The sequence below is a fragment of the Pinus tabuliformis genome, chromosome X (assembly GCF_031772625.1).
Source record: "Pinus tabuliformis cultivar Carrire ecotype Pingquan chromosome X, CPIR1, whole genome shotgun sequence".
Classification (NCBI taxonomy): domain Eukaryota; kingdom Viridiplantae; phylum Streptophyta; class Pinopsida; order Pinales; family Pinaceae; genus Pinus; species Pinus tabuliformis.
In genome coordinates this window covers 114,193,812-114,265,900 of record NC_142308.1, presented here as the reverse complement: position 1 = coordinate 114,265,900, position 72,089 = coordinate 114,193,812, and positions in this window count along the sequence as shown.

Below are 72,089 nucleotides of genomic sequence, written 5' to 3'. Positions count from 1 at the left end.
CTATACTACAATGGAGCAGATGTTTCTTAAATGACCAAGGGGTGGATTTATAATATCATTTTCATTGTTGATAAAGATGTTGTTCTACAACCACGGCGCTCTTCCATTAGAATCTGACACCATGAGCAGCTAAGTAGCTTGTGCAAATGGGGGAGTGGAGGAGGCTAGGGAGGTGGTCCGAGGGATGAAGGACGGAAAAGAAAAAATGGTAGTAGTAGAAGGTGTCGGTGGATCCCGAATTGCACATAACAAAGGAAGGGAGAATAGTGGAACAAGAGAATTATGAGGATGACACATTGAGGAGTGGCAGAAGATATCGACAAGGTGATGCAGGAGGAGGTCGGTCAACATCAGTACCTACTGAAAGAAGTGGCCTAGAGGAAGGGGCTAGAAGATGTCATCACTAGAGACGAAGTAGGCTTAGAAACCATAGTTACAAAGGGATGGAGTTTTCTATGCCATATACAGAAGTTGGCGAAAGAGAATAGTTGATCCCACACACAATGCAATATTCAAAAGTAGAGAAACTAGATCAAAACATCACTTGGGTTGAACCTGTTGTGACCACCAACAACCCCCCTCCTTCTTTAGTATTAGCAATAACACTAAAGAAGTGGGGACCCTTAGTAAAAAATCCAAAAAATTTTATAAAATTTTTTGTATTATACTCCTCAAAAAATACATCGCACGGGGGAGAGTGAAACATTTCTTTATGAGCACAATAAAAAAATGCGAAGAAGCGACGCGAAATTCATCGCATCGCATACATTAAGAAGCGCCCATAAATGAAAATCCTAAGAAATCTCCGATGGCTGATATGCGACATCGCATATCGCAACGTCGCATAAACAGCACACAAATAAATTAACAAATTGCAACGATCTTGCGATGCTGCGATCTGCGATAAATGCAATCTGCGATCTTGCGATGCTGTGATTTGCACGAGTCTGTGCTAAACTGATCAGGAAACTCTGCGATGACACATCTTGATAATGTGATAAACGCGATGCGAGTCACAGAAATCACCCATCGCAAATTTTCCTCGGCTCAGCATTCAAGAAAAGTTGTCCCTAAACCAAAAAATTGGGCGCGCGCCTTAAAGAAAATTAATGAATGTACGCCAAGATATTCATGAAGGACAAGTTTTGTGTTTTTCAAAAATTCAGTTCACTATGAGGTGTCATGATTTTATACATTCGTAGAGCTTAGAGCTTTCCTGTCAAAATTTACTATCATTACTCTTTTCCTTTGCGTGAACTGCAGGAATAAAAAATAGCAAACAACATGAAGCAATGTGCAGGAAACATCTAAGGAAAAAGGGAAAGCGTCAATGCTCGGAGAACAGAGAAGAGATGCCCTCATAAGCGGATACCGCATGCAACAGAAATGCAGATTTCAGAGTATTACTAAACAGATGCTAATATCAATAGGCGATTCGACACTAAAGGTCAAAAGCTCACAAAAGCAGCATGTTTACAAAATTTTGAAGCTTATGCCCGGTAAAGGAAAAAGCGCTAAAAGCGGAAAACGCACCAGAAAGGTCCGGATCAAAGAACGGAGGCAGTTTTTGATGCGCGATTAGTGCCTAGCGCTAATCGTGCATCACTAAGAAAATTGTTTAGAAAGCAAAGTCCCTAACTTGCTTAGTCATCCATGAGTCCGGAAACCGAGATAGCAAAAGCAGAGGAAATTTAAGAGGAATTTGGGTTGTTACCAAGTATATACGCAGTAAATTCACACAGCCAGAAGATGATTCCCAAAAATATCTTCTAGTTTACTAAAAAGTGGTGCCAACGCTTGCCGTTTCTATTTTCATAGCCCAAGCAAAAGCAGAAGACGACCAGCCGACTCTTCCCAGGCAAATGTTGCATGCTCGCAAACACTAAGGAGCAAATACAGAAATAGTTAGGAATTAGATTCAATTTTTAGAAATAAGTTTGCTTAGATAAAGGGCAGTCATTTAAACCGTATCTGAAATTTGTGTAATTAATTTATTTAGCTAGCAGTATTTAAACCCTTCTCAGGCATTTAGAGAAGGGTCCAGAAATTTGTCAAAGACTTGTCCTCAGAACATGCACTTTTGCACCCTCAGAGGAGGTTTTGATGAATGAATGGATCAAGGTTTATTAATGTTTGCATTTGATATCTGCTACTGATGTTGCACTTCTATACTGTTGGTAGATATTAGAACAAGTGGAGATAAATCATTTTTGCTTGAAGCTTATGAGTAGGACCAGTCATAAATGGTACTTTTATCTCTTGGCCATTTCTGCTTATATTCTTAAAAGTGATATACAGTTTTTAGTTGATTATATGTTATTGCATGAATGTTTGAGTTACCATTTGGCACTTTTGTACGGTGGAGCCATTTATTTATGTTTGATATATGAATAACTTATTATGCGATATGATGTTCACAACTGTTTTGCCTAACTTTTTATGCAAATTGGTTCATCTTAATTGATTTCCATTCTTATGATAGCTAAATGATCTTTATTACCAGTTATTATTTGAAATCTCTTTAGATCGCATAATAGAAGAAATACACCCCGGGTTACCATAGATTAGATGTGTTGTTTTCATTAGATTACAATAGCATAGAATTATATTAAAGTAGCTTAGATTAGAACTCTTAGATCAGCATCATCCAACTCTGCACACACACACACCCTTAGATTGGGAAACTGGTCCCATTATCCCCAGTCGGACCTGCTACACCAAATGGATAAGGAGCTGCCAACCAAGGTCCGGACCGGGTGGGTATCCCCCTTGTTGTCGACCCGATTTTCGGGGCTTCAACATATTTGGCGCTAGAAGGAGGGCCTGAACTATGAATGGAACTTAAATCAAAATCTAAATACCATTCTGAGAGTAAATCGCCCTCATCATCTCCCCCGACTTCTCCAGTATATTTAAATCCAGAGTCGGAAGTCGCTCGAGTATCAATCGCTGCTACACACCCTGATATTTCAGACCAGTCTACCATTAGACCTCCTGGAGTTGAATCTCTGATTCACAAACTTCAGGGATTTTCCATTTCTCCTCAGAGGTCTGATAAATCTCAAAGCAGTGTGACTTCACAGTACAATCCTACTCATCCCCTAACCAGGTTAAAGAGTGAAAATTTTGGCATCCAGCCAACTGAGTTGCCTCTTCCCACCAGGAAAAGAGCGAGGAAATCACCACAAGAGTCTGATAGCGAGACTCTTTCGTTTACATCGCCCATTTCAACTACCTCACTGCGAAGTCAACCACCCATACCTCCATTCCAAACCATCATCCATCCGTCTACTGGGACTCCCACAACCCCTCTTCAATCATCTACGATCATAGTATCCTCATCGTCCCAGCCACAGAGATCATCTTCTGCACTTTTCTCTACTAGCAGCTTAACGATGGCCCAGTCTCCATGGAACAACCCTGGGGTAGTTTTAATGCCTGCGCCCTTGAGTCAAATACCGGCCCATCTTGAGAAATGGCTGCCCAAATTCAATCCAGAAGCAGGCATGCTAGCAGAAGAACACATAAACAATTTCATGCTTTCTATCAATCTCAACGGAGTTACTAACGAAGATGCTGTTGTTCGGCTTTTTCCCTATACACTGCAAGGGACAGCCGGGTCATGGTATTTTTCATTACCTTCCGGGTCTATCACAAGTTGGGATATCTTCCAAAATCAATTCCTTATCAAGTTTGGTGATGACAGATCAACGACAACGTTAATCAATGACCTATCCAATCTTAAGGCCCAAGCTAAAGAACCTATCAAAGATTTCGATTTACGGTTCAATAAAATTCTTAACAAAATTCCCACTGCTTCCCAACCCAGCGAAGAAGTACGATGTGAATGGTATATTACTGGTTTACCGTCAAACATAGCAATCTTCGTGGATAGAGCAAATAAAACAACCTTAGTTGAAAACATGACAGAGGCAATAGCAGTAGAGAAACACATAATAGCCCTGGAAAAGAGATCCGCGATAGAGGAACGAAAGTCTAAAAAAGTCACCTTCAAGGAAGACTCCAAGAAAAAACAAACAAAAGACCCTTTCGATTTGGAAGGATTGCAGAAAGTATTAAAGACCATGTCTAATGAGATGGTTGAAATAAAAAGACAAGTAGCAGAAACTTCTTTAAAAAAGCCCTAGAGAGCTTTTAAAAGAGGTCTTTCAACGGATGCAAAACCACCCAATGCCATCTCCAATGCTGAAACTGAGGAAGAGGAAGAAGAAGAAAGTGCCACTGAACGGCAGACCGATGACAAAGAAGTTGTGGAATTACAAGGAATGTGGGATTTCATCCTCCCAAAAGAAGAAGATCAAGAAGTATTTCCGGTTACCACACGAAGCAAAAATCAGCTTGATCCTCCCCAAACTACCCCTAAGCAGAAGGGCGCAAGCCCTACAACAAAAGATAAAGTCGCAACAAAGAAAACAACTACTAAAGCGACTCAATCTAGCCCAGTCCGAGCAGATCAAACAACCCCATCAAAAACACTGATAGTGTCGGATGAAATGGAGTACAATATTATTGATGACATGAAAAAGACTAGGGCTAATATTACCCTTTATGAATTGAGAAAATTGAAGCATCAACAAAATATAATGATGAAAGAATTACATGCCGTGCCTATTGTACCTTTGCCTGCCGCTGTACTCTCTCAAGCTTCCCGCAACATGGGAAGACCTCCAACTAACGCGATCAATAAGATTGATCCAAATGATATCGCCTTGATTGGAGGAAGATCAAGGTCTCACACTCCCCCGTTTCTTCTCACTTACGATATTTTCAACAAAAATGTGCACAATTTTTTGGTAGATTTCGGTGCTTCATCGAATATTTTACCCAGATCAATATGTGCTAAGTTAAATGTTCAACCACAAAAATCCGCAGTACGCATAGTTCAGCTTGATCGATCTCAAGTCGAAGTGGTTGGTGAAATTAATCAAGTAACCATAAGATTGTCATCCAACCCGAAGGTATGTCAAATTATTGACATTCTTGTGGCTGATATCCCAGAATTCTATGGCTTAATTCTTAGCAGGGATTGGTCCGAGAAACTCCATGGATACTTTGGAACCGACTGGTCGCACATGTGGTTACCCTACAATGGTAAACCGAATCAAATAAAGGTTGAATGAGAGCTACACCAGAAGTACATAGTAACGGAATTAGAGGGAGAAAATGAAGCAGTATCGTATAACAACAATATCATAGGCAATTACTCAGTAGATTCTTTTCTCGGTAATTTCAATGCTCACACATCACCTTACTTAGAAAATTCAGTTTTGTCCCAAGTCGAAATTTTTTCCCAAACTGATAGTTCAAAGTGTGTTAATTTTGTAGATGAACCTGTAAATACATCTTTGTTTTGGAAATTATATTTCGATGGCTCTAAATCTAACGAAGGAGCAGGAGCAGGATGCGTTCTGATTAGTCCAGAAGGAAACAAGACCATGCTTACGTGCAGGCTCGAATTCAATTGCACAAACAATACAACAAAATATGAGGCCTTGGTGCAAGGCCTATACAAAGCAATCGGGTTAAATGTCAAGTATCTTCAAGTCTTCGGAGACTCTGAGATTATCGTCAAACAGGTACGTAACACTATACATTGCCTATCAAGTCATTTAAAACACTATCAATATTTAGTACAAGATCTGACTGAGCATTTCATAGCATTTAATATTTCTTCAATCCCGAGACTCCAAAACGCGAGCGCAGACCTTTTGGCTAACGTAGCCTCTAGGCTTATTCCCTCCGAAGACTTTAGTCCAGATAGATTCTCAATAGAATTAATATTTAGACCGTCCATCCCTTACAACATTACAAATTGGAGAGTATTCAATGACGATCCTGATATTGTAAATTTCCTCACTTCTGAAGGATCCTACTCCAATCAGATAATTGACGAAGACCATCACGATCGATGTTAGAAAATTATATATTACGGAGCAATGGAACACATAAAATATTGCAGAAATATAAACACAGAAAATGCACAAAACAAGAGAGACACAGATATACGTGGTTCACCCAGTTTGGGCTACGTCCACCCCAAACAGCCAGTCCTTCCTTTCTATTATCCAACAAAATGAAGAGACACAACCTACAACAAATCCACTGTAATATCCTCTATTTTCTCTCACAGTCTCACCTCTCTGTTTCTCGCTCACATAATACACATCTATTTCACAGCCTAAAATACAATACCCTCATACAAAGAGAGGGGTTTCCTTCTAGGGCAAAAGACCCTAAACTAAACATAAGTTCTACCGTTAGATTGTCCGCCTAATGAATGGCCCAGATTGACTAGAAATTACTATACTTTTACAAGGCAATTTTACATTTGTTTTTAGCTTCGGGGGCGCTGCCCCCGAGCCCCCGCCGAGGGACTGCTAGCCCCGGACCCCCCAGCCGGGGGGGATCGGCCCCCCCGAATCCCCGCGGGGGGGACAAGTCCCCCCCGCACCCCCCCGCGTGGAGGGATGTACAAACTTCCTGGGGTATACATCCGGCTGAAGCAAAGACCTCTGAACAATCATGCTCCACACACAACAATCTCCCACTTGGAGAATGATTGTAGAAACTCCACCGCTGCTTCATTTGTTGGACAATGACTCCTCTTTGGACCTGGTTGTTTCTCATCTTCATCGTCATCCTTGAAGACCAATTGAAACTGAGCATATTCTCAGTTTCTCCCTGGTTACAACTTTTGTTAGCATATATGCAGGATTCTGGCTAGTGTGTATCTTTTCCAGCTTCAACTCTCCATCTTCCAACACTGATAGTATGAAATGGTACTTGAGCTATATGTGTTTAGTCCTAGAATGAAATGCTGAGTTCTTTGCAAGATGAATGGCACTTTGGCTATCACTGTATAATGTGCCCATATCATGCTCCTTACCCAATTCACCCATAAACCTTTGTAACCAAATCATTTCTTTACTAGCCTCTGTAGTAACAACATACTCTGCTTCTGTTGTTGAAAGTGCAACAACACTTTGGATTTTTGAAATCCAACTGACAGCTGTTCCACCAACAGTAAATACATATCTTGTAGTGCTCCTCCTGTTATCCTTGTCACCTGCCATATCTGCATCAACATATCCCTATCGAGAAATGTTTGCACCACCAAAGCATAATGCTTGATTTGTGGTACCTTTCAAATATCTGAGAATCCATTTCACTGCCATCCAATGTTCCTTTCCTGGATTGTTCATGTACCTGCTTACAACTCCCACTGCATGTGCAATATCAGGTCTTGTGCAGACCATTGCATACATTAAGCTTCCAACTGCTGATGCATATGGAACTTTAGACATATAATCCATGTCTTCTTGGGTCTTTGGGCACATTTCCTTACTAAGTTTTAAATGGCTAGCAAAAGGTGTACTAACTGGTTTTGCATTGTGCATATTAAATCTTTTCAACACCTTTTGTATGTACTCATTCTGAGACAATGTTAATTTGCGATTTTTCCTGTCTCTAGTGATTCTCATACCAAGGATTTGTTTTGTAGCTCCCAAATCCTTCATTGCAAATGAATTTGCCAATTTTCTTTTGAGTACATTTATTTCCTGCATGTTAGATCCTGCAACAAGCATGTCATCCACATACAATAACAATATAATATCGCTGCCATCATTTTGTTTTTTCAGATAAACACAATGATCAGAGTGACATCTAGTATAACCTTGTCCAGACATAAACTTGTCAAATTTTAGATACCACTGCCTTGGAGCCTGTTTTAAGCCATACAAGCTCTTCTTCAACCTGCACACTAGTTTCTCCTTCCCTTTCACCTCATATCCTTGTGGCTGCTGCATATATATCTCTTCCTCCAAATCCCCATGGAGAAAGGTTGTCTTTACATCTAACTGCTCAAGATGCAAATCTTCAGATACTACAAGACTTAAAATGGTTCTAATTGAAGTAATTTTAACAACAGGAGAAAATATTTCATCAAAATCAGTACCTTTCTTCTGTGCAAACCCCTTCACCACAAGTCTAGCTTTATACCTCTGTTTTCCTCCATCTTCTTCCTTCAGCCTGTAAACCCATTTATTCTTCAATGTAGTTTTTCCTACAGGAAACCTGACTAAATCCCAAGTCTGGTTATGCATTAAGGAGTCCATCTCTTCTTCCATGGCTACCTCCCACTTCTTCCTGCTTTCAACCTGCATTACTTCTTCATAACATTCGGGTTCACCGGAATCAGTCAACAATAAATAATATAATGAAGGAGAGTATCGTTCAGGGGGTCTACTTATCCTGGTAGATCTTCTAACACCACTTTCAGGTGTTTTGGGTGCCTGTTGTTGTTGTGGTGGTTGCTGTTGTTGTGGTTGTTGATTATTATTATTTTCAGGCACCTTTCCTTTTTCAGTGATTTCATCAAGAGCTGCGTATTCCTTGTTTTCCTTTTCCTGTTTCTTTTCCTGCAACTGATTCTTATACAAGACCTTTTCATTGAATATTACATCTCTGCTCCTAATGATTTTGTGATTTTTGTAATCATATAAGCAATAACCAAAATCATTAACACCATATCCAATAAAGGTACATTTCTTTGACTTTGCCTCAAGCTTTGTTATATTTTCTTTATCAATATGGACAAAGGCCTCACAACCAAAAGGCTTTAAAAAGGAGTAGTTTACCTTTTTACCTGTCCATGCTTCCTCTGGAACACCACCATCCAAGGAACTTGAAGGCCCTCTGTTTATTAAATAAACAACATTATCTACAACATCTGCCCAAAACTGTAAAGGCAATCCTGCATGCAATCTCATGCACCTTGCACGCTCCATGATTGTTCTGTTCATCCTTTCTGACACACCATTTTCTTGTGGTGTTCTTGGAACTGTCTTCTCTCTGCGAATTCCATGCTCTGAACAGTACCTATCAAACTCTTTGCTACAATATTCACCTCCATTGTCTGATCTAAGACACTTCAATTTCTTTCCTGTCTCAATCTCAACCAAAGCTTTCCATTTCTTGAAAGTATCAAATACATCAGATTTATTCTTAATACAATAAATCCAAGTTTTTCTAGTTGCATCATCAATAAAAGTAACATAATAACGAGAGCCACCGAGAGATGATACCTGAGCAGGTCCCCATACATCTGTATGCACAAGCTCTAATTTTTCATTCTTCTTTTCTTTCCCAACTCTGAGAAATCTGACTCTCTTTTGTTTTCCATAAATGCAATTCTCACAGAAGTCCAAATCAACATTCTTCAAACCCGGCAACAAATTCCTTGAGTGAAGAATCTTCATCCCCTTTTCACTCATGTGTCCGAGCCTATGATGCCATAATGCTGCATCTGCTCCTTTGGAAGTTAAAGCATTAACAGAGTTAGAAATACCATTGCATAAATACAATGTACCAACCTTTTCGCCTTTTGCTATTACGAGGGCTCCTTTGGTGACCTTCCAAGCTTTATCTGTGAAAGTTGTCACACAACCTTCACCGCTTAACTGCCCTGTTGAAATCAGATTTTTCTTTAGATCTGGAACATGCCTTACCTCCTTTAATAGCCATTGGTTTCCATTCTGCTGTTTTACAAGAACCTTACCCATTCCAACGATTTTACAGGGTTTATCATCACCCAAACGAACTTGTCCAAAATCTCCTTGAACATAGTCATGAAAGTATTTCTTATCAGGTGTGGCATGGAATGAAACCCCTGAATCTACCACCCAGGAATCAGTAATATTTTCGAAAGAAAGAATCAAAGCATCTTGTAACACCTCACCTGTCACATTTGCTTCATGATTGTTTTCTTTCTGTGCATCTCCTTCTTTTCCCTTCCGAGATCTACAGTATTTCTTTAGGTGTTCTTTCTTTCCACATTTCCAGCACACTATCCCCGATCTGGACTTGGATATGCGTTTCCTTGATTTACTACGATATCCTGAGCTCTTTCCTCTTTCCATTTTTCTTCCTCTAGACTCTGCACTCAAAGAATTTCCTGATGTCTCACCGAAGCTTTTCCGTCGCATTTCCTCGCTAAGGATAGCACCGACAACATCATCAAACTTTAAAGTACTAGATCCAGAAACGGAGTTACTAATGGCCATTACCAAACCATTCCAACTTTATGGTAATGAGCACAAGAATAATAAAGCTCTAACTTCATCATCAAAGTTTACCCCTACAGAACTTAACTGACTTGTAACTGTATTAAAATCATTTAAATGGTTTGCAACAGATCCACCTTCCGACATATTCATATTAAATAACCGTTTCATAAGAAATACCTTGTTTGAGGCCGAGGGTTTTTCATATAGTTTCGACAACGTCTGCATCAAACCCTCTGTCGTGGTTTCCTTCGAAATGTTGAAGGCGACTGACGTAGCAAGGCACAACCGTATTGTTCCGAGTGCCTTTCTATCGAGAAGGTTCCATTCTTCGTCTTTCATACCCGTCGGCATCTTTGTTTTTCCGCCCAATGGTAGGTATAGATCTTTCTGATACAGATAATCTTCCATTTGCATCTTCCACAGCGAGAAGTTTTGGCCGTTAAATTTCTCGACCCTAAACTTACCATCTTCCGCCATTGCTCCCACTCGAACTAGGAACCCTTCTTTCCTGCGAGTTTATTAGCCAAATAGACCTTCGGCTCTGATACCAGTTGTTAGAAAATTATATATTACGGAGCAATGGAACACATAAAATATTGCAGAAATATAAACACAGAAAACGCACAAAACAAGAGAGACACAGATATACTTGGTTCACCCAGTTTGGGCTACGTCCACCCCGAACAGCCAGTCCTTCCTTTCTATTATCCAGCAAAATGAAGAGACACAACCTACAACAAATCCACTGTAATATCCTCTATTTTCTCTCACAGTCTCACCTCTCTGTTTCTCGCTTACAGAATACAAATCTATTTCACAACCTCAAATACAATACCCTCATACGAAGAGAGGGGTTGCCTTCTAGGGCAAAAAACCCTAAACTAAACATAAGTTCTACCGCCAGATCATCTACCTAATGAATGGCCCAGATTGACTAGAAATTACTATACTTTTACAAGGAAATTTTACATTTGTTTTTAGCTTCAGGGGCACTGCCCCCGAGCCCCCGCCGGGGGACCGTTGGCCCCCGAACCCCCTAGCCGGGGGGGATCGGCCCCCCCGGACCCCCGCGGGGGGGACAAGTCCCCCTGTACCCCCCCCCGCGTGGAGGGGTGTACAAACTTCCTGGGGTATACATCCGGCTGAAACAAAGACCTCTGAACAATCATGCTCCACACACAACAATCGACAGATACAACGAAATAGCATTGATAATGCTATACCTAAATCGGTGGTTAAGTTAGAAGACTTATACGATTTGAAAAACCGGTTTAAAAGGTCTACCAATTCAAAGCTCTACAGTCCAACTTTAAACTACGAATTAGTAAACCTAGGAACCCATGATAAACCACAAAATGTTAATCTAGGCATCGGCCTAGTCCCTGAAGAAAAACTAGCATATATTCATCTTTTGAGACAATATAAAAATGTTTTTTCCTGGAATTACGATGAGCTGAAGACGTACGACACTTCTATCATTCAAAATACTATTCCTATGATTGACAACAAAAAACCTGTCCAACAGAAACTGAGAAAGATCCACCCCAATTTAGAAAATCAGATAAAAACTGAGCTAAATAAGTTATTAAAAGCCAGAATAATTTTCCCCGTTAGACGTTCCAAATGGGTCTCCAATATGGTACCCGTTAGAAAGAAAAATGGAGATATTAGAATCTGTATTGATTTTCAGAATCTTAACAAAGCCTGTCAAAAAGACAATTTTCCTCTTCCACCTATGGAACAGATATTACAGGCAGTAGCAGGCTCAGAACTGATGTCTTTCTTGGATGGATTTTCAGGATATAATCAAGTGCTGGTGCATCCCAATGATCAGTTGAAAACCACATTCAGAACTAAATGGGGCACATATGCATATCGGAAGATGCCATTTGGTTTGATTAATGCCGGCGCTACATTTCAAAGAGCCATGGACATCGCATTTAAGGGTTTAGTCAATAAATCTGTAGTGATTTATTTGGATGATATAACAGTGTACTCCAAGAAGCGAAGCGACCATCTCAAAGATTTAAAACAAATTTTTCAACGATGTTTAAGGTATGGGATTTCACTTAACCCAAAGAAATCTTTTTTCGCATTAAGTGAAGGAAAACTTCTAGGATTCATAGTGTCAAAATCCGGTATTCACATTGATCCTAACAGAATCAAAGAAATCTCTGAAATATCTCTACCTCATAATAAAGAAGCCATGCAATCTTTCCTTGGTCAAATCAATTTTGTAAAGAGATTTGTCCCAGATTTTTCACGAATTGTGTCTCCTTTGCAAACCATGATTAAAAAGAATTCAAATTTCAAATGGGGTCAAGATGAACATGAAGCATTCAACCTGATCAAACAAGCTATTATTAATGCTCCATCTTTAGCAACCCCGAATTTTTCAGAATCTTTTGTTTTATACAAATTTGCCTCAGAGAAATCATATGCTGCAATCTTAACTCAAGCAAATCAAGAAAAAGCGGAAGCTCCAATTGCGTTTTTTAGCTCAAATTTACAAGGTGCTGAACTCAATTATTCAGACGTAGAAAAATAGGCCTATGCTGTTTTCAAAGCGGTCAAATATTTCAGACCTTTCTTACTCAAAACCCATACTAAGATCATAGTACCATTTCCAGCGGTAAGAAATCTTCTAGTACAAAAGGATATGGGCGAGAAAATAGCAAATTGGATCACTGCTTTACAGGAATACGACCTTGAGATTAAACCAGCAAACATTGTAAGAGGTCAAGGCTTCTGCAAAATGTTGGCTGGAGCATCGCAAATCTCTGAAATTCCATCCGAAGAGATACAAATGTATGAGGTAAGCCTAAACGATGTAGAATCATTGTATGTTGATATCAATTATTATCTTAAGAATGGGTATGCTCCATCACACTTGGATCACACTAAGAAAAGAGCTCTGAGATTTGAAAGCTAAACAATATCAACTCATAAATGATATTCTTTTTAGAAAGAATTATGATTCTATTCTTCTTAGATGTCTTGAAAAGATTGAAGCTGAAATTTTTTTGCAGGAACTCCACGATGGACCAGCAGGCGGACACTATGCTGGAGATGCTACTGCACAAAATTTTACGTGCAGGATATTACTGGCCTACGTTGTTCAAAGATTCACACAGTTACGTGAGGAAATGTCAAGTCTGCCAAACTACTGCTGGAAGACAAAAGAAGCCGTCCCTGCCACTACAACCGGTAAACATCGAGCAACCATTCAGCCAGTGGGGCTTGGAAATAATAGTGAGATCATTCCTCACTCTTCTAAGCAGCATAGATACATCCTCATGGCAACAGATTATTTTACTAAATGGGTAGAGGCAGTTCCTCTCAAGACAACTACTTCTGAAAATATTATCGAATTCATAGATCAATTTATAATCAGTAGGTTTGGATTGCCAACGGCTTTAATGTTTGATAATGCATCATACTTTTCTGGAAATGCAATGACTGAGTTCACACTTAAAAGAGGGTTCAAACTAAAATATTCGGCCAATTACTATCCGCAAGGTAATGGGTTAGCTGAGTCAACAAATAAAAACCTAATCAGGATTATTAAAAGAATAGTTGACTAGAACCAAAAGAATTGGCATAAAGCTTTGGTAAATGCTTTATGGGCAGATAGAATAACAAGAAAAGCTTCAATCGGCACTTCCCCCTTTAATTTAGTTTATGGGAAAGAAGTGGTTCTTCCAACTCACTTAGTCATTCCCTCTTTGTCTTTAATACAATACATTGATGAAGTACCTACTTCCTCCATACAACTAAGACAAATGGAAATAATAAAATTAGAAGAGCAACGAGAACAATCTAAGAAAACCCATGCTCATCATCAAGCGCTAATAAAATCCTCTTTTGATTCAAACATAATGACCAGAAAATTTTTTCATATGGGAGATTTAGTTTTAAAATGGGATAAGGCTCATGAAGAAAAGGGCAAACATACAAAATTTCAAAAAATGTGGCTTGGTCCTTTTCAGATTGTTGAAGTCATAGGTCCATCAACGTTTGTCTTACAGGATCTAGCAGGTAGAAGGGATTCTTTGCCTATTAATGGTCAAATCCTTAAAATATATTTTCCATAGAAGATTATTCTTCTATTTTGTAGAATAGTTTTGTTTTTTTCTTTTATTTTTCATAATAAAACCAGTTGTTAATGGTTACTATCGGTATTCACGAAAAGACACCAATTCTCTTTTAGATTTTGAGATTTTCGCTTGTATAAGTAGAAAATTTTGAAAATCTGATCTTTATTATTGACAGATATAGTTAAAAGCTTTAGCCTAGATATGATATTTTGTTTTAACTTCAAAAAATTTGATGAAAGCAACCTTTAGCGAAGGAATTGTTTTATATCAGCACAATGAAAGGTATCAATAACAAAATAAAGATTCTCTGTAAAGCTGCTGTTTTCAAACTCTATTATTTTCGTCCAGAGCTTTCTTAAGGAAAACAATGATATCCTCCCTGTTAAAGAAAATCGCAACATTCAGAGGGACAATCCAAGAAACACTATATCTCAAAGAAGAAGAGGTCTCATCACGAGCCGGCTTATCATGATCACAGATATTATAGCTTTTCTGACTTTGCCAAACACTGTCCATCAAAACAGGGCAATGACTCAAGATTGTTGAAATCAAAAGACAAGGGGTCTCATCACGAGCCAGCTTGTTCAGCAAAAGTGTAAATCAAGTGAATGACTGTGTCATAATTTGGCTACCAAACCAAGACATTGTTCTTTAAGAATAAAAAAGGAAAAAGTGTCAATATGGATTTTTCTTTGAAGGTTGTAGATAACCTTAAACAGGATAAAGGATCATTGCTGGGTAATAGGTAACCCTGTCTAGGCTATGGACGCCTGCTGGCAGCAGTGGCTCTACCTACGACAAACGAACATATTTTAAAGCTAGCACATAGAGAAAACTTTATTTTATCTTTACAAGACCAAGTAATGGCTGATGTAGATACAAGGACAAGCCTGAGGAAGCAAACAATTAGAATAGAAAGAGGTTGAAAATAAATATCATTGATAGAATAAGGCATAATGTACTCTATCTGTCCATAACAAAGTTTAGATTTATGAAAATTTTTCTTTTTTAGAAGTTTAAAGAATTCAATAGAAAAGTAGAGATAACTGGTTCTTCCAAGTGAATCGCCATTGTTGTGACCACCAACAACCCCCCTCCTTCTTTAGTATTAGCAATAACACTAAAGAAGTGGGGACCCTTAGTAAAAAATAAAAAAAAATTTATAAATTTTTTTGTATTATACTCCTCAAAAAATACATCACACGGAGAAGAGTGAAACATTTCTTTATGAGCATAATAAAAAACTGCGAAGAAGCGATGCGAAATTCATCGCATCGCATACATTAAGAAGTGCCCATAAATGAAAATCTTAAGAAATCTCCGATGGCCGATATGCGACATCGCATATCGCAACGTCGCATAAACAACACACAAATAACTTAACAAATTGCAACGATCTTGCGATGTTGCGATCTGCGATAAATGCGATCTGCGATCTTGCGATGCTGCGATCTGCGATCTTGCGATGCTGCGATCCTGCGATTTGCGCGATTCTGCGCTAAACTGATCAGGAAACTCTGCGATGACACATCTTGATAATGCGATAAACGCGATGCTGCGATGCGAGTCGCAGAAATCACCCATCGCAAATTTTCCTCGGCTCAGCATTCAAGAAAAGTTGTCCCTAAACCAAAAATTGGGCGCGCGCCTTAAAGAAAATTAATGAATGTACGCCAAGATATTCATGAAGGACAAGTTTTGTGTTTTTCAAAAAGTCAGTTCACTATGAGGTGTCATGATTTTATACATTCATAGAGCTTAGAGCTTTCGTGTCAAAATTTACTATCATTACTCTTTTCCTTTGCGTGAACTGCAGGAATAAAAAACAGGAAACAACATGAAGCAATGTGCAGGAAACATCTAAGGAAAAAGGGAAAGCGTCAATGCTCGGAGAACAGAGAAGAGATGCCCTCATAAGCGGATACCGCATGCAACAGAAACGCAGATTTCAGAGTATTACTGAACAGATGCTGATATCAATAGGCGATTCGACACTCAAGGTCAAAAGCTCACAAAAGCAGCATGTTTACAAAATTCTAAAGCTTATGCCCGGTAAAGGAAAAAGCGCTAAAAGCGGAAAACGCACCAGAAAGGTCCGGATCAAAGAAAGGAGGCAATTTTTGATGCGAGATTAGCGCCCTAGCGCTAATTGCGCATCGCTAAGAAAATTGTTCAGAAAGCAAAGTCCCTAACTTGCTTAGTCATCCATGAGTCTGGAAACCGAGATAGCAAAAGCAGAGGAAATTTAAGAGGAATTTGGGTTGTTACCAAGTATATATGCAGTAAATTCGCACAGCCAGAAGATGATTCCCAAAAATATCTTCTAGTTTACTAAAAAGTGGTGCTAGCGCTTTCCGTTTCTATTTTCATAGCCCAAGCAAAAGAAGAAGACAACTAGCCAACTCTTCCCAGGAAAATGTTGCATGCTCGCAACCACTAAGGAGCAAATACAGAAATAGTTAGGAATTAGATTCAATTTTTAGAAATAAGTTTGCTTAGATAAAGGGCAGTCATTTAAACCGTATCCGAAATTTGTGTAATTAAGTTATTTAGTTAGCAGTATTTAAACCCTTCTCAGGCATTTAGAGAAGGGTCCAAAAATTTGTCAAAGACTTTTCCTCAGAACATGTACTTTTGCACCCTCAGAGGAGGTTTTGATGAATGAATGGATCAAGGTTTATTAATGTTTGCATTTGATATCTGCTACTGATGTTGCACTTCTGTACTCTTGGTAGATATTAGAACAAGTGGAGATAAATCATTGTTGCTTGAAGCTTATGAGTAGGACTAGTCATAAATGGTACTTTTATCTCTTGGCCATTTCTGCTTATATTCTTAAAAGTGATATACAGTTTTTAGTTGTTTATATGTTATTGCATGAATGTTTGAGTTACCATTAGGCACTTTTGTACGTTGGAGCCATTTATTTATGTTTGATATATGAATAACTTATTATGCGATATGTTGTTCACAACTGTTTTGCCTAACTTTCTATGCAAAGTGGTTCATCTTAATTGATTTCCATTCTTATGATAGCTGAATGATCTTTATTACCAGTTATTATTTGAAATCTCTTTAGATCGCATAATAGAAGAAATACACCCCGGGTTAGCATAGATTAGATGTTTTGTTTTCATTAGATTACAATAGCATAGAATTAGATTAAAGTAGCTCGGAATAGAACTCTTAGATCAACATCATCCAACTCTGCACACACACACACCTTAGATTGGGAAACTGGTCACATTATCCCCAGTCGGACCTGCTACACCAAACGGATAAGGAGCTGCCAACCAAGGTTCGGATCGGGTGGGTATCCCCCTTGTTGTCGACCCAATTTTCGGGGCTTCAACAGAACCCACTACCCAACATGCATCTATAGATCAAGAGGTAAGCATTCAACATGTTATCACAAAATCACTACTGAAGGCTGCAACCAAGCAAGATTTCATGTAACTCTTTCAACCAGACTTTAGACCAAAGATTAGCCTCTTTGGTCAGAGAGGGCTCTCTCACAAACTCTTGATAAAAATCCTTCACTACAACAGATGGCTAACTCTTTACTCATTCATGAAAACAAAAGCTGGTTGGATACATATCAAACTGGTCCTCATTGGGCTATGGAGTCTCATACACTAAGTAAACAAGAAAAACATAGTCATTTCATGGAAGTCAAGGCTCTTTGCATTAAATGTTCAAACATACTCCATAAAAACCACAGCTTGCCAAACACACAGGAAGTCAGAGCATAAGATATGAATTCTGAGTGATTGTGCTATAACAAGGCTGTAAAAGAACATATAATATAAAACACCACCATTATATTTGAACACAATAATCCATCGAGAATCTTGAGAAGAAATCAACACTGTTTTACTATTACTGTAACAAGTCTTACAATGGCCCAAAGAACTCTGTTTTTGTATAAAATGTCCAACCTCTTTTACATCAGAGTCATTTCTATATATAGCAAACCAAAATACTACTACCTGAGACTCCTCAACAAGCATGAAGGGAGCTCGGAGTTCTATCATTAATTATCTTATCTATATCTTAAACAAACTAATTAATTACAAAGGTATTGTGCTGCGAAAACAGAGGGTTCCATTCCCATTGAAACTTCAAGTCTATCTCCTCGTGTGCATTGATGCGTTCTTGAAATTTGACACCTGTAGCACTTCAATAATAGCCAAGCCAAGCTGGAAGAACATTCACTGAATGAGCAGCTTCGGATGCCTGATATGTGGATGATTCATCAACTGATAAGAATCTTTGCCCTATGTCCACGGTCTCTGCCTCCCATTAGTGTTCATGCATTTAAGATTATGTTTCAAGCCATTTAATCCTCTAATAGTCACGTATGATGGAAGAAACCTTATGATCTGGCCATCTCATAAACTGAACAGGTGTACCACTCAACATCTCGGCAACCCTACCAGAACCCTAAAAATTCGGATATAAAGTGAAAACTTTAACAAAAGACAAAATTTCACCTTTTCCTTAAATACTCACACCTGTCACCTTTTTAAACATCTGAATGGCTTATATAATCTCCATGCTAGCCTCGAGTCATCCCTTTAAGATTCGCTGACCTCAGCATCAATCTCAAATTTTTCACATAAACAGTCATCTACAGCAGTTTCGTAGCGCGCTACGAAACTGCTGTAGGTAATCAAAACTAAGCATATGAACCTTAAAGCAACAATGACTTAACTCTGTGATTTCTTCAGCTATTTTACACAGGTGTAAGGACTTCAAAAAGTTTCAAAAAGTTTCAAAACGATGACAGCCAAAATTTACCAAAATTTGGAAGGCCAATATCCCCTTGGATCAATTAGCTAGTTTGCCTAGCTTCCTCTTCAAATTACTAACTTCTTCCTTTAAAACTTTGTTTTCTGCTCTTAAGCTTGTATTCATTTGTTTCATGACTTTTTCCTGCTTCAGAGCTGGCACCGTCCACACATATGCATCAGACACTGAGTCAGTTTGGCTGATCAAACTTGTTCTGCCTTTCATTACAGCCTTTTTATAATTTGCATATCTTACTGCCCTTTCCTTAGAAACATTTTTAATCTGAGGTATTTCTTCCTTTGTTGCTCCAGCTTGTTTCTTGATAGCAATAACATTTCCACTCTGACTGATGATTACCCTATTATTCTTGTTCTTGCTTTTGGCTGCTTGAACTATTCCGGTGAAAACCTCAAGTACCTCTGTCCTAGGCACTTCTAAAGGTGCCTTCCCTTTCTGCGCTTTCTCCACTTCTTTGATTTGCCTTCTTGTGACTGGTCTGCGTGGCTTAAAAGCATATTCTTTACTAGGCTCTTCAAATTTCAACCTTTTAGAAGCCCTTGATTTTTTAGAACTTTCAGGTGAGGACTGAGTGAGGTCAATATGCATTGGCTGCACCGAATGATCTTGCTCAAATTCCAGTGGTTCAATTTGTATTGGCTGATCTTGCTCTAGTTCAATGGCCTCAAGTAAGTCATTTAAACTACCTTTTGAAACAGGACTTTCTTCCACAGTAACTGACTTACCTTTCTCCTTGTTTAGTTGACCTCTGGTTCTCACCCTTGAAATCTTTTCAACTTCACTTGATTTAACTTCATCCTTCTTTTTCTGAATCTTCTGCTTTGATGACTGAGGTGTTTCCTTAGATGATAACTTAGGAGTTTCCTTTTCTGATACTTTAGATGTCTCCTTAGATAATGGCTTAGGAGTTTTCTTCACTGATGATTCAGGTGTCTCTTTAGCTGCCACAGACTTCTCTGATTTCCTTGATTTAGTTTTAGGCTTCTTATGGTCTGTCACTTCTCTTCTAAGTTCAGCCAAAGTGGGTTCTTCACTCCTTTCTTCCCTTTCTCTCACAGGCAATGGAGTGAGGCCTGTTTTGCTTGGGAAACCGGCCATAAACACAAATGAATCCCAATCTCTGCCAATTTTTTGTAAACTATCCAACACCAACAACTTTACTAGACCATGATGAAACAGGGATGTTTCACAACCATCTTTCTTTAACTGAATTTTATCACACATTTTGCTAATGCTCCTGAACAAATAGAAAGGTATGTCTATTGAAACCTTACCTGTGAAATGTAACAAAAGTTTGAAGTGGTAGGAGTAAACTTTATTGTACCTACCCTCGCATGTCAGGTATTTCTGGATGCATGTGAGGAGCGTAGCATAATGTTCCTTTATGTAACTCCTTGGCACCGCTTTGGTGAGGTCTTCATCTACATAAGACTCCTTCAAAAACTCTTTACAGGGACTCATGTCGAACTTGAAGTTTTTGAACCATTCTTGGCCACCTCTCGGAATTTCAGTGACAGTGGAAATAACTTCAGGAGACACAGGAAACTCCAACATTGACACCTTCGAATTCAGTCCAGTGAAATTTAATGCGAAAGCCTTCGTCACCTCTGCATGTCCTCCCTTCAATTTTTTGCAAAACCTCCAGCAACTAGCATTTCGAAAGGCTCTTGCTACACCTTCATCCCTGAGAGTAACATCTAACCCCTCCGGCTCTGTCCTCACACACTTACCGGATCGGTGTTCCCTCTTTTCCATCTTGCTCTGAATATTTTCACACAGGGAACTAATGGTAGCTGTAGCGCGAAAAAAAACTCGACTTTGGAGTGCAGGCTCGCTTGCAATGATCCCTTTAAATAAGAACTTGGGCTTCTCATACAGCAATCATGTTTACACATTATGAAAAACCCATTATGATATAACCATCCCTTGTAAAATCCCTTAAACTGACACTCAAATGCATGACTCTGGACCTTATGGCGGAATGATGGTTTATCAAGACCTGGAGAGGACGTAAACTGACAAACATGACCGGACCTATGACTCACCCGTCCCGGATTTGACATTGCAAGAGAAAACGCTACAAACACCCCGAAACCCCGATTTCGTAGCGCGGACAGTTCAAATTTAACAAAACGCGCTACAAAATGGCTGCTGACAGTACGCTGCGAAAAGACAGAATCATCATTGCGCAGCTAAATGGACCAAACAAACATGCGCTGCGAAACTGCGCAAAGTACTAATGACATGACAGGCTTTAACTAACAATGATGGAGGCTATCTAATGATCTTTTCTTTACACGAATTCACATCAATACCTTTTGAAATTCAAATTTCAAATTGACATACACCAATAAACCTATTCACAAGACTTAAAACCTTTATATGAAACTTATGGACAACCTTATATACATGAACTATAGTTCTGAGTGATAACACAACACACTCATTCAACTAGTATAATAGTTCATTGTAGTCAAGGGGGAGGAAATAGTAGTAGTAGCGGAGTTGGCCCAATTGCAGGAGGGACTACACAAAACATTTAGAATAAGAGAGGTGTGTAATGAAGCATGCAAATCTCAAGTGGCATTGTAAGTGCAAGAGGGAGTACTTCATATGGGAGTACCGTTCATACCACAATGGTGGGTGTAGATTTGAGGATGCCTATGTTTCACGATGTTGGGACCGAAGACCTAGAACAACATTTGTTCATGTGTGAAGTTGTTTGCACAGCTAAGCAGGTCTAGGATGAGGCTACCAAGATTGCATAGATAGAATCCATGCTCAGGGATTGCACACACACATGGTACATGAAGTATAAGGGTGCGAAATCAACTTGACAGAACAAGACTCTGGTGGAAATTAAACATGTCCTAATCATGGAATTCCAAAAGCCCAAATTAGAGTCCCATTGCATCATGAAAGTCAAAGATATTAAGAAAAGTGTGGGTGAGTCAGTATGAGACTTCGACCAATGCTTAAGGTGTTGAAGGATAGGCTAACGTTTGAAATTCTAGATTTGTAACACAAAGAGTGGTTTACTGTCGTTTTTCTACCACATATCAAAATACCATTGACACAACCAATGATTGGTGCGTAGTTCGAAGATTTGGAGCTAACACTGAAGTTGGAAGCCTCAACAGCACCAGGAAGTGAGAGCACGACATGGCATAGGTACAATTTCATCTAGCTGCACTATAATCGTAACTCAAAGAATTCTCCAAAGGAAAGGAGAAGCAGGAGGAAGTATGGTGTACCATTTGCAGAACGGAAGGTCACAGCAGGAACAAATGTAAATTATTATCTAACTATATGGAAATTGACATAGTGAATCCCTTATGCAAGGCAGGGGTATGTTGTGTGAAATTTGTAGGGTATGGGGTCATATACCCTGCAGTTGCTTGATGATGCAAAAATATGAGGCCACGGTGTCGACTTTGTTCTATGAATTTTGTAAGTCAGTTGGGCATAACATTCACCATTGTTGCGCACTGGAGTTAATGCGCGAATGAACTTTTGACTCCTTCAAATTACAGGGGCTAGAAGGAGTAGAAGTTGTGACTAATGGGATTAACCAACTAGGGTATGCTTAGGGTGGACAGTATAATCAACAAGCTCAAGGATGTGGCATGGAAGCTAGAGGACCTAAAGGGCCTAGTAGACGAAGAGGAGGCTTTGCTCGAGGGAATAACACCATAATTTGTTATAATTTCTTAAAACATGGACATTTCACTCATGATTGCACCAATCCATGTCACACGTGTATTTATTGTAAGTCCCTCGACCACCACATAGTGAATTTCCCTTAGTTGATTTCCAAATGGCAAGAAAAGAATGGACCTAATGTTCAAATGATCACCATCGATCCATGTAGGACTCAATAACAAGTTGGCACGATAACACTGGGAGGTAAGAAAATGGGAGCCGACAATGTGAAGTCTTGGGAACAACAACATAAATGGGTTAGAAGCGCTCTAAATCACCCCCAAAATTTGACCCACTAAGGAAAAAGCCATGTATAAAGAGGCTTAGCAAGAATATCTATAGGAGAATGAAAAAGCCAAAAGATAGGTGCGAATCTACCATTCCAAAGATATTTGATACTATGGTGGGAAAGGGGCAAAGAACCATGGTAGACCCAGTCCAGATTTTGCTATATAGATGTTTAGAGTTAGTGAAAGATACATGAGCACTAGATAAATTCCAAAAGTTGGTGGAGCAGTGCACCGAGACTATAGATGAGATTCTTGTGAAAGATTAGGGATTGTGAACCAAATTTCTCGTCTCAAAAGGACCAGTAATGATTCATCGATCCAATTTCACAAGTGTTCGAAGTGTCATCATCAGCGTTCATGGGTGTTTCTTAGTGATTGTTTAGTTTCGTCATCGCTTTAGTTCAGCTTCGACAGATCAAAAGTTTTGATAATGATTAGGTTCAGGTAATGTTATGGTTTCATGGCATTTAGTTGATGTGATGTTGTACCTGGCTATCGACTTATGTCATCGGTAGTTACACTAGGGTTTGGTCGACGAAATGCGTTTTTTTGTTTGACTTTGCAGGATTTATGGTTGATATAGTTGATTGTGTAAAAGGGTTTGAGTTAAAGTACCTGGTTGATGACATAGTCTTATCGTCGTCATCACCAGTGTCAGTTTCAAAGATGCGATGGTCGTCGTCGTGCAGTGTTAACGAATGTCGCATGGAGACCACAAGGTTGTACAAGGGTCGATCACCCACTAGAGGCTTCAGTTTCGCCGATGTCACTATGTAGAGCCAACATGGGTCTTGAATAGTTAAATGAAACTCCTAAACCTACACCTAGACCTAAACCCTAACTCCTAAGTTATCCTATTTATTTTGTTACCCTAAGAATTCTATGCAATTTTCCTAAGTACTAAAGCCATTCATCATCCTACATTGAAGACCTATTGTATTACATGCCTAACTCCTAAACCATGTATTAAAATCCTAATACATTACATTATGTATTCAAATACATTCAAAATCCTACACTACACATTGATAACCCTATTTCCTAGCATTGAAATAAATTAACCCTTCGATATAAAACCTCTCAGCCAAATCAAATGTTAAAAAACATTACAAACGCAAATACAGAACAATAGAAATTACAAAAAAGTCTTAACCGCAGACCTAGACCACCACCTAACCATAGCAGAAGCTAAAAGGCATGTGACAGAGTTGATGACGGATGGTAAGCAGTTGACCAGTGGGCTTGGAGACTAGCCGCCATCGTAAACCGTAGCAGAGACCATTTCCATGTGACCAGAAATATATAACCGGTGGAGGTTAACACTAACCACACCCTAACTACGTCGGAACCGAGGCAACTGTCACATGGAGGTTTGGAAAGTTGCTCCGTTAGCCGGAACCGTTGGAGCTAGACCGTTAGCTGGTAGGTTGTGGTTAGACCGTAGCCTATTCACATGGGCGGTCAACCTCCTCCACCCAGTTAGCTAACCGCTAATGGTATTTGAGTTATTCTAAGGTATTTTGGGTTTTGTTATTTGTTTAATTGATTTTATTTAATTAAATGACCATGACCAGGTCAAAGGGTGGAAAACTCAACCAATTCAACCCCAAAAGTTAGCCATTTGCAAACAAATTCATCATACATCCAACAACATAGGTTATTATGCATTTACAAGCCTATAAAGGTAGAATTCTTCATTGAAGAAAAGAGGGAGAGTTTTCAGTTTTCATGTGCAGGTTCTGGAGGTTAGAGGCAGATTTTGTTTTCTGAGTTTTGAGAGCATCAGGATTCGGATTTGGAAACTGTAAGCAGTGTTGGAAAGCTAGTTCAGAGAGCTATCTGATGACAGAGGTTATAATTTCCTATGTGCAAGTTAAATCTAACTAAATCATTGTATAATCCACTTCTCCTTTCTCATTCCTAATAAAACGGTCGCCCATCTTGAAAGCAGACCCGAAGACGTAGTCCATCAGGGATGAACTCTATAATCAATATCATTGTCTGGTATATCTTTGTTTTCACTGTTTACACTTCTATTTTACATCTTTCTTATGGTTTATTAGTTTTCGTAAAGTGTTCTGCTCCAATAGTTTTCCTCATTTTCCGAGCTTTTGGTTTTCATTCAATTTACTAATGGCTAACCAACTCTACATCAGTATTTAATATATGATCATATAAAGTCATATAATTTGGTATCAGAGTAGGTTTTTGATTGTAGATTTTCCATTGAATTTTAACCAAGTCTAAGTCGCAATGAGGAGAAGGAATCCTTGAGCAGATCAATCCAGAGATTGGAAAGTGACGAGTTGTTCAGAAAGTTACCATGTCAGGATTTGATGCAGGTGGAAACATTGAGACTAAGATGAGTGAGGAACAGTTTAAACAGGCATTCTTAACCATGCAACAAATGTTGGGAGAATTGTACGAAGACAAGAAGGCGAGAGATGCAACTTCTTCTTCGAAAGCATCGAAGAAGGACAAAGGTAAAGGAAAGAGTGATAAACCTCCTTCACCTCCATCATCTCCACCATCCTCTTCTTCTTCTTCTTCTTCTTCCAGTGCAACATCTAAAACGGATAAGAAACATAAGAAATCATGTCTTTTAAATCTTGATGTTAAATTTGATTTGCATGTTTATGATGGTGAAATGAATCCTGCAAAGTTAGATAACTGGATAAAGCAGTTAGAAGTGTATTGTCGTATACAGAACATTTCTAAAGATAAAACTAAAATTTAGTTAGCTACACTTAGAATGAAGGGAACAACTTTAATCTAGTCGGAAAACAAAACTCAGTTAGATGTAAAGCAAATAGGAAAATTTATCTCTTCATGGTCTAAGTTTTTGAAAGCTCTTAGGAAACAGTTCTATCCTTTAGGATACATGCAGCAAGCTGTTATTGATTTGCAGTGTCTGAGCAAGGTAAAAGGAAGAGTGTTCAGGATTTTACTGAGGAATTCAGGAAGAAAGCATTGGCGCTTGGTATTTCATTAGATACACGTGAAACTGTGTTAAAATACATTGGTAGTTTACATTCATATTTGTAGCATACTTTATTAATGTTTAATCCTGATGATTTTGATGAGGTGTGTGTTCAGGCCATACATATTGAATCAGGTGGTAGACCATTCAAGTTGTCATCCAAAGAGATGGAAAACAGAGAATCTAGAGATAGTAAGGGGAACATTTCGAAGAGAAAGAAATCAGTGGCCATTTAGAATGAAAGACCTACCTGTTCTCATTGCCAGAGAATCAGTCATGATGAATCGAAATGCTGGAAACTTCATCTAGAACTTAAGCCCAAAAAGTTCCTTAAGGCAAAGGATGAAAAGAGGGCCATTGCAGCAATCCAGCAAGACCTCGGTTTATATTAAGGTGATGAACGGAAAGTAACTGCCATGGTTACAGCAGGTAAAACTTCTGATACTAGTTCAAGTTCGAAATCTAATGTATCTTCTTCAGACATAAATCCTCCACATGAGGATAAACGAGTTGAACTCTTCCACAAAAGGATAAATTCTATGCATATAAAGATTGACACAATGTTTGACAGTGGATCACAAGCAAATTTAATATCTGAACATATAGTTAATCAATTGGGATTGGAAACCCAGAATCATCCAAGACCATACCCCTTAGGTTGGGTTAATAAATCAACTCAGATACATGTCACAAAGCAGTGTCATTTAAAATTTGCAATTACATCTAAGTTCATTGATGAAGTGGAATTAGATGTGGTCCCAGTAGACATTTGTGGAGTGGTCTTAGGGAGTCCTTATCTTTATGATAGAGATGCAGTCTTCTACAGAAGAGAACATAAATATCACCTAAAGAAAGAAGGGGTCAGATTTATTGTTGGGGTACATAAAGTCACTGTTTCAAATCAAGTTAAGCATTTTATAAGTTCAAGTAAGTATGTACTTATGATTATTAAGGAACAACATCAGGTTGATTGTTCGAGATGTGAGATTTAGTTTATAGATAAATTGGTTAAGGTGGTTAATTATTTTCCAAGAAATCTTATTCATGAACAAGATAAGCAACATGAGATACATCTAATGTCCTACGAACATCTTCTTAAAGATAGAATGAATTTCAATTCATTCATTCAATTGAATTATAGAAACTATCATCATCAATAGTGTATTGCAGGGAATGGTACATGTGAGTCTAATCAGAGACTTGTTTCAGATGGTATGTTTACTTTCAGTTCAGGGATGTAGGTCAGTATTGGGAAAAGTCAGTGTCGCATTTCTTTAGTATTGCATCATCATTTCATGCTTTTAAAAGTAATGAAACCTCTCTTCAAGTGGAGAGGAAGTCTATAAGTTTTCATGACAAAGCATTTTCAAAAGCAGATCTAAAGTTTCCTTACCAAGGTTTGAAAACGAATGCATTAACTGAAAGTGTAAGTCAATGGAAATATTAGTTAATAGACACAGTGATTCCAGTAAATCAACAATTACTTAGATACTTTCAGAATCAAACTAAGTTGTAGCAGTCTTTACACCACAGTTGGATGAGTTATGGGCAGAAAAATCACTTAGTAATCAGTCAATAGGAAAGTAAATCAAGACAAGTAATTGATACAAAATCAAAATCAAAGGAGTCTTTGCATATTTCAGTTATTTCAGAAAGTAGATTGTTAATGCCCACTAGATGTATTGAACAAAGTTATACAAACACTATTTTCAAAGATGTTTTTGAATCACTAACTCACGATTCTTCGTGGAAAGAATCCAATTGCCATGTTGATAACAGGTTGTTTCCCATCTTCGCAAATTGTACATACTGCGAATGGAAGAAACAGGTCACCGAATCAAAAAGTATCATGGTCAGCATCATCAGGATCATCACATGCATATGATTGATCGAATGCATTGGTAAATCATCAGGTCAAGATGGAAAGAGAGGTAGTTCTACCCTCATTGACTATTTAATTAGTAAAACGTTTGTGGTCCAAAAGCTTTCAAGTGGAGAGGAATGATCCAGGAGGATCCATCAATCCAATTGCACAAGTGTTCGAAGTGTTGTCATCAGTGTTCATGGGTGTTGTTCAGTGATCGTTAAGTGTCGTCATCGCTTCAGTTAAGCTTCGACAGATCAACAATGTTGTTAATGATTAGGTTCAGGTAATGTTATGGTTTCATGGAATTCAGTTGATGTGATGTTGTACCTAGCTGTCGACTTATGTCATCGACAGTTCCACTAGGGTTTGGTCAATGACATGTGTTTTTTGGTTCGACTTTGTAGGATTTATGGTTGATATAGCTGATTGTGTAAAACAGTTCAAGTTAAATTACCTAGTCGATGACATAGTCTTATCGTCATCGTCACCAGTGTCAGATTCAAAGATGTGATGGTCATTGTCGTGCAATGTTGACGAATGCCACACGGACACCACAATGTTGTACAAGGGTCGAGCATCCAATGGAGGCTTCAGTTTCGCCGATGTCGCTGTGAAGAGCCGACATGGGTCTTGAACAGTTAAATGAAACTCCTAAACCTACGCCTAGACCTAAACCCTACCTCCTAATCTATCCTATTTATCTTTGTTACCCTAAGAATTCTATGCAATTTTCCTAAGTACTAAAGCCATTCATCATTCGACATTGAAGACCTATTTTATTACATGCCTAACTCCTAAACCATCTATTAAAATCCTAATACATTACGTTATGTATTCAAATACATTCAAAATCCTACACTACACATTGATAACCCTATTTCCTAGCATTGAAATACATTAACCCTTTGATATAAAACCTCTCGGCCAAACCAAATGTTAAAAAACATTACAAATCCAAATACAAAACAATATAAATTACAAAACAATCTTAACCGCAGACCTAGACCGCCACCTAACCGCAGCGGAAGCTAAAAGGAATGTGACAGAGTTGATGACTGAGAGTTAGCAGTTGACCAGCGGGCTTGGAGACTAGCCGCCATCGTAAATTGTAGCAGAGACCATTTCCATGTGACCAGACATACATAACTAGTAGAGGTTAACACTAACCGCAGCCTAACCGCATTGGAACCGAGGCAATTGTCACATGAAGGTTTGGAAAGCCACGGCGTTATCCAGAACCGCCGGAGCTAGACCGTCAGTTGGCAGGTTGTGGTTAGACCACAGCCTATTCACATGGGCGGTCAACCTCCTTTGCCCGGTTAGCCAACCGCTAACAGTATTCGGGTTATTCTAAAGTATTTTGGGTTTTGTTGTTTGTTTAATTGATTTTAATTAATTAAATGACCATGACTAGGCCTAAAGGTGGAAAACTCAACCAATTCAACCCCAGAAGTCAGCCATTTGCAACCAAATTCATCATACATCTAGCAACAGAGGTTATTATGCATTTATAGGCCTATAAAGGCAGAATTCTTCATTGAAGAAAAGAGGGAGAGTTTTCAGTTTTCATGTGCAGGTTCTGGAGGTTAGAGGTAGATTTTGTTTTCTGAGTTTCAGGAGCATCAGGAGTCGGATTTGGAAACCATAAGCGGCATTGGAAAGCTGGTTCAGAGAGCTATCTTATGACAAAGGTTAGAATTTCCTTTGTGCAAGTTCAATCTGACTAAATCACTATGTAATACACTTCTTCTTTCTCATTCCTAATAAAACGGTATCCCATCTTGAAAGCAGACCTAGAGACGTAGTCCATCAGGGACGAACTCCGTAATCAATATCGTTGTCTGGTATATCTGTGTTTTCACTGTTTACACTTCTGTTTTGCATCTTTCTTATGGTTTATCAACTGTCGTAAAGTGTTATGCTCCAGCAGTTTTCCTCGTTTTCCGTGCTTTTGGTTTCCATTCAAATCACTAATGGCCAATCAACTCTACATCAGTATTTAATATATGATCATATCAGATCAAGTAAAGAATTTCGATTTAGTGTGCAGATAGGTAAGTACGAGGTGGATAATATTATATTTTATTTGGGATCATATGTAAATATCCTACCAAAGAGAACTTGGGAAATGATGGGGATGCCAAAGTTGATGTGTTCTCCAATTTGGCTCTAAATAGCTATTCAACATTGGATTTTTCCGATCGAACAACTATCACGAGTACTAGTGGATGTTGATGGGGTATTAAGCACAACTAATTTTGAGGTCATCAAAATCATAGACAACACTAACCCCTATCCATCTCTTCTTGGGATCGACTAGGCCTTTGACAATTAGGTGATTATCAATTTAAAATGAAGACAAATGATTTTTGAGGGGGGAGATATTCAAGTTATTGCACCATTGGATCCAGAGGAAGGTGATCAGTACATAGAGCCAGTAAAATTAAAGCTCAGTTGAGAGGATCTAGACAACATTTATAATATTATAACTTGACAAGATGATTACGTAAATTCAATAACCGACGGGATGCTGCATTGGTGCAGCATTGGGTCTTATGCAGTTGACTCAGAAGAGGCTCTCTAGAACTGGTAGAATCGATTGCATGAGGTCAATACCAGACGTTGTACACACCTTGAGAGAATGGTGCACTAGATCAGGACTGAGGTGAACAACCCACCCCGTTTTGATGGGTTGCATATGGTAGATGTTCTTCTATATGAATACGAAGAGCATGTACCCAATTGTTAAATAATTCATGTGTTATACATTTCTTTACATGCCACACAAGCTAAGTGGTGGGATATGCATAGGAAATAGATTAAAACATGGAAATAATGCAAGGAATTGTTGAAATTTCGATTTGGACCTAACACTAGGATCCTTGGAGAAAAATATTCAAGAATGGAGTGTCCCAAAACTCACTTGAAGTGGTGCATCATAGCATGGACAAAGGAAAGAGTATCGTAGCAGTAGTGGGTACACCAATTTATTCATACTTTAGGAGTTATACCGACGAATTGGTACCTTAAGTAGGAAGTGCATAGAGAACTTAGGATTAGGTCGAGATGGCACAAAATTTTAGGGAAACCTTTAGTTTGCAAGCAAATGACCATGCAGTAAAAGAGGCTCTAGAAGCATTGCAACAAAATAGTTTTACACAGGATGTCCCAATTCTAATCAAGGATGGACCATTGTGTGATGCACTCTATCACTCATAGTAGATACAATAATTTTTTAAGTGTTATAATATAGCAGATAATGGGGGAGATGACGAGGAGGACCCTCATAATGTTTAGATTTCATAGGTAGAAGGTGAACACATGGTGGAGGGACTGAATTTATAGTTTTAGGAATACACACAATTAATAAAGACAAAGAAGATTAATATTTGGACTAAGGAATGGCCTAAGATGGCTTCCATATGAGACTATTGGGACGTAAATATGGTTGGAAAAGTTATGGACTTATTGCATGAGTACCACAACTTATTTCCTAATAATTTTGAAGAAATTAAGGGGATTGTAGGGGAATTGGGATAAATGAAGATTCCTCTTAAACCTGATGTGAAGTCGGTAAAGCAAAGGCCATATCGGTTAAATCCATGTATAAGGAAAAGTTCAAGCAAGAGTTGGAGAAGATGTTGAAAGCTAGAATCATTGATCTAGTGGATGAATTAGAGTGGGTGATCTTGATAGTATTCTAGAATAAGAAAATGGGGGAAATCATAATTTATGTGGACTTATATAAATTTAAGAATACATGCGCCCATTATCCTTTTCCTACCTTGTTCAGAGGATTGACACAAGACCACCTTTGTGATGGATTAGGGTTGTTTCCAGTATACGAGGATGCCATTCGGCCTGAAAAATGCACCAACTATTTTCTATCAGATGGTGGTGACATCTTTTAAGCAGTACATGAATAAGTTTCTTGAATTTTATTTAGGTTATTGGACGATGTTCAAACTTCTAAATAAGCATATTGAGGTGTTGTGACTAATATTAGAGAGGTGTAGACAACTATAGATATTTTTAAACCTCAAGAAGTGTATCTTTTGTGCCCTTTTTGGAATAATGTTAGGACATGTCGTATGTAAACAGGGACTGTTGGTGGACCCAACCAGGATTATTTTCATTGTGGACTTGCCACCCCCTACTACAATGCTATGGCTGAGATCCACTTTAGGTCACACAGGATACTACTAGAAGTTCATATAGTGATATGCAATGATCACAATGCTAATGGAAAGTAAATTGAAGAAAGGGATAGAGTTTCAATAGACCGAGGAGTGTTAACAAGCCTTAGATACATTAAAGGAAAAGATGGTTTCAACCCCTATATTGGTTTTCCCTAATTGGACCAAGGAGTTCCACATGCAGATTGTTGCTTCCTCAATCACTCTAGAAGCAATTTTGGCCAAACTAGGTGAAAGCGAGGTTGATCATCCAATTTCTTTTGCTAGCCACAACTTGTCAACAAATGAACATAATTACATTGTGACTGAAAAGTAAGGATTGCCAATGGTATATACCCTCCAAAAGTTTTATCGTTACCTCTTGGGTAATAAACTCAAGTGATATATAGATAATTTGGCCTCAAAATAACTCGTCAACAAGCCCATGTTGGGGGTCGGGGAATTTGTTGATGTTTCTTGTATTTATAGGAGTATGATTTCCAAATAATGGTCAAACTAGGGAGGTTGAACTTGGGTTTTAATCATCTATCATGTCTAATCTCAAGTGAGGGAGCCAAAAACTTGGAAGATAATTTTCGAGATGTGTATTTGTTCACTATGACATGGTTTATTATTACTTTGTAGAGATTGGGTAACAACCATGCACTAAAATTTCATGTGATAAAAGTTAATAAAGGTAAAATAAGACCATGGGAAAGGAACACTTATTCCAAGTTGAATGTTGGGAAGAATATCCTAGTGGGCATCACTTATTGTGTTTTATGGCTAAGGGGAAATTGGCAAAGGCAATGGCTAAGCCTTTGGAAAGGAAAAAAGGTATTTTTGTCACATTATTTATGAAAATAAAGGGAGTTAGGAGAAAAGTAAGGTGAAAAGTCACAAGTTGCATGTGAGGAGGAAAATGAATGAAAATAATGGAAAATTGAAGGAATTAGAGGCGTCATCAATCAAAATACCTTAGAGCATCAATTGGTAACCTTTTTTCAGTTTAGAGTTAGAATTTGTCTCAAAGAGGAGAAAGCACTAAGAAGAGAAAGAAGGTAAGAAATCAAGGAAAGGAAAGGCAGAGCAAAGAAGGACAAGGAAAGCAAAGGAAGGCAAGGATCAAGCAGCTTCAGTGGGAATACTTTCAGGTAATAGATTGTGTGTGTGATTTCCTATATGGTTTTGACATGCATGGTATGTGGTTCTTTTGCTGTCATTAGCATGGATTTTGTTGGGATTCGATAGTGAATTTTAGCCTAACCTTCCCATTTCTAGGTAGCCATGATGTGGTGGGATTGTTCTTGGTTTGAGCTTTGGGTTTCCGAATGGTTTCACAATATGTGGTGAGGTGATCTCAGGAAAATTTCCAAAGGCCTAGGAATCCCTTGGCCGGTAATGGTGAGATACGCGGTAAAGCCCAAGAGTGGAGAAAGGAAAATTCCTCAAGGATGGCGAAGAAATTTTGAGGCATTTGATCTTGGCACTAGTTTAGGTGTGATCACGATATGGAGAGGGTGGAGGTGGCTTAACCTATGGATTCCCTTTGTTGTATTTGGATTGCTTTATCCCATGAGATCCCACATTCATGCTTGGAATATGGAACAGGGGTGATTGGATGAAATAAATATCTGGTTAAGCTAATCTGTGGTAGGGTAGAATGTGGAAGTCCTAAACCTAGTTGGATTTTTCCTATGTTTAATAAAATCTAAGTTTCTCTTGTTTTGATGAGTAAATGCACTTGTTATTATGTGGATTTAATGGTTTTTCTCTTATTGTTATTTATCTGGTTATATTATGGTTATAAGCATGGTTATATGGCATATCCCATTCATGGTTGTATTCATGTTCTTACTTGCAACTGAATGAATAATGGATGAAAGACCTAATTGATGTTATGACAGCTAATGTGAGAAGGTAGAGACCCTTCTTGTTAAACCTCAGATAAGTTTTTATTCCCTTATGTTTAGACTTGCAATCATTACCTATAGGTTGGATATCTACCAAGTGGTTGACAGGATCTCAGTCCTGGTTGGGGATGGTCAGGTCAAGTCTTGGTTCAAGTTTTTGGTTTAGAAGCATTGTCTTCATGTCTTTTATGGGTTTTGGAAGTTTCATATATTTTTGGCCAGAGGCTTAGCCCCAACCCTAGAAAATAGCCTTAACTATCGCATTTGTTGCCACTGCACTAACAGAGAAAGGCCACAGTCGCACTAGCATAGGCCTATGGGAGCAAATGGGAATGCATAGTCATATTGATGCCTTGGAAATGGAGTGATTGGGGCTCTAGGTTAGGGAAAAAGTGAGTTGTCTAAGGTGTTGGATACCTGGAGGGGTTGGGTTACTCCTAAAGGTTCTGTAGAACTCGAGGGAAGTTAGTAAGGTCTTGTTGTGTTGAATCCATTTCCTTAAGGTAATATAAGACGTTGACTCATATCATAGTAGTAGCCCCTCATCTCATGTTTACCCTGGGTAAGCCGGTGAAAGTGGGTAGATGTGAGATGGGGCGCGTTATACGGTGGTATCAGAGTGGGTTGCACTCTCTTTGGGTCATATTTAATACCACATGGAGGCATCAGAGCATGGTTTCTCTCTCTTTGGGTAAGTTTGATGTTTTCAAGGTTATCGTTGTCATGCATGGGATCAAGGTATACAATTGGTATGATCATGCATGATGATTTTGTGATGTTATATTATTACATGGATATGTTTATGATTATACATGTACATGATAATGTGGACTGTTCTTGCAAATGAGATAAGCATCCCCTGAATGTCGCTAAGGTATGGATTTGATTTTGGTATCTATTTGGATTATTTGACATGGTATACTTGTAGGAAGAAGAAAATTCACAATGACAAGAAAAATGGTAGACTATAGTTCCCGTGACACTTCCTACAGATCAGTTGGGAAACAAGGAGAATAATATTCTCTTGGTATAGCATATACATTAAGGAGCTTGAGGGTAGAGATCAGAAGTTGCAAAGAAAACAATGATAGGTTGGTTGAGGCTCAGCAAAGACTTGCAATGACTAAGGAGAAGTAGGTAGAGCTTAATGTAGAAATCCTCTAGATCTTGTTAGAGTTGCAGAAACAAGGAAAAATGAGAATAAATCAAGAGAAAGAAGAGAAAACTAATGGATCTTGCGGTAGTAGATCTTAGTTAGGATATAGATGGGATAGAGGAGATACAGTTAGAGGTGGCAGATCACTAGATACACTTGACAGGAGGACTGGTATGTATGGGCATCATTCTAGTTCCTCATCCAGGAGACATCATTACAATCATCATCATCATCATCCTTATAGGAGGAGGGAGTATTTACCTGAGGAGTTCAAGAAGGTGAAGCCTCCTACATTTGATGGAGAGATGAAGAATCTAGAAGATGTAGAGGCATGGTTTCTTGTAATGAAGAAATTTTTCAAATTGCATAGCTACTCAGAGAACATGAAAGCCAAGATAGCCACCTTCAGTCTTAAAGGGAAGGAAAATATCTTGTGGGAAGATGTGAAGAATTTCAAGGGAATTCGAGAAGAATATTTGATTTGGAATGATTTCGAGAGGATCTTTAAGAAGAAGTGTCGATCAAAGAGGTACTACGATGATATAGCTAAGTATTTTTATGAGCTACAGATGGGATCTATGACAGATGATGAGTATACTAGAATATTCTTGGATTTGTTGAGGTATGTGCCATATCACAAGGAGGAGAAGGCTAACATTTAGAGTTTCATTAGTATATTTCCAAGAGCATATAGAGATCGGATTGAGTTTTATGAGCCTATATCACTAGAGTAATCCATCCAAAAATTGAAGCATTGTTATGAGTAGTCAAAGTGAAAAGCTGAGCGTAAACGTGACTTGAAGGGAAATGAGAAAGTAAAAGGAAAATGGCCATCGAAGTGGGGAACACCTCAAGATGAAGGTAAGAAAGAGAATGTTTCTCCCTACAAGAAGTTCAATGTAGTTGAGAAGGGACATGTGTCACAGCCTGAAGAGCAACAGACTAAAGGTGATAGAAGAGAATTGTCGCAGTGTTGGATATGTGGCAAAGATCATCGTAAGAAGGATTATCCATTGTACTAGGGATGTAGGCCTAAGATCTATAGTGTTTAGGAGGTGAAAACCATTGGGGATGTTGGTCATAGTATTTGTCATATTTATACGATTGTGGACAATAGGAAGACAAATCACTAGGCATCTATCATTAAGATGGATGGTAAGATTTGTGATCAAGTTATTTCTATTTTGATTGATCATGGATCTAATTATAGTTATTTTAATCTTGACCTGGTGGATAAGTGTGGCTTGAGAAAAGAATTACATGCAAAGTCTTGGTTGGTGCAGTTAGCTACATGTACGAAGAAGAGCGTTGATCACTGGGTAAGAGCTTGTGCATTTGAGTTGAATGGTATGTTTATAATAGCATATTTGAATGTACTTCCATTGGGATCGTATAGTATGCATTTGGGTATGGATTGGTTGTATCTTCACATCACCAAAATAGGTTTGTATGAAAATGCTATTGAGTGCCTGGATGATAATGGAGAGAAGAGAATCTTGCAGGGGAAGAAGAAGCCTACATCAGTGAGGATGGTCACAACTATGCTGGCTAAGCATAGTTGTAGAAAAGGGTGTGTGATGTTTGTAGTTCATATTTCCAATTACAAGGGTAAGGATTTTGAGGATGCATAAATCTTCAAGAGGTACCCTGTATTATAGTAGTTTAAGGATGTGTTTCCAACAAATATTCTAAAGTTGCCTCCGCACAGTGAAGTAGACTTTTCTACCGAGTTGGTACCAGAGGAAGCACCAACATCAAAGGAACCTTATAGGATGAGCACTCTAGAATTAGTAGAGTTAAAGTTTCAACTAAAGGAAATGCTTGACAAGGAATACATTAGGCCAAGTGTGTTGCCTTAGGGTGCACCAATATTGTTCGTGAAGAAGAAGCACAGAACTCTTAGATTGTGCATTGATTACCTGCATCTAAACAAGGTGATGATCAAGAAAAAGTACCCATTGTTGAGGATTGACGAATTGTTTGATCAGTTGAAGGGATCAATAGTGTTCTCAAAGATAGATCTATGATCCGGATACCATCAGGTTCGCATCAAAGAAGAGGACAATATTTCTTTCAGGTTTAGGTCTTGGCATTATGAGTTTTTTGTAGTTCCATTAGGTTTGACTAGTGCTCCAACTACTCTTATGTGTTTGATGAATAGTGTGGTGTGTCCTTATTTGGAAAAGTTTGTTATTGTATTCATTGATGGCATTGACATATTCTAAGAATGAGGAAGATGATGCTGAACATTTAGCAACAGTGTTTAGATTCCAAGAGAGCATCATTTGTATGCTAAGCTTAGCAAGTGCAGTTTCTTTCAGATATAAGTACACTAGTTGGGACATTTTGTTTCCAAGAATGGCATAATAGTATATCCGGAGAAGATAAAAGATATCATGGAGTGGGAAGTTCCTAGTAATGTGAGGAAGTCTGATCATTCATGGGCTTAGTTGGATACTACGGGAGGTTCATCAAGAACTTATAATGCATTACATATCCTATTACATCATTCCAGAGGAAAGGTAAGAAGTTTGAATGGATAGAGGAGTGTGCAGCTAGTTTTGATAAGTTGAAGCAGTTGTTGACAAATGCTCCAGTGTTAAATATTGTAGATCCGGATAAAGAGTTTGTAGTATGTACAAATGCTTGCAAGAGAGGGCTTGGTGGAGTCCTTATGCAGGAGGGATAAGTGATATGCTATGAGTCCAGGAAGCTAAATGAGAATGAGAAAACTACATGATGCATGATCTTGAGTTGGTAGCTATTATTCATACCTTCAAGATGTGGAGACATTGTCTTCTTGGTAGGAGGTTTGTGTTGTGAGCGATCATAGTGGACTAAGATATTTGTTTGACCATCCAAATCTAAACACCATGCAAGCTAGATGGTTGGATACCATTAGTGAGTTTGACTTTGAGATTAGGTACATTAAGGGAAAGGAGAGAAAGTTTGTGGATGCTCTCAACAGGAAAGTGCAGTTGAAGCATGTTGCAACAGTGGGCTCATATGGGAGATATCTATTGGATCATATATTATAGGTAGGACAACAGGATGATAGGTACAAGGAGCTTATGCTCAGGTTACAATAGGGTATAGGTGATCAGGATGTGGATTATTATCTTACACCAATGGTTTGGTGAGATTTAGGGATATGATCTATGATAGGGAATGTTGGTAGGTCAAAGTACAGTGTAAGCATCTAGGTGGGTTTCTTCAACCTATTCTAATTATAGAGTGGAAATGGGAGGTCATTTCCATGGATTTAATTACAAGTCTTCTGAGGACATTGAGGCAGGATGATTCTATCATGGTTGTGGTAGATAGGTTGAGAAAGGTGGCTCACTTCATTCTAGTGAAGACTACCTATTCCACTAGTGAGGTAGCATAGGTCGTCATCAGGGAGATCGTGAGATTGCATGGTGTTCCAAAGAAGATTGTGTCAGATAGGAATGCCAAGTTCACTTCCAAGTTTTGGAAGGAGTTGTTGCAGGATTAGAGATGCATTTGGCCTTCAACACATCTTATCATCCACAGATAGATGGACAGACAAAAAGGATCAATAGGATATTGGAGGATAGAACATATTTCATGCATCAACAGAGGAGATCGAAGGAGTACCTTCCATTGGTTGAGTTTTCATGCAAAAATGGTTATCAGGAGTCACTAAGGATAAGTCTATTTGAGGCACCGTATGGGCAGAGTTGTAACACTCCCATCAGCTGGAGTGATCCATTGAACATGGTACTTATTGGACTGGACATGTTAGCATACATGGAATAAGAAATGGAGGTTATAAAGAATAATCTAAAGCTAGCATAAGAAAGGAAGAAAAGGTATGCAAACTAGCACATGGCATTTAAGGAGTTTCAAGTTGGAGAGCATGTGTATTTGAGCATCAAGCCCAAGAAGGTCTCCTTGAGGATTGGATCATGTTTCAAGTTGGCACCATGGTATTGCGAGCCTTTTAAGATCCTTGAGAGGATTGGACCAATGGCCTATAGACTTGCACTGCCTCTGAGAGTGAAAGTCCATGATGTTTTTCATGTTCCATTTCTTAAAAGATATGTAAAATATGTTGATAATGTTACTGATTGGTTTGTATTGTAGGTAGAGAAAGAAGGTGAATTCCAGCCGGAACCCCATTTTATATTGTATCGGAAACATCTCGTGCTCTGGAACAAAGCACTAGAGCAGGCTCAAGTGTAGTGGAAGCACTTTGGGCCCAATGAAGCTACATGGGAAATGGTAGATCAAATGTAGGCTATGTATCATTCATTGTTTACCGATGAGGGAAAATGAGTCTTGGTATTTTCACATATTTATGTATGGTTTCTATTGTAAATATTGAAATGAGCTAAGTTATAAAGATCCAATAAGTGGCATGGTCATCATGTTGTCATGTTTTACATGACGGGTTTGCTTTTGAGTAGCATGTTATTGTAAATACTGCAATGAGCTAGGTTATATAGATCCATAGGCAATATGTCTTTGCTCTTCAGCAGTTTTACTTGGTTTGGGTGTGGTTTACAATGAGGACAATGTTCCCCCAAGGGGGAGGGGTCTGTAACAACCCCGTGTTAAAATTTCATGTAATAAAAGTTAATAAAGGTAAAATAAGACCACAAGAAAGGGACACGTATTCCAAGATGAATGTTGGGAAAAATATCCTATTGGGCATCACTTGTTGTGTTTTATGGCTAAGGGAAAATTGGAAAAGGCAATGGCTAAGGATTTGGAAAGGAAAAACGATATTTTTGGCACATTATATATGAAAATAAAGGGAATTAGGAGGAAAGGAAGGTGAAAGGTCATAGGTTGCATGTGAGGAGGAAAATGAAGGAAATATTGGAAAATTGAAGAAATTAGAGGCATCATAAAAAATACCTCAGAGCTTCAGTTGCTAGTGTTTTTTTAGTTTAGTCTTAGAATTTGACTCAAAGAGGAGAAAACACTAAGAGGAGAAATAAGGTAAGAAAGGAAGGAAAGGAAAGGAAAATCAAGGAAAGGAAAGGCAAAGAAAAGAAGGACAAGGAAAGAAAAGTAAGGTAAGGATCAAACTTCTTTAGTGGGAATACTTGCAGGTAACAGATTGCATATGTGATTTCCTAGCTGGTTTTGACATGCATGGTATGTGCATGCTGGTATGTGGTTCTTTTTCTCTCATTCGAATGGAATTTTTTGGGATTTGATAGTGGATTTTAGCTTAGCCTTGCCATTTTTGAATAGCCTTGGCGTGATGGGATTGTTCTTGGCTTGAGCTTTGGGTTGCTAGATGGTTTCAGAATCTAGGGTGAGGTGGTGTCAAGAAAATTTCCAAAGGCATAGGAATCCCTTAACCGGTAATGGAGGGATACACGGTAAAGCCTAAGGGTGGAGACAGGAAAATTCCTCAAGGATGGTGAAGAAATTTTGAGGCATCCAAGCTCAGTTTAGTTTTGTGATCTTGATAGCGGTTTAGGTGTGATGATGGTATGGAGAGGGTGGAGGTGGTTTAACCTTTGGATTCCCTTGGTTGTCTTTGGACTGGTTTATCCCATGAGATCCCACATTCATGCTTGGAATATGGCATGGGGGTAATTGGCTAAAAGGAATATTTGATTAAGTCAATCTATGCTTGGGTGAAACGTGGAAGTCCTGAACCTGGTTGGATTTTGACTATGTTTACTAAAAGTTAAGTTTCTCTTGCTTTGATGAGTAAAAGTACTTGTTATTATGTGGCTTTAATGGTTGTTCTCTTATTGTTATTTATCTGGTTATATGTTGGTTACAAGCATGGTTATATAACACATATTAGTCATGGCTCTATTCATGTTTTTACTTGTAATTGAATGAATAATGGATGCAAGACATAATTGATTTTATGACAAATAATGTGAGAAGGTAGAGACCCTTCTTGTTAAACATTAGACAAGTTTTTTGTCCCTTATGTTCAAACTTGCATTCATTACCTATATGTTTCATATCTACAAAGTGTTTGACAAAATGTCAGTCCCGATTTGGGATTGCCAGGTCAAGTCCTGGTTCCAGTTTTTTGTTTACAAGCATTATCTTCATGTCTTTTATGAATTCTGGAAGTTTCATAGATTTTTGGGAAGAGGCTAAGCCCCAAATCTGGAAAATATCCTTAATTATTGCAGTTGTTGGCACAACACTTGTAGAAAAAGGCCACTGTAGCACTAATGTAGGCCTATGGGATAAATTGGTAACCCATAGTCACAAGGAGGCCTTAGCAAGGGAGAAAATGGGGCTTTAGGTCAGGGAAAAAGCTTGTTGTCTCAAGGGTTGGACACCTGGAGGGGTTGGGTTACTCCTAGAGGTCCTGTGGTACCTGAGGGAAGTTAGTAAGGTCTTGTTGTGTTGACTCAATTTCCTTAAGGTCATCTAGGAGGTTGAGTCATATCATAGTAGTGTTGGGTGTGGAGCCTGAGTATCTTCTATATTCAAAGGTTTCAGTCGGATGTCTATCCTAGGAAGATTGTACACCCCTCCACGCGGGGGGGTGCGGGGGGGACTTGTTCCCCCTGCGAGGGTCTGAGGGCCAGAGGTCCCCAGGCGGGGGTTCAGGGGCAGTGCCTCCGAAGCTAAAAATAGATGTAAAATTGCCTTGTAAAAGTCTAGTAGTTTCTAGTCAATCTGGGCCATTCATTAGGCGGATGATCTGATGGTAGAAGTTATGTTTAGTTTATGGTTTTTTTCCTTAGAAGGCAACCCCTCACGAGTCACTATATATGAGGGAATTGTATTGCATCTATGCAAATCTATATTCTGAGTGAGGAAGAGAGAGGAGATTGAAAGCGAAGAGGGTGTTACAGCGGATCAGCTGTAGGTTGTATCTCTTCAGTTTGTTGGATAATATAATAAAAGAAGGACTGGTTGTTTCTCTGTGGATGTAGCCCAAACTGGGTGAACCATGTATATTTGTGTCTCTCTTGTTTTATGTGTTTTCTGTGTTTACATTTCTGCGATATTTTATGTGTTCCATTGTTTTGTAATATATAATTTTCTAGCAACTGGTATCAGAGCCGAAGGTCTATTTGGCTGATAAACTCATAGGAGAGAAGGGTTCCTGGTTCGAGTGGGAGCAATGGGGGAAGATGGTAGGTTTAGGGTCAAAAAATTCAATGGCTAAAACTACCAGCTGTGGAAGATGTAGATGGAAGATTATCTATATTAGAGAGATCTGTACCTCCCATTGAGCAGAAAGACAAAGAAGCCAACGAGTATGACAGACACAGAATGGGATATTCTGGACAGAAAGGCACTTGGAACAATACGGCTGTGCCTAGCGGCGTCGACAGTGTTTAATATTTGAAAGGAAATGACAACACAGGGTTTAATGTCGGCATTGGCCAAACTATATGAAAAACCCTCGGCCTCAAATAAGGTATTTCTTATGAAGTGTTTATTTAATATGAAGATGTCAGAAGGTGGATCTGTTGCAGACCATTTGAATGATTTTAATACAGTTACAAGTTAGTTAAGTTCTTTAGGGGTAAATTTTGATGATGAAGTTAGGGCTCTGTTATTTCTATGCTCATTGCCAGAAAGTTGGAATGGTTTATTTATGGCCATTAGTAACGCTGTCTCTGGATCTAGTACTTTAAAGTTTGATGATGTTGTCGGTGCAATCCTTAGTGAGGAAATACGATGGAAAAGCTATGGTGAGACATTAGGTAATGCTTTGACTGCAGAGACTAGGGGAAGAAAAATGGAAAGAGGAAAGAGCTCTGGATATCGCAGTAAGTCAAGAAAAGGCAGATCCAAGTCTAGATCGAGGGTAGTGTGCTGGAAATGTGGGAAGAAAGGACACCTAAAGAAAGACTGCATGTCTCGGAAGGGAAAAGAAGGAGATGTGCAGCAAGAAACTAATCATGAATCGAATGTAATAAGTGGTGTGTTGCAAGATGCTTTGATTCTTTCATTAGAAAATATTATTGATGCCTGGGTGGTAGATTCAAGGGCCTCATTCCATGCCACACCTGATAAGAAATATTTTCATGACTATGTTCAAGGAGATTTTGGACAAGTCCGTTTGGGTGATGATAAACCTTGTAAAATTGTTGGAATGGGTACAGTTTTCATAAAACAACAAAATGGAAATCAATGGCTATTGAAGAAGGTAAGGCATGCTCCAGATCTAAAGAAAAATCTTATTTCAATAGGGCAGTTGGTAGGTGAAGGTTGTGTAACTACTTTCACAGATAAAACCTGGAAGGTCACTAAAGGATCTCTGATAATAGCGAAAGGAGAAAAAGTTGGTACATTGTATTTATGCAATGGTATTTCTAATTCTGTTAATGCTTTAACCTCTACAGGAGAAGATAAGGCATTGTGGCATCATAGGCTCAGGCACATGAGTGAGAAGGGGATGTAGATTCTTCACTCAAGAAATTTGTTTTCAGGTTTGAAGCATGTTGATTTAAAATTATGTGAGAATTGTGTTTATGGAAAACAAAAGAGAGTTATATTCCTTAGAGTTGGGAAAGAAAAGAAGAGCGAAAAATTAGAGCTTTTGCATATAGATGTATGGGGACCTGCTCAGGTATCATCTCTTGGTGGCTCTCTTTATTATGTTACTTTTATTGATGATGCAACCAGAAAAACCTGGATTTATTTTATTCGAAATAAATCTGATGTATTTGATACTTTCAAGAAATGGAAAGCTTTGGTTGAAAATGAGACAGGGAAAAGGTTGAAGTGTCTCAGATCAGATAATGGAGGTGAATATTGCAGCAAAGAGTTTGATAGGTATTGTTTAGATAATGGAATTCGCAGAGAGAAGACAGTTCCAGGAACACCACAGGAAAATGGTGTGTCAGAAAGGATGAACAGGAAAATCATGGAGCATGCAAGGTGCATGAGATTGCATGCAGGATTGCCTTTACAATTTTGGGCAGATGTTGTAGATACTATTGTTTATCTAATAAACAGAGGGCCTTCAAGTTCCTTGGATGGTGGTATTCTAGAGGAGGCATGGATAGGTAAAAAGGTAAACTACTCATTTTTAAAGACTTTTGGTTGTGAAGCCTTTGTCCACATTAATAAAGAAAATACAGCAAAGCTTGAGGAAAAATCAAAGAAATGTACCTTTATTGGATATGGTGTTAATGATTTTGGTTATCGCTTATATGATTATGAAAATCACAAAATCATTAGGAGTAGAGATGTAATATTCAATGAAAAGGTCTTGTATAAGAATCAGTTGCAAGAAAAGAAATAGGAAAAAGAAAACAGAGAATACACAGTGCTTGATGATATCATAGGAAAAGTGATGGTGCCTGAAAATCATAATGATCAACAGTCAGAACAATAACCACAAAAGCAACAAGTACTTCAAACACCTAAAAGTGGTGTTAGAATATCTACCGGGATAAGTAAACCCCCTGAACGATACTCTCCATTATATTATGTATTGTTGACTGATTCATTATATTATGTATTGTTGACTGATTCCGGTGAACTAGAATGTTATGAAGAAGCAATGCAGGTAGAAACCAGGAAGAAGTGGGTGTAAGCCATGAAAGAAGAGATGGACTCCTTAGCACATAACCAGACTTGGGACTTAGTCAGGTTGCCTGTAGGTAAAACAACATTGCAGAATAAATGGGTTTACAAGTTAAAGGAAGAAGATGGAGGAAAACAGAGGTACAAAGCTAGACTTGTAGTGAAGGGGTTTGCACAGAAGAAAGGTATTGATTTTGATAAAATATTTTCTCCTCTTGTTAAAATGACTTCAATCAGAACTATTTTAAGTCTAGTAGCAGTTGAAGATGTGCATCTTGAGCAGTTAGATGTAAAGACAAATTTTCTCCATGGGGATTTGGAGGAAGAGATATATATGTAGCAGCCACAAGGATAGAGGTAAAAGGGAAGGAGAAACTAGTGTGCAGGTTGAAGAAGAGCTTGTATGGCTTAAAACAGGCTCTAAGGCAGTGGTATCTAAAATTTGACAGGTTTATGTCTGAACAAGGTTATACTAGATGTCACTCTGATCATTGTGTTTATCTCAAAAGGAAAAATGATGGCGACTATATTATATTGTTATTGTATGTAGATGACATGCTTGTTGTAAGTTCGAACATGCAGGAAATAAATGTGCTCAAAAGGAAATTGGCAAACTCATTTGCAATGAAGGATTTGGGTGTTGCAAAACAAATCCTTGGTATGAGAATAACTAGAGACAGGAAGAATCACAAATTAAAATTGTCTCAAAGTGAGTACATAGAAAAGGTGTTTAAAAGGTTTAATATGCAGAATGAAAAACCAGTTAGTATGCCTTTGGCTAGCCATTTCAAATTAAGTAAGGAGGCGTGTCCCAAGACTCAGGAAGAAATGGCTCATATGTCTAAAGTTCCATATGCATCAGCAGATGGAAGCTTAATTTATGCAATGGTCTGCACAAATCCTGATATTTCACATGCAGTGGTAAGTAGGTACATGAAAAATCCAGGAAAAGGACATTGGATGGCGGTGAAGTGGATTCTTAGGCATTTGAGAGGTACCACAAATCAAGCATTATGCTTTGGTGGTTCAAACATTGCTCTACAGGGATATGTTGATGCAGATATGGCAAGTGATAGAGATAACAGGAGGAACACTACAAGATATGTATTTACTGTAGGTGGAACAGCTGTCAGTTGGGTTTCAAAAATCCAAAGTGTTGTTGCACTTTCAACAACAAAAGCAGAGTATGTTGCTGCTACAGAGGCTAGTAAAGAAATGATTTGGTTACAAAGGTTTCTGGATGAATTGGGTAAGAAGCAGGAGTTGGGCAAGTTATAAAGTGATAGCCAGAGTTCCATACATCTTGCAAAGAACTCTGCATTTCATTCCAAGACTAAACATATACAACTCAAGTACTATTTCATACTGTCAGCATTGGAAGATGGACAGTTGAAGTTGGAAAAGACACACACTAGCTAGAATCCTGCAGATATGCTAACAAAAGTTGTAACCAGGGAGAAATTGAGAATCTACAAAGTTTCAATTGGTCTTCAAGTATGATGAAGAAGATGAGAAACAGCCAGGTCCAAAGTGGATTCATTGTCTAGCAAATGAAGCAGCAGTGGAGTTGCTATAATCAGTCTCCAAGTGGGAGATTGTTGGGTGTGGAGCCTGATTATCTTCTGTATTCAAAGGTTTCAGCCAGATGTATACCCCAGGAATACTGCACACACCTCCATGCGGGGGGGACTTGTCCCCCCCATGGGGGTCTAGGGGCAACGCCCCCAATGCTAAAAATAGATGTAAAATTTCCTTGCAAAAGTCTAGTAGTTTCTAGTCAATCTGGGCCGTTCATTAGGCAGATGATCTGATGGTAGAAGTTATGTTTAATTTAGGGTTTTTTGCCCTAGAAGGCAACCCCTCACCATATATGAGGGAATGTTATTGTGTCTATGAAAATCTATATTCTGAGTGAGGAAGAGAGAGGAGATTGAGAGCGAAGAGGGTGTTACAGCAGATCTGCTATAGGTTGTATCTCTTCAGTTTGCTGGATAATATAATAAAAGAAGGACTGGTTGTTTCTCTAAGGACGTAGCCCAAACTGGGTGAACCACGTATATATGTGTCTCTCTTGTTTTATGCATTTTCTATGTTTACATTTCTGCAATATTTTATGTGTTCCATTGCTCCATAATATATAATTTTCTAACAAGTAGCCCCTCATCTCATGTTTACCCCAGGTAAGCTGGTGAAAGTGGGTAGATGTGAGTGAAGTCATGTTATATATTGTGTATTTTCTTAGTGCCATAATGGTGTTGGAAGGGATACAGTGGCACAAAAGAAGCAACTCATAGTCAGGAAACATACTATCAACTAATCGCAGGGGCACTGTACAAACTAGGAGCTGATGATATCTTAGGAAGATGTGTTATGGAGCATGATTGGCCTATGATCTTGGTCGAAGCTCATGCTGGAGAATTAGGAGGTCATTAGATGGGTCATGCTACCTCCTAGAAGATTTTACATGTTAGGTTATAGTGGCCCACCATACATGCTGATGCCAAGGAGTATTGTTGGGTTTGCGATGTATGCCAAGGAGTGTGAATACCATCATGACAAGATGAAATTCCCTTGAACCCCTAGCTCACGTTGTATCCAGTTGATAAGTGGGATATTTATTTTACTGTACCTATTGATCCTAGTGCTAGGAGGACCAGAACACTATATATTATCACTGCCATAGATTATCTAATAAGATGGGTTGAGGTCACACTAGTGAGAGATTTTAGCATAGAGACCACTACATAGTTTTTGTTTTACCAAGTGGTAACCAGGTTTGGGTGCCCTAGAATTTCGATGAGCGACCAAGGAACACATTTTATGAACCATACCATAGCAACACTAATATAATAATTTCATATTTTCACCAAAAGATTACCTCGAATCATCCCCAAGTGAATGATATGGTGGAGCCATTTAATAAAATTCTAGAGACAATGCTTACCAAAGCATGTAATGTATAACATGATTACTAGTATTTGAGAATTCATGCTGTCTTATGGGATTATTGCATCACATGCAAAAGGTTGACAGGCCAAATCCCCTTTTGGCTGGTTTACATAATGGAAGTAGTCATGCCAATGGAGTTTCTCGTGCCAAGTTTGCAGATTGGTCTAGCTACACAAATGATAGAATTGAAAGTTGTGGATAAATGGTTACAAGATTTTTTGCAATTGGATGAATATTGAGCCTTAGAAAGCTTTCACCAAGAAGTAAAAAAGGTGAGAAATAAGGGTTAGTATGACTGAATGATTAAACATAGGGTTGTCAAGGAAGGAGAATTGGTATTTCTATATGACAACAAGTGTTTGAAGCATCCAGGTAAATTTTAGATGCATTGGTTAGGGTTGTATGTGCTTTAGCATGTCACTAATGGTGGTGTAGTGTAACTCAAGAATATGGATGGCACAATGCATGAGGGTTGTTTGAATGGGAGCACGTTGAAGCTTTATAGAGTTGGCCAAGCTCTTGCGCACAATGGATAAAGGAACATAAAAGCCCCAGTCTACCAGTTGTACATAAATAAGGTAGAATAGAATAGGAAGTAGGGAGGTTAGAAAGGGAAGCAAACCTTGGGCTGAAAGAGAGTCAGTTATTTTACAAGCAAGTAATTTTGGACGCAAAAAGGGAAATCAAGTAGTACGTCGGGTTGGGGGCACTATACCCAAAGTCATCCATTGAAGGAGTTGACATGATTAGGTGACGACATTGACAACAGGGTACAATCGTGTCAAATTAATAGCGTAAAATGGGAGATAATGGAAAAATATAATATAGATATGGTGAAGTGACAACTGGTTATCGAGCATACGACAGGAAAATTACTAGAAATCATGGAATCAATTAGGATGTATTGGGAAGTTTCCATCAAAAAAATCACCATGATGACTAGTTAAGGTAGTCATTCCATTAACCAACCATGAGCCAATGACCGTTATGATGATGGGCATGAAAGTTAGTGGTTATAGAGGGACATGACACTTTGAGTCAGGGAATGTATAATTGGGAGGAATGCATTTGATTTCATGTTAGTGGCAGCTAATGTGGAAGCTACAAAGTTAAAGACAAAAACATAAATTCCACACCACCAAGTCATTTGAAGAGGAAGAGAGCCACGAAGAAGGAGAAGACTCGAAAATGAACATAGACAAGCCAAGATGAAGGAGGAGAGCCTCTTAGAAAAGGAACTAGAAATGTGCACTAAATGTTGCCAATCCCCACGAGAAAAGTCGTGAAAGAAGGTCGCCAAGGTCAAGGTAACTCTAATGAAGGAAACATCATAACTAATCTCAAATGACACAATTCCAGATTCAAGTGAAGAGGAAGTGAATTTCTTGGCATAAATTGGTTGTTGATACAAGGCCAAATACACACCACCCCTACTAGGACCTGTAGTAGAAATGGAGACTCCCAATGGACTTAAGCCCCCACTATGGTGTTGGGTTGTGTTATATTCTTGTCCATGGTTTTGTGCGTGGTTTTTACACATGGTTTTGGGTGCAATGGATTTTGGTCCATGGTATTGGATGCTTCGGCATGTATATATATGTATTGTAACATTAAAAGGAACATAATGAAAAATCAATATGGTAGTCCCTGTTTTGGATCTAGGGGAAATCTCTTTGTATATTTGTTTTATGTGTTATGCTCTCATTATTGTTTATTTTATATTTTTATAATTCATATGCAGGTAATTTCTGTACGGGGTTAAAACCTACATTTGGTATCAGAGAGGTTTTGGCTTCAAGGGGACACTTTTGTTGCTGAGGGGTTTCATTTGGGCCTGTGATATACCCTGTTCAGTGGGAGATCTACGGGATCGATTATAGTGGTGAAAGAAGATGGCGATTAGTGGAAAGATAGAGATCGAGAAATTCAATGGTCAGAGTTTTGAGTTGTGGAAACTCAATATGGAGGATCTATCAGTGGATAAATATGAGTGGTTCACGGTAGATCCGGGTACTAAACTAACGGGAGTGTCCGATGAAGAATGGAAGAAGTTGGATTGGAAGGCAAAGAGAACAATATGATTGTGTGTTTTAGATTCAATATTGTTGAATGTATCAGGGGAAGCTACGACGAAGGCTTTGTGGGACAAGTTAGGGACTTTGTACCAATCTAAGTCTCTGGTGAATAAGCTCTTCCTACAGGAAAAGCTGTATAACCTCAGGATGAAATATGGAGACTCGGTGACAGAGCATCTGAACGCATTTAATACTGTGGTAAGTCAGTTATTATCTGTTGATATTAAAATTTTAGATGAAGATAAGTGAATCAGTTTGTTGTGTTCTCTACCAGATTCGTGGGATAGTCTGGTTATTGCAATAGGTAGCAATGCAACTACCTTGCAGTTGATGAAATAGTCTTATCCTTACTAACGGAGGATATGAGACAGAAAAATATGGACAATGGGAATGGTGATGCCTTGTATATATGAGCATAGTCCCAGAACAGAAACAAAAATAAGTCATCGAGTGGGAGATCTAAATCTAGAGGGAGATCTAAATCTCCAGGAAAACTTGTAAAGGTGTGCTAGAAATGTGGAAAGGAAGGGCACTACAAAAGGGACTGTAAATCTAAACCTCCTAACAAAGGAAAGGGATTTGCTGATGCTTCTTCTATAGAAGCAAAAACCACCTCAAATGAAGGCGGGGATGTGTACTTGGCTTCTTCTTCAAGTACACATGTAGATCATGAGGCATGGTTGGTTGAATCAGGTTCATCCTTTCACTTCACTCCCCATAGAGAGTGGTTCTGTGAGTATGAGGAATACGATGGTGGTGATGTCTTCTTAGGGGATGATAGGAAGGCTAGAATCATTGGTCGTGGAAAAGTAAAGTTGAAGTTGCAAGGTGGAAGGATTAGAACACTTCCAGGTGTTCTACATATTCCTGCATTGGCCAAAAATTTTATTTCTATAAGCAAGCTGGATGATGCAGGTGTAAAAATAGTGTTTGAGAAAGATACCTGCAAGATGGTTCCGGGAGCATTGGTATTGATGTGGGGAGTTCAGATTGGAACTTTGTACAAGCTAAAAGATAACACTATTGTTGATGGGTGCAACAGTTTTGTGGTTCCTGAAAGTGGAGTAGAGAATCTAGTGGTCTTTGGAGAAAAAACCATGCTATGGAATCAAAGGCTTGGACATATTGGAGAGAAGGTCCTTCAAATACTTCATGGTAAAGGTATGGTAGAAGGTATGACTAATAGCTCTCTGGATTTTGATTTCTGTGAAAATTGTGTATATGTGAAGCAGAATCGAGTGAGTTTCCCCTTTCATGGTAAGTGGGCGAAACAGATATTAGAGCTTGTACACATTGATGTGTTTGGACCTGTGAAGGTTCCATCATTGGGTAATTCTATGTACTATGTATCATTTATAGATGACTTCTCAAGGAATCCATGGACATATTTCCTCAAGAATAAATATGAAGTCTTTGAAATGTTTAAATAATTTAAGGCTCTGGTGGAAAACTAAATAGAGAAGAAGATAAAGGTGCTAAGGATAGATAACGGTGGAGAGTTTTGCAAGAATGAATTTGAAGAATTCTATAAGAAGTATGGTATAGCACGGAAGAAGACTACTCCATACACACCTGAGAAAAATTGAGTTGCATAAAGAATGAATAAGATGTTGATGGAAAGGGCAAGAAGCATGCTCAGTGGTGTCGGGTTAGGACAAGAATTCTGGGCAGAGGTAGTGGAGACTGCATGTTACCTGGTCAACAGATCACCCTCATCAACGTTGGATGATAAGACTCCACAAGAGGTATGGACTGGTAAGAAACCCTCTCTTTCACATATGAGGTTATTTGGATGTGATGCATATGTACATGTTCCAAAGGAGAAAAGAACAAAGTTGGATAGTAAATCTAAAAATTGCATATTTATTGGGTATAAGGATGGTTTAAAGAGTTATAAGCTTTGGAATCCAGTAACAAGGAAGGTTGTGTATAGCTGAGATGTGGTGTTCAGAGAGGTGAAATATGTTATTAAACATGAATTCCAACCAAAGGAACTTGAGAATATAGAATTTGATCTTAAGGAGGTAGAATCAGACTCTACATCAGAAGAGGAATTAGAAGATGAAGAGCCACATACTCTGGTTGTGAGAAGATCAATTCAAGAAAGAAGACAACCATAAAGGTATAGTCCATCTAATTTCTGTTCCAATTTTTCTTTATCTATTACTGATGATGATCCCAAAACTGTGAAGGAAGTAGTAGATTCAGAGGATGGAAAACTCTGGAAAGAGGCCATGGTTGATGAAATGGCATCTTTGCACAAAAATGAGGCATGGGATCTGGTGGAGTTGTCGGCTGGAAGGAAACCATTGGCAACAAATGGGTGTTCAAGAAGAAGACAAATGCAGAAGGAAAGGTGGAGAAATACAAAGCTTAGTTGGTAGAAAAAGGTTATTCCCAAGTGCTGGGAATTGATTTTGGTGATATTTTTTCTCCTGTTGCCAAGGTAGCTTCTATTAGATTACTTTTATATGTTGTCGTTGCTTTTGATTTTGAGGTAGAACAGATGGATGTGAAGACAACATTTCTTCACAGGGATCTGTAAGAAGAGATCTACATGAAGCAACCTGAAGCCTTTGTGGTGAAGGGTAAGAAAGAACTGGTATGCAAGTTAAAAAAGTCTCTGTATGGGTTAAAACAGTCACCAAGGATGTGCTATCAGAAATTTGATACATTTATAAGGGGACTTGGCTTCAACAGAATTAAAGAAGATCATTATGTGTATTTTAAATTAATTGGTGATCGTGTTATTTATCTGGTCTTGTATGTGGATGATATGTTGCTGGTTGGAAATGACAAAGAAATTATCTAGGATTTGAAGACCCAATTGTCCTCCAAACTCAACATGAAAGATCTTGGTGTTGCAAACTATATTTTGGGCATGGAAATTAAAAGAGATTGGGCAAAGAGGAAACTTTGGTTAAACCATAGGAAGTATGTCAAGACAATATTGCAGAGGTTTAATATGCAGGAGAGTAAATTGGTGAAGGTTCCTATTCCTGTAGGTGTAAAGTTATCTGATGTACAGTGTCCTTAGACACAAGAAGAGGAAGAGGACATGTCCCATGTTCCATATGCAAGTATAGTCACTAGCCTGATGTATGTAATGGTCTGTACTAGACGAGACATTGCACATGTAGTGGGAGTATTGAGCAGGTTTATGTCAAAACTAGGGAAGCAGCATTAGGTAGCAGTGAAGCAGGTTTTCAGGTATTTGTGTGGCACTAGTGATTATGGTTTATGCTACCAAGGAAGACTAGGATTGGATAGAGTTTTGGATATTCATGGCTTTGTTGATGTAGATTGGGCTGGAGATTTGGATCAGAGAAGATCTACAAGTGGGCATGTGTTTAACCTATTTGAAGGTGCAGCTAGTTGGATGAGTAAGAAGCACTATGTAGTGGCACTATCAACTACAGAGGTAGAATACATGGAAACACTCATGCAAGCAAGGAAGCAGTTTGGTTGTGGAGATTGTGTTCATGTATGGGGTTAGTACAGGGAGCTATAAGGATAGACTGTGACAACCAAAGTGCAATTTTCTTGGCAAAGAACCCTGTTTATCATTCAAAGACAAAGCACATTGATATTCAGTATCACTTTGTGAGGGATATGATAGAAGAAAAAAAGATGTTTCTGGTAAAGGTGGACACTTTGAAGGATACTGCAGATGCATTGAAAAAAATTGTGAGCTCTGAGAAATTCTCTTGGTGTAGAGAAACAATGGGCATTGAACGCCAGTTGGATAAATGACTAAGCTCTCCTGTGGCCTCCCATGGAAAGAAAACAACAAGTGGGAGAATGTTAGGTTGTGTTATATTCTTTCCATGACTAGCCCTCCTAGCTAAACTGGGGGTTAGAGGGGGGGTTTAAGGGGGGCGGTTAGCCCTCCTCTATGGGGTCCGAGATTTTTTTGGACCCATAGTTTTGTCCATGGTTTTGTGCATGGTTTTCACACATGGTTTTGGGCACGATGGTTTTTGGCCCATGGTATTGGATGCTTCGACATGTATGTATATGTATTGTAACATTGAAAGGAACATAATGAAAAATCAATCTAGTAGTCTTGGTTTTGGGATCCAGGGGAAATATCTGTGTATATTTGTTTTATGTGTTATTCTCTCATTATTGTTTATTTTCTATTTTTAGAATTTGTATGCAGGTAATTTCTATACGGGGTTAAAACCTACATATTGATGTCACCCCTGCCCCTGAGAGTGCTTCACTATGGGAGGGTAAGAAAAATTAGGTAGATAATTAGATACTTTGATCATGATTTGTGTGATTCATCTAGGCACCCTAAATTGTAAGAATAGATGTAGTTGTCAACGAATGAGAACAATGTTCTTGAGTTTAAACCATAAGATTGAGTGGACAAGATGGAGATTTTTAGCATACTGAATCGGTTTCTTATTCAACATTTTGTTGGTGAGGAGGAGGTAACCTTTATTACCAAATTTTTGTTGGCTTACATGCACAATGGATATTTTTGGTTGGATCACCATGTACCCATCACAGTTGAGAACATTCATATGATTACTAGTCTTTCCATGGATGGGGCAGAGTTGGGGCCCCTTATTAATGAAAAATCCTTTGCGACAATTATGCATAAGAAGTATAAGAATAAGAGAGGGAATCAAGGTTTCTCTATCTCTAAAGTACTTAGCAGAGTTGTGCAATTCATGGAATAGGGTATTGCATGCAATATTTTGTGCAAGCGTCAAGTGAATGAGGTACCAGATGGGGTTATCATAGTAGCAAACCACTAGCCAAAGGAGAGCAGTTTCCATGGGATTTGTTTCTATTAAGGGGGTACAAGTAGGATTTCTTGGACACACAAGAGTTAAACGTTGAATTTCATTATGTATGGTTGTCAATCTTGATAGCTTTAGTTGAATGGGAGAGGCTAGAGCACTTTCAACCAATGATAGATAAGTGAAACCCATTGTAGCAGCCACATTTCAAAATTTGTGGGCCTCCAATGATCCTAAACATAAGAGGATCAAAACTCTAACATTTTTTTGTATGGGGATATCATATGAAAAATCATAGAGGAGACACTGCATATACCTACAGGACGTGTGGAGAAGTACAGAGGCATAATGAAATTCAAAGATGATCCTCATCACCTCTAGATTCTGGTGTGATAAGATCCAGCAATGGCCTGGATGAAATAACCTTACCGAATAACTAAGGATGAAATTCAAGGTATAATGCACACTTGGGTTCTAGAATGGTAGATTTCGAAAGAAGAACTTTCCAAGACATAGCTAATTTCAAGTAGGGAAGAAGCCAGTGGCACCCCTTCAGCTACAAACCAACAATAAGTTCAATCTCTAGTTATCCCAAAGTTCGAGTTACAAGAGGAAATGACCACTCTAGGAGACCAATGGTTGTTACAGGTCATTTTTTCGCATCCCATAAATTTTCCTTGAACCCACATCAATCATCATCCATTCACACTTTGCAATCATCCCCTATAGATCCAAAAACATCTCCTTTCTAGAAGTTCCAAGAATCTTGGATTACATTGGCTAAAAACGCACTTTTGAGGATCAACACACATCCCTTTATGGAAAGCTCTGATGGCACAGTTTTTACAAATGCCAACTTCGATGGGTAGTGCAAGTTGCTTTCACAAATCGTGCGATGACAACAGGAAACGAGTAAAAGATAAAAATTAATTTCAAAGTTTCTCTTTATAGAAGCTTCGGAAGTTGTTTTAACCATTTACTATTGAATAAGATCTTGAATTCCTAATCTCAAGGCCTTATCTCTTATACTCTAGAACTTACCTACCCTAATGTGGATCTAAGCCCTAGAATGGTAAATCCAAAACCACCTCATTTACCTTATAAATTCACTGCCTCCCATAGAGTATGGGTTGGCCTTTGGAGACTCTCAATTATGCCCTTATGCTTCTCATTTGTCTTTAGAGGTCCATAATCCATCCATGTGCTTTATGTGTGATTGAAGTCTGACCATTGTGGAAAAGGAATGACAAGATAATTGGGAGAGATTCACATGATCAAGGCCTACAAGGGTTGTAATATTTTCCTACTTTTATTAATACAAAAGTCCATTTTTTATCCTATACATTATGTCTTATTTATGCATATGTAGAACATGAATCCTTAACTTCTTGTTTAGAGTTTTTTGTATATGCCATTGTGTGTTTTGGTTCTCTTGCCTATTTTAGATTATTTTTGGGTTCGACTTATAGAAATTGGAGTTGGGGCAGGAGCTATCAAGCAAGGAGAAGGAGGAAGCTTGCATTGGATTCCAAGTAAGTATTTATTCCACATTTCAAACTTCTTTAAGGAAATGATTTCAGTTTTGTCTTGGTTGTTTATAAACTAAGACATTATGTCTAGGGAGATTTCTTCTGTCTTCAGATGGAATTTATCCACAAAACAATGGTCGACAGACAATAAGATGTCATCAAAGAGTACCATAGGAGGTACATCCACCTCAAAGGCTAGAAAGAATCAAAAGGCATCCAGCCCATCCCCATATCGGACGACATTAACGGAGGATGATTTTGAATGTATTGTATATCAAATGGATGATGCTACCACGACTAGGTATGACTATCTATATTGTCTTATAGGGAAATTTACCCTTTCATTAGGCTTAGGGGAAGGATCATCAGTAGTGTCTATGTAGGAACCTCAAGCAATGCCTCTAGTTAATGTGACTTCGTTATCCCAGCAGCAGTGAAGGGTATATAGGATTATGGGTACCGTAGTAGAAGTCCCTAAGCATCAACACAGAGATTGAAGTTGCGCTATCAGACTTAGGGGTGAAGGAACTGGTACAACTATAACACAACACAACCTGGGCAATGCAAGATCGATCGTGATAATGAAAAAAGACTTGGGACAAAGTAGAGGGACGAAATAACAGTTGTACCATGAGCAGTAAAAGTTAAAATATAATGTCCTGGAACGGCACAGGAAATTTATAATGGTCGATGAGGGGTTTTTCGAAGGCACAGTAGAGGAGACTACCCTTGCTCAGGACATGGCAGTGAAAATAAAAGAGGTCATCCAGGAATTGAAAGCATTGTTTGTGGAAGCTTTCACTAAATAGAAGCTATAGGTGTCATCAGAGGATCAACAATAAGAGGAAAGGGCCCAATAGAGAAAAGAGGAATTGGTGGCCTACAAAAAGAAGTGTTAATAAGTGGTTGAGAAAGGAAACAAATTATGGAACAAACTATCCGAGGTACCGTTAATACAAATAATTGTTGAGTAGGTCAAAGCAACAAATGATCAACACTGCCAAATTGACCCACGGGGCCTTCACTCAATGAACCTTTGACATATCACATGCATTCATGGCATACTAAACAATACCCCTAATTTGACCACATGTTGGAAAATACCTCTAAAATCACATTACTTAACCCCCTACCAATATGAACTTAATACACCTTCCCACTTTAAAAATCCCCTACTTTCACTAGCTATTGTAGGTATCTATTTTTTCATTAACATTTTTTATGCCCATTTATATATTTTCATTAATTTTGAGCTCCGTTTTTACACTTGCCAATACAAAAACCCTTTAGCCCCTAATATATGATCAATATATTATGTCATTTTTTCCTATTTATCCCCCAATATGAACCCACATGGTATGATATTTATCCCCTAGTGAAGTGCCTGTGAATTGACCTAACCATGACAAAGATGAATCTCACTTAGAAAAGGTAGGCTATGCAGGATAAGGTGCGGCTTAGGGAAGCTGCAAGTAGGCTTCGTGAGGAGTAGCAACCCTAGAAAATAATTAAGGACTGAGTTATGGAAGTTGTGGATGAATTTAGCAAATTTCTTAAGAATGTGCAGACTTTGAATAATGAGGATGTCGGCACAGTCATTGGGGAATTGATTGTTGGAACAGAGCACATGTTAGTCAATATCAAGGAACGAAAGGCGAAATGGGATACTCTACAAAAAGTTGCAGAGGATCAAATAGCTTTGGACAAGGACTAAGTGACTCGAGTATGAGGCATATTTTTATGTTGGGTGCTTGTTAGGACACAAAAAAAAATTGGAACTTTTTTTGGTATAGATAGGGCCGCATGGTAGGAGCAAGGAGCACGGGAAAAGATGAGATAACACGTAGTATGGGGCGGTGCGCGATGCAAGCATGCAATAGAGGGTTTGATTGACAAGGGAAAGTGTAACATAGGGATAGCACAAGGATGAGATTTGGTGAAGGTGGATGTTGTGCAATAGGAAGATAACAATGGAGGGAATAAAGGGACCTGGACATGGGATAATGATCATTAGGATTTTGTAGGAGTAGGAAGCCAACCAAGAAGGTTGTGTCTACAAAATAGTTGAAGATATTTTGAGGCAAGAGACATTGGGTGGAGTGGAGCCAAAACCACACAAAGGATATTTCTAGGTGGTTATACTATGCGTGGGATAGCTCAATAAGCATTAAGGAAATATCTCAAAGGCCCGAGGGCCGACCAGGCAAAATGAGGGGGAAGAAGTGAGCTTTCAAGAGGAAATTTTGGGCATTATAAAATGGTATGTCTAATGCCAAATGCAGGTTGGTTGATGACTATTAGTTGGATGATGTATTGTGCCAACCATTGAGCTATTAGTTTGTTTTATGTCCTATGAGTCAATTTCAGTCTCTGTACTAAGTATTTGATCACTATGGTTGGGTTAGTCACTCTTCAAAAGTGCTAATGTGAACAATATTAGTTATGAAATATATATCTTAATGCTGCTACAATAGTTATCTATCTTGTTTTTGGATAATCTTACTGATGGTTAGAGGGTTGTTTAATCTGTTATTTGTAACTTTGGAATATAACAATGATGTGTTCGTGTATGGTCCAATAGCATTGTGGTTATCAAGTCCTATTGATTATCCATAGTTTCCAGTGTGTGGTAATTCTTTTAGTGTCGGTCGATGTGACTTGCCAATGCTAGTTGTGTTACTATCATATGTTTTTCGACATGTTAAAAGTTCACGGGCCCTGTTGTACTGCACATAGTTGTGACAGGTCTACACAACAGCTAAGGGATTTGATGTCTGGCACAGAGCGCTTCATAGGATAGTTTTAGAGTATTCTGAGTTTTGTTAAATAGGATTCATGTGTCATAGCCTTAAGACAATCCCATCTGACTATGGAAACCTAGTTCTGATATTCACCCATTCACGTCTTAGGTGAGACGTCACCCATTCGGTGGGTGTTGCCGACAGGGTTGATGCTAAGTAGGTATTTATTGCCCACCATGTCACAAATCTTGGGTATGTTATAAAACCTCATGCTAACACCAACGCACTGAGTCTTAGCATTTATCTTGGTGTTGGCTTATATGGGCCTGACCCAGGTTTGGAAGAACTATTTAGCTAAGCAAATCCTGCAGCTACCAGCCCTTTCGGCAACAGCCCGCGGAGCGCTGACTGAGGTCTCACCCGAGGTAGTAGGGGGGGTGCTAGAACCAAGTTTCCACATCCTTGGGATGTCTAGATGTGGTCTGGAGGTTTTGCGCACCATTCCACAGCTTCGCGTTGCTCTGTTTCACGCAGATCCGAACCCAGAATAATCCTTACCAATTATTATTGTATTGTTTATGTATTCAATCTACTTATTGTGGTCTTTAAGCAAACATTTATCAGAGTTAACTGGTTCGCGCACTTATAATAGACATAGATTTAGGCATTTATAATCAGATGTGCATATATCAAATAGTTATAGTGAACATTCAAAAACCAGATCCGCGATAATTCAGATTTAACACAGAATTTCAGAAACAACTTATCTTTATTCAACTCCTTCACCAATACATTCCAGATCCACCCTGCGCATTTAGCTACAGGGGTTTGCGCACACAGCTGCGGAGCCTCTATCCACTACCCAAACCCTTGACTTAGACTTACAGACGTTTCCAAACTTTCCTTCTCAAAAACCCATTACATATCAGATCCAATATTACATACTGAAACTAAGCTACCTCTACCATAGAGCCTCGCTCTATTTATACATTTCCATGGACTGCAATCCATCGGTGGGCTGACTCATTTACATTTCTTTACATTATTTTTGGGTAGACTACCCCTTTGACTCCACTTATTACAAATCGTGCTCTGCGCATCTCGCAGAGTCTTTACCTTATCTTTACCCAAAATTTCAGGCTTTGTGCCCCTTGACCATTGTGCGGGGCTTCTGCTATGCAACAGTCCCCCAACACAATCATCGTGACTCATCCTGAGTTACTCAGCTAGTGCGAAAATATTTGTGCAGAGGTCGGTTAGCAGTCTTTGTGCTTCACTTATACTGGCAGCAAACTCTTCCGTCATTCGCTGTATCCATTCTACACGTGTCACCGACACATCAGTCTCTGTCTCTGCTGGCTCCATGGTGGCATATTCTGTCTGCATATGTGCTACCTTGTGCTCTATGGTGGTCGAGACTGCAAATGCCTCATCCAACCATGGCTGGAGATAGGCTTTAATCACCACTTCCTTCTGTTTGGCGGCGTTGGATTGAATTTTCAAGTCCTGGGCCTCCTTATCTTAGCCAAGTGCTGTGTAATAGCCACGGTTTGCATAGTTCCTTTGATCGCATTGTAGGCTTGTTGGAGCTCCCTGGCCTTGGTTTCCAATCACTGAAGTGTTGGATCCTCCTGGAGGGAGGTGAGTGTAACAATTGACTTGGTCAACAGGTTAGTACATTCCTTCATTGAACGTGTGAGCATCTCGCGCCCAAAGGTAATGATGTTTCTGCACTACTCGGTGATCTCTGGGGGCGTCGATGGTGAAACCTACAGTTTTAAGTCCTCGATCTGCAAACTGAGCTCCAGCTGAATCCGCGCGGCCTCCTCTTTTTCTTGATGGAACCCGGTAGCAAATTTGCGTATTTGTGTCTCAATAGGCAGCTCAACCCCAATCTCCAACTCAGGGGCACTCAAGCAGGCTTCTGCTACTAACTGTTCCACCTGTTGCTTCTATGTGACTGCTTCATCCTGTTGGAGGCACAGTTGTTCTATATTAATTTTCTGTTCCCAGAGTACCTATTTGGTGCGGCCTTCTCTGGCGTGAAGCTCCATTATGGTGTTGTCCTGGAGCTGTTGCAAACTTTCTCACGGTAGGGCAGCCACGTGTAGTCCCAGCCTTGTAAGTCATCCTAGCACAACACGGTCCTCCGCATTTTTGGTGATCAATTCTCCTACTGGAATCGCAATGGAATGATCCATTTGAGCCTTCAGCAGTGGTTCAGTGGTTGTCATACTGGGAACCCCCTGAGTAGCGTTGGTGCCCATTGGTGCGATCCTTATCCCAAGTTCTTGTAGCTGCGTACAGAGTTCCCCCAACACAATTTGTTGCTCTGACATGGCTTCATCAACTGCATGCTGAGTGGCATCCTGAACGGTGTTTTCTATGTCATTTAGGTCACCCTCGATTAAGGTGGTCACTTCGTTGTCTACTTTAGACGCCTTCACCTTCTTTCGTGGCTTCGGCCGTTTTGGTTGCACTAGCCACTTTAAAGGGGCACTCGTAGAAGTTTATGATGGTTCTTCTGCGGCCGTCTTAGTGGGTGCCTTCTGACTGCTTTTTTCCATTGTCGACGTAGCCCCTCCTGGTGGTGTCTTTCCTGCTACCATCTGTGTTGCCTCCCGGGTTGCCTGAACCTGCACAGCGAGCTGTTCATTTCGCTTTTGTTGTGTGGCATGCTTAGCTTCCTCCTTTTGTTTTCGGATAGTGGCCTCATTGTGCTCTACTTCCTCTGGTCCATTCCATGCCAGTGGCTAGGTACCCACCACCACATTGACAACGTCATCAATGGCAACAAAGGGGAGTGAGGTCCATGCACGGGCTAGGTCCTTGCACGCCCTGATGTAGATACAATGCATGTCTGCTTTAAACTCGGCAATATGCTTCATGCTTTCATAGATCTCGTTGGACAGGTGGGGTTGCTCATTAATCCATTGGCGCACATTCGCATCCATCAGTATCCAAAAGATTTTGATGTTCCAGATTCGTCCAGCATCCCTTGTCGCCCAAAGGGAAGCGTATCTGGCGGCTTCTGGCCAATCCTGGTCCAAGACAGGAAACTGGTTGTCTTCGGGTAAGTCAGTGGCAACCAACATAATGGACAGGAGCAACCATGCATAATGGAAGGTCTTGCCCTCCTCCTGGACCTCTCGGCAGTTGGTCAGAAATTCTTCACAAAGGAATTGTGACCAATTGAACCATTCTCCAGCTGTGCATTCCTCAGCAAGTGCAATGACTACTGCCGGAACCTCAGTGCCACGACATTTCTGCATCACTTTCCCTGCCAGCAACTAGGTGGTAACGCGAACTGCGTTATCTGAAATGTTATCAATGATGTATCCTCGCTGCCCCTTCTTGAGCTTATACTTCTTTTTCAGGTTGTCTATCATTGTGACATCGCCACTTCTATCAACAATTTCCCGGGGGTCTCTTCCCTCACAAGGAAGCTGCGAAACCCGATGAACAAGTTCAGCTGTGATGCGGACGGGTTTGCCGACCCATAATATTTCCTCATGGACCAAACAGAGCAACTGCCTTATGACCAACATTGTGATAGGGGGTCGAAGAAAGTGAGGAATAGACAAGAGATAGAGCAACCCGGCTTTTTCCACCTTTCGCAGCCACTCCTTTGGTTATAGTGTGGTCATCGTCCCTTTTGCACTCTAATTCATCAGTGCATCAGTTGCCAAGTGGGGAAATTTTATTGTATCTTCTAGGTCCCAATCTTCGAATTTCATTGTCACAATATGGCCAACCACCGAGCTTTCCACTGGGACTACTTTTGGAAGAGATGAGGTAATGAGTATAGTGTCGACTTCATCCAGATTTGTAGGTACCTTAGCCTTACCCTTTCTTGGAGACACATACTTGGGTCATCGTACTGGCTAGATGGGATCCTCTTCAGGGTTTACTTCTTCGACATATGTGGGAGAACCTTCTTCTTCCTCGTCGCTTTCAATTGTGACAGTTTTACCCTTTTCCTCCATCGTGAACCTGCTAAAGTGTAGGTGTTGTGGCGACCTCCTTACTGGTTCTAGAATCTGATGGTCCTTCTTGGTCCGCAGCATTCAGGGTGATTTAGGTAGCTTGGTTGCTTGCGGCGTGGCTTTCTGTGGACTATCTGCAATAGGGTTTGTCACCTTGAGGATTGCTTCCCGGTAATGTTTTAGCAATGCCTGAAACCACGAACTTTCTTTTAGTGGTTTGTCACTCATCTTGCACTTGTCTTGGACCTAGGGCATATTTCTTGTGGAATGGTAAAGCATGGTGGTGTGACCCTTACTATGATTATATATGATTTCAAATTTAAAATCGGTTGTTCGCCCTTGCTGCAGCTCATAAATGTGATTTTGGCGGTTACTCTTCTACCTTAATTGCCTGCCGCCTACTCCAATGTGCCTTAAATGGGCCATCATGTCATGAATATTACCTGCAATGGTTGATTTCAATCCTTCCCTCGCGGCAGCGGGTCCCTAGGTACGCAGGTGCGTTTTTTGTATGTATGTTGTGGCCATTTCGCGTAGCTTCTCAGCAGCCTGTTTTATAGTCTCGTGCCCTCTTCCAATTGCATGGGGTACTAGGATTGGGCCTCCTACAGATAGTCAGGTGGGCGAACCCCTCATGCGGGTCTTTCGTTTCCTGACTAGCCCAGCTATGGGCACCCTTTGCGTTCCCTCGATTCTACTAACGGATTGCGGTTTGTGCGTCCTTGTACTCCCGAGTGCAATCGCAACCATGCTAGCGGGGTTGCTGCTTGTAGCAGTGTAGGAGAGCCAGCCATGTTTGTTCCCTTTGTTAGTTCCTTCATGTAGTCCATGTAGGTGACTTCTAATTGCAGCTTATCAATTGCTTCATCTAGCTTCGCACTTTGTGCTTGGAGTCTGGCCCCTGTTTCTTCTAACTTACCAAGTTGCATTTTGCCACGCAAAATGGTTGCCCAGAGCTGCTGAATCCTTTCACGGATGTTGTCACTAATAGGGTGAGCTGTATCTGTGCTAGTTCATCCGGTCGTAGAGAGACTTCCCTGCCCAGCCGCGCGAGCCTTCATTCCGCGCAGATCTAGTTGGATTGATGGTCACCCGATGTGCATCCGTACCCTTTGTTGTTGATGAATGACCACTCTATACCAACATGGTTGTCGCGCATGTCCTCCAATCCGTACCTAGAATTTCCTCCTACATCTCAGCTTCTGTGCCCCCCCTCTGGTGTACACGACGCGTCTTCCGATGCACCAGGCTGTTCCTATGCTATGCATAAAGTGCTAAGCTTGACGAGCTACCCCTCCTTCATTGCGTTGTTCTCTACTGGCCATTGTCTTTCCTCTATGTTTATGCATCATGTTATCACCTAGAACTACAGTCCATGTACATCATGTTTTCCCAAACAAAAAGAAATTTTTCATTGTCAAAAAATGTGTGTCTAGTGGTTATGTTCCTATGTGTGTCACTTAGGGATTATGTTTTAAAAAGGTATTGATGTGAATCATTGCAAAAAACCGTTAATCACCCTTCATCATAATTGTTTAAGGCATGTCTTGTCTTGTTTGCGTCATTGGTCCTTTGCGCAGTTTCGTAGCGCAGTCTGATTGGCCAATTTGGCAGCGCAATGATGTTTCCGCCTTTTCGTAGCGTGTCATCTACCAGCCATTTCGTAGCGCATGTTGTTAATTTATAACTGTTCGCGCTACGAAATCGGGAATTCGGGGTTTTTGCAGCGCGTTTTTTTTGAAATGTCAAGTCTGGGGGGATGAGTCATTAGGTCCGTCCATATATTGTCAGTTGGTGTCCTCTCCAGGTCATTATGGGTCATCATTCCGCCATGAGGTTCAGAACCACGCACATAAACATCATTCAAAGTGATTTTATGATGTATGGTAGTGTCATGTTATTTGTTATTAGTGCGTAAACTGACTTGCTTGTATGACAAGACAATTGAAGCGCGAAGGAGCCCGAGTTTTCATTTTAAAAGGACTAGATTTCAAGCGAGCCTGCATTCCAAAGTTCGAAGTTGCCTTTTGAGTTGAAGCTGCTGATAGTCCTCTGTCCGAAGATTTTCAAAGCAAAATGGAGAAAAGGGAGCATAGATCAGGAAGGTGCCATAGAACAGAACCGGAGGGGCTGGATATTGCGTTAAAGGATGAAGGAGTAGCCAAAGCTTTTAGAGATGCTGGCTGCTGGAGGTTTTGTGAGAAATTGCAGGGAGGGCACGCAGAGGTAACAAAAGCTTTTGCATTGAATTTTACCGGTTTAAACTCCAAGGTGTCAATGCTAGAATTCTCTGTATCTCCAGAAGCCATTTCTAGTGTGACTGAGATTCCTAGAGGAGGTCATGAATGGTTCAAAAATTTCAGATTCGATATGAGCCCCTGTAGGGAATTCTTGAAGGAGCCTTATGTAAATAAGGATCTCACAAAGGCTGTGCCAAGGAGTTATGTGAAGGAACATTTTGCACTACTCCTTACATGCATTCAAAAATATTTAACATGCGAAGGGAGGTATAACAAAGTTTATTCCTATCATTTTAAACTTTTGTTACATTTCACAGGCAAAGCATCAATAGATATCCCCTTCTACTTGTTCAGAAGCCTCAGTAAAATGTGTGATAAAATTCAACTGAAAAAAGGTGACTGTGAAACATCAATGTTTCACCATGGCTTGGTAAAGCTGTTAGTGTTAGATGGTTTGCAGAAGATTGGTAAGGATTGGGACTCCTTTATTTTATGGCTGGCTTTCAGAGCAGGACAGGCCTCACTCCATTGCCTGTTAGGGAAAGAAAAGAAACAATTGAAGAACCTACTCTTGCTGAGCTTAGAAAGAAGGTGAAAGATCAGAAGAAGTCCAAAACCAAGTTGAAGAAACCAGTGAAGCCTTTGGTAATCAAGGAGACACCTCAATCATCATCAAAGGAGAAGGTCAAATAGAAGAAGGATGCATCTGTACCAAGTGAAGTTGAAAGGGTATCAAGAGTGAAAACCAGAGGTCAGTTAAGCAAGGAGAAAGGCAAGTCAATTGCTGTTGAAGAAAGTCCTATGTCAAAAGCTAGTTTAACTGATTTACTTGAAGCAATTGAGCTTGAACAAGATCAGCCAGTGCAGATTGAGCCAATGGAGCTTGAGCAGGACCAGCCAGTGCAACCAATGCACATTGACTTAACCCAATCCTCACCAGAGAGCATGAAGAAATCAAAGGCTTCGAAAAGGTTACGGTTTGAGGAGCCAAGTGAAGAATATGTATTCAAGCCACGGAGGCCAATTACAGGAAGACAAATGAAAGAGGCCGAGAAAGTGCAAAAAGAGGAGGCAACTGTTAAAATGCCTAGTACAGAGTTTCTTGAGGTTTTGACTAAAACAGTGCATGCAGTCAGGAGTAAAGACAAAAGTAAAAAGGTTATTATTAGCCAAGGAGGGAATGTCATTGCTATCAAGAACCAGGCAGGAAAAATCCAGGAAGAGGTGGCTCAGATAAGGAGTTTTTCTAGAGAACGTGCAATGAGATATGCTAGTTATAGAAGGGCTGTATTAAAAGGCAGCACAAGTCTACTGAAGCAAGCTGGCCCAGGGTCTGATGTATTTTCGTGGATGATACCAGCACTTAAGCAAGCAAAACACGTAAGAAAGCTGAACTTGTGTCTGAGATCAGAAAATAAGGCTTTGAAGGAAGAGGTTAGCAGTTTGAAGAAGAAGCTAGGTAAACTAGCTCACTGACTTAAGAGGAAAGGTACTTTTCAAAGTTTTGATAAATTTTGGTTCAACTTCTATCATTTTGAAGTTATTTAGGTCCCTAACACCTGTATAAAATATCTGAAGAAATCATGAGTTTTAAGCAGAAAGCGCTGCAAGATAAATATGTTTTGTTTTGACAAAAACAGTAGTTTCGTAGCGCGCTACGAAACTACTGTAGAACGTTGTTTTATAAGAAAACAATGAAATTTGATGATGAGGTCAACGAATTTTGAATGGAATGCCTCGAGGACAGGAGGGAGATCATACAAGGCTGTCATAGCATTTCAAACAGTGACAGGTGTAAGTTTTGAAGAAAAAGTGAAATATTTTGGTTTTTTCCTAAAGTTTTCCTAAAGGCACTTTATGACCGAATTACTAGGGTTCTGGTAGGGTTACCGGAATTTTTGGTTGGTACACCTGTTCAGTCCACAAGGCATCCAGATCATGAGGCATATGGTGTTATGCGTTGGTATTGAAGGATTAAAGAGCTTGGAGCGTGGTCTTTAAATGGTGAAGAAGAATGGAAGACAGGGATCGTGAAAATAGGGTGCTCATCTTTGCTAATTAATGAGCTATCTATACAGCTAGCATCCGAGGCCAGCCTGTTCAGTGAATGTTTCTCAACATATCTCAGCCACAACAGAAATTGTACAGCTGTCAAGGATCCAAGAAGAATCATGCATACGAGGAGATAGAGTTGGATTTTCAATGTAATTAGGACTCTATGTATTTACAGCACAATACCTTATGTATTTAATAAGTTTGTTTAGAAATAGATAAGGTTAATTAATGGTGGATCATCGAGCTCTCCCCTCATGCTTGTTGAGGAGACTCAAGATAGTTTTAGTTTTGTTTTTCCTATATATAGTGAAAACTCTGATGTAAGTAAGGTTGGAGATTTATGAAAAAACAGAGTTTTTATCAGCTTATGTAAAAAGACTTTTTGACAGTAATAAAAGGATTACTTTTTCTTCCCAAGATTCATCATGTGTTCAATGCTCAGAATATGTGTGGTTTTGTCATTATCCTTTATATATTTTACAGCTCACTAAATATGCAATCACTCTGAATTCACCTAGTGCTCAGACTTCCTGTGTATATTTATGAGTTGAGGTTCTTTTTGAGAGATGTTTTGAGTGTTAAACATTATATGCCTTGGCTTCTATGATTGAGTGGTTTATAGTTTACTGCAGAAGTATTTGACTCCATGAGCCCAATGGAAGAGATGTTATTTTGTTATTCCAACCAGCTTGTTTTCATAAAATGTTTGAAGAGTTAGCCATCTTTTCTTGTTAATAATTCCTATCACAAATCTGTGAGAGAGCCCTCTCTGAATAAGGAGGCTAACCTTAGTCTAAAGCCTGGTCTGAAGTAGTTACATAAAATCTAACTGGTAGCAGCCATCCGTACACGATTTTGTGATAACACATCACAATGATTGAATCATCATAATATAGTTAAGTGTCATAACTTCTTGCAATCGGTTCTACGATTGCTTAGTCTCCTCATCGGAATCCACTGTGCAGGTGCTATCATGATCCCATGAAATTATTCCAGCGTCTGTGGAATGCACCTGATATTGGTCTTGCACTGTTATTTGATAGATGCAATCTAGTTTGTTGTCACTTTCCTCGTCGGGCACGAGTTCATTGTAGCGCTCTCCTTCCACTGGGTCCAACGAAACTACTACCCGCAGTGACTTCTTTTCAAATGTCATTTTCCCTCTCTTTAAATTAATGATCCCTTTCATGTCCGTGGCCCAATCAATTCCAAGCAGTGCAAGGTAAGGATTACTGTCATCAATAATCTCTATGACTTCGAAGTCGGTCTATGTACTTACGCCTTTGATGTCCATGGTCGCTCCTTGTAGTAGGCCCATTGGTAAGATCTTTTGTTGGTTGGCCATTCTTAGTTGAATCGGGGACCATTGCAGTGCGGGCTTGCCCATGCGCTCCCATGTTTGCTTAGGCAACATGTTCGCATCCGAGCCTAAGTCCAGGATGACTTGATCCATCTCGTAGTTGTCGATTTGTGCTGTCAGTCTCATTTCTCGTCTAGTGCACAGAGCATGTCTTCCTATTTTCTGGACTACGTGTGGCTCACCCAATCTAGCACACCTAGTGATCAGCTCCTGTAGTCCTTTAACGGCTTTACTATCATGCAGCAACTTCATGCAGGTTTCAAGAAAGGTAGTAATCATGGAGGGGTCCAATCCTGGCTCCGTTTGGTCCCTCCTATCTGGAGTAGAGGCTTCCACGAAGCTCGTCTGAGCTTCCTTAGGTGTCTTCATCCCTTGTTCCGGCTCAGAGTCAGGTCCCTTTGTAGGTATGTCGTGCCTCTTCCCGCCTTCTGCAAGCTCTTTTCACGTATCACCTCCTGTGGTTGCACCGCTCCTCAACACCATATTTATACTGGGGTCCTCTTTGCGAGGTTCTGATCACATCATCTGGACATTTTGGGTTGGTGTGGGTTGTAACACTCCCTTCTCACGCATTTGGGTAATTAACATTGGACAATCTACCATTTCATGATCAAACTGCTCACAATAGGGGCACGAGATCCTGGTTGGGTTAGTGCAGTCGCGAGCATAGTGTCCTGGCCCTCCACAGTTATAACAGATCAGCTATCCGCGGCCCCGCCCGGGCCCCATTCCTCTTCCTCGGCCGCATCCTTGAAATCCTCCTCGCACTTCAGTCTGCATTCGGTAAGCTGGGGTTCTTTCCATCATTAAGTCATAACTTCGACACGTTTTCTCATCGTGTCCTACTGATCGACAAAAGTTGCAATACAGTTGTTGTGAGGTCTGGGTATACTTTTGTAATAGGTGGCAGTTATTTGTTGCATGTTTTCCACCCACTTGACAAATCACGCACCAGAGCACAGGTGCGGCACTTGGTCCTGCTTGTACCTCTAGTTTTAACGGCATCGGGCCTCCCCCTGCCAGATAGTTCGCGAAGATAGGGTAGTGGTCCTTATCGTGCCCTTGGCTCTTGCATTTAATACAGCCTACCTCTGCACGTGCCTCTGGTCGGGGCACCCTTTCTTGCTTCAAGCTTTGCATTTCTAAACTCAGGTTTTGAAGTTGCGCGTGGATTTGCTGAACTCCCAACCTTGGATCCAGTATTGGGGTTTCGTGCAACCTCATTGCTGTCTCTAGTGCCTCAGCTTGGGTTGAGATCTTTTGTTGTGACAGAGCCATCCTCAGATGTGGTGTCAATGACGCCACAAACCACGTGCAGTGTTGCACATCTGTCAAGGTCATGTTAGCTTCGCGAATAGTGCTTTTTAACCTCTGGTCCAGATCCCATGGAGTTTCACTAGGCAACATTGCAATCTCCTTGAACCCAATAACTGATTGTGTTTCTAATTTTGGTCGGCCAAACTCTTTGTTTAGCACATCCTGGATTGCTGCTATTCCCTCATTCGGATGATCGGTCGAGTATTTTATGTACCACGTCAGCACGTGGTCCTGCAATGCACTAACTAGGGTGGCCTTCTTGATGTTTTCATCTGTTATGCCTTGGGCATCCCATACAGACCTTATCACAAACCAGAATCATCCTCATTCCCTACACCCTTAAATATTGGTAGCTTGATTGCACTTGCCATCCCGACCTTTGGTGGTGGTGGGGTTGGAGGTGGGGTCAGGGTTGGTGTGGACAGATTTGATGTAGGTGATGCGGGGGGTGGTGTGGATGAAGGTGGTATCAGAGGGAAGCGCTCCTTGATCAGCCAGACTACACTTCTCGGTGAGAACCTTGTGAGCTCCTCCTCGCTCTCCTGTGAAATAGAAATCAGAGGACTGTTCCCTGCTCCTCCCGTTCCGCGGTAACCTCTTTCGCTCCGCGTTACCCCAGACATCAATACACACGCATGATCTGTTTTTCACACAACAACATCTTAACCCAAGTATTCAATGATTTGATATACTTACCCTGTAGTCCTTGAAGAAATTGCCTTTCTGCTTCACTATAGCTCACAGTTGTATCTATCGCAAACTCAGTGATAAATCCTCCTATCACCCGATCCAGCCAATGATCTACAGCACGTGCAATTTTATCTTCGGTGGCTTCTAGCCTGTGCACCAGTTCCGGAGTCCACACAATAGGCTGATCTAATCTGCACCTTCCCACACTGTCAGCTAACCTCACGATCCATTTGTACATCTCTACCAAAAATGTCCTGAAGAAGACTTTGTGAATATCTGTGTATATATAGTGGTCCAACCAATATTCCTCCGATATCCGCGAATTTTTGTTTCACTGAACTGCGAACTCGTGGAGTTTCAGATCCCACCACTCTTCAATATCTTTCTTTGTAGGGTTCCATTGTTCTAACATCAGATACCCCTTAGGCAGATCCTGGTCCCGGCAATGGAACCATTTGTTGGCTTATATGGGCCTGACCCAGGTTCGGAAGAATTATTTAGCCAAGCAAATCCTGTAGCTACTGGCCCTTTCGACAACAACCTATGGAGAGCGAACTGAGGTCTCACCCGAGGTAGCAGGGGAGGGTGCTGGAACCAGGTTTCCACACCCTTGGGATGTCTAGATGTGGTTTGGAGGTTTCGTGCACCGTTTCGTAGCTTCGCGCTACTATGTTTCGTGCAGATCTGAACCCAGAATAATCCTTACTAATTATTGTACTGTTTATGTATTCAATCTACTTATTGTGGTATTTAAGCAAAAATTTATCAGAGTTAACTGGTTCTTGAACTTATAATAGACACAGATTCAGGCATTTATAAGTAGATGCGCATAGATAAACAGTTATAGTAAACATTCAAAAACCAGATCCACGATAATTCAGGTTTAACACAGAATTTTAGAAACAACTTATCTTTATTCAACTCCTTCACCAATACATTCCAGATCCGACCTGTACACTCAGCTGCAAGGGTCCACACACACAGCTGCAGACTCTTCCAGGCCTCTGCACACACAACTGCAGAGCCTCTATCCACTACCCAAACCCTTGACTCAGACTTACAGACATTTCCAAACTTTCCTTCTCAAAAACCCATTACATATCAGATCCAACATTACATACCTAAACTAAGCTACCTCTTCCCATAGAGCCTCTCTCTATTATACATTTCCATGGACCACAATCCATGGGCAGGATGACTCATTTACATTTTTTTACATTATTTTTGGGCGGACTACCCCTTTGACTCCACTTATTACAAATTGCGCTCCACGCATCTAGCAGAACCTTATCTTTACCCAAAATTTCGGGCTTTGTGCCCCATGACTGTTGCATGGGGCTTCTGCTACCCAACACTTGGATCATTTCATATGAAGGGTTTAAATTCATGGATCTTAGTAGATATTCTTAAACTCCTTTTTCAAAAAAAAAATTAGTTCCTACAAAATAATTTATTCAATGTTCTCTTCAATTATTTACATTAATTTGTTCCATCTTTCAAACCATGTCATAGAGAATTTGGTTTCATTTTGGATCATTTTGTGAGATATTTTCTGAATTCTCTCTCTAAAAATTTGGAGTGGTTGAAAATAATTTATTCATTATTATCCTTCTTAGACTAACCCTCCAAAACATTATTTAACTAGAGGGGAATGCATCAATGATATTCGTTCATCTCTCAAGTGTGCTACGTGATTTTTCCTTTTGTGTTTTAAAATATAGGAGACCAATTTGATTGAACAGGAAACAAAGTTATTAGCAGCTAGACTCCTCATGTTGCTGCTACTAGTAATAAATGTATGTCATCGGTTTG